Source organism: Cibotium barometz, chromosome 65 (genome assembly GCF_041138505.1).
Source record: "Cibotium barometz isolate CiBa-2024 chromosome 65, ASM4113850v1, whole genome shotgun sequence".
NCBI classification, from domain to species: Eukaryota; Viridiplantae; Streptophyta; class Polypodiopsida; order Cyatheales; family Cibotiaceae; genus Cibotium; species Cibotium barometz.
Genome location: NC_141110.1, coordinates 25,845,069 through 25,917,157, shown reverse-complemented (window position 1 = coordinate 25,917,157; position 72,089 = coordinate 25,845,069).

Below are 72,089 nucleotides of genomic sequence, written 5' to 3'. Positions count from 1 at the left end.
GGGAGCATTTTGACCGTCTTGTGATTAAAGTCGTGATGATGATAAAGTTGCAACTGCTGACGGGGAGTCAATGAAGGACGTCTCGCATAGCAAGGTCGGCCGAGGTCTTGACCAGCCTCGGTGCGATTAAAATGGTGAGCTTCCGGTACGGTGGATGAGGGGCCAAGGAAGCGGCCTATGCGTGAAGCGCTAGGTCACCTGCGAAGGATCCTAGAGGGTGCTGACCATACGGTGCTCGGGCTCTGGGTCGCCTAGGATACCCACGCGTGCGTCGAGGAAGATATTGAAACAGAGTTGGAGTTGTTTTCTGAAATCGAGCATGGATCTGGTTGATTGACCTTGCTGGTCTTCAATGGATGAGTCCATGGCTCCTTATATGGATCCGTTGGTTGATCTTGCTGATCTTCAACGAGAGTCCATCTTGATAAGTGATTATATTGCCGAGTATTAAGGGCTAGGAACTAAGAAACGGCCCCTGAGTGGACAGGTGGTGAGCGTCCTAGTTGCCAATGATGCCATAGATACTCTGATGAAGGAATGATGGAAAAATTAAGAATCAACTGGATAAATTGGAAGATGGTGATCAGTGATACTATGGTTTTATTAAAGGATTGTTTTAAACTGGTTGAATCTGTGAAAAGGCAATTTCATATTGGGTGTGTGAGTGGTGTGACTAGTTTTATTTTGCATGAACATCCGGCTAGGGGGCCATGGAACTCTTTTCCTTGGTACCCGGGACAAAATCTAACCAAATTTTTAATTGGATCCCATCACTACAGTGGTTAGGCGGTTGGCTAACCCATGGGATCGGATGGGGTTAGGCTGGACTGATGGATCCGTAAATCGAGACTCAAACTTTTGTTTTTACGATAGATAAAATAAATCCCGGACAGTAACTGTTGTATGGATAGGAATCAACGGCTGTGCCTCTTGAATGGGGAAAAAAGCGTTGATCCCAATGATCCTAGTGCAAGTTTCTTCCTTGACTTGACCAAGTATCTTATAGATGTAATTAGATCAGCTCGATCAGAAATGATCTTGACTACGTTAGAGTAAAAAGTTATTCTGGTGGAATCGCCCGTGCTTTCCGGTAAAGGAAGTTTTTCTGGGTTTGGTTTTGGAACAACCGACGGATTAGTCTCTTATCCGGATATCCGTGGGCGAGGCCCCGAATGTGGGACCCCTGTCCCGCGCGAGAAGTGCTACTTCCGCTGCTAGTATCCCGAATCTGTTACTCGGTGGGAACAGGGATCTTACAGTTGGTATCAGAGCATTTGGTTAATAAAGATCAACTAAGAAGACAAATATGTCAAAAATTTATCAAGAAACACAAAAAGGTTATAATTGTGTGATATAATTCATACAATTTGATATTCAAACTGAAACTCGTAATTTGGTAATTGGGTCTTCAAATGGAAGTACCGCAATTATATAAAATCCCTGACTTGCTTGAGGCCTAGACATGATTGTATTTACCTTATAATTCCAAGGGCCGTGACTACCCGTATATACCGAGAGTATACTGCAGCTCTTTACTGACAGTATATACGAGTAAATCTAAGACTTGAAATTATAAGCGTTAATGCTATCTAAATGATGATTTCGAATGTGATTGATATGATTTTAATTCTGTTTGAGAATGGATGAATTGATTTGGATTCTGATTGAAAAATTCTGATTGAAAATTCTAATTGAAAAATGATGATTTTTAAAAATTAGTTGAAATATAATGAAACCACAACGAGGGGGAATGGGACGAGTCCCTGTGATGATATTCATAACTAGAATGATGATAATGAATTCAGCAAATCACTATGAGATTAGTGGGTTGTACTGTCAGATTGCTACTGTTAATACTTGATCGGTAGATCAAGTTAAGGGATGTCAAATTGAGGACTAGCTTAACTGAAATTCTCATGAAGGAATGTTCAAAAGGAAATTTTTCGGTCTAATGGACCATTATCATGTTAAAGATATGAATGATAAGATCTGAATGAATTGTTATTTAATTATGAGTTTTATATAAGGGATATTTATCCCAGTATTCTGTTGGGTTGACCAGAATATAAGGAACCCCAGAATAAAATTGGATCTTAAGAAAAAGAGTTGTCCTCTACCTTGCAAGATGAGGACACCTCGCACTTTTTAAGTGGGGTAGGATGTAAGATTCCTCCCCAACCTTCGAGGTATACAGGAGTAAGAATCTCCCTTTCTGATCTTATAATTATTCCCTCTCTAAAATAAAAGAAAGTTTCTGTTTAAAAAAAGGAAGACCCTTTCCCTAGAATACTCTCAGGAGTCCCACCTGTTTTAAGGATTTAGAACAATGAGTTTAGAAGTGAGAATCAGTGTTTTGGATACCAAGGTTTTGGTTTTCATTCGAGTACGGCCCAAAAGAAGTTCTTTATCTCTTGGGGAGTATAAGAAGTTATCCCCCAGATATTGTGATCCTTATATCTGAATTCAATGAAAGTAGGTGACTTAGCCTACAAGTTTCTTTTATCTCCTCATCTCAAAATTCTTAATGCCTTCTATAGAAAAATGTGTCAAACTCAAATCTTGGAAAGACGGTAAAACTTCAGTGGCAAGTTACCGTTGGCTTCTAGGTTACGCTAGCTCCTTCCTTTATATAAGTCGTAACCTTTAACTGTCGCTCACAGTAATCTTACTTCCATCGATCTCCCTTCTTCTTAATCTCCTTCATGGCTTGGCAACAAGAACTAGTTTTATCCATGATGATTTCTCACCTTCAAGACGCAAGAGAGTCTGTGAAGAAAGACTTTATAGAACAGTATGAGCGCTCACTTTTTCCTCACCTAGGAACTTCTGTAGCGCAGACCAAATGGCGGACCTATCAAAACATAACTAGGGTAACACCCTGGGGTCAGCAGCACCTTTGTAACAATGTCCGCTTGGCCATGGTTATCGAAGCCTTGGGTTTGGGTCCCCGATACTACTGCGTCATGAGATCAAGGCATCTTGGGTTTTCTGAGCGGGTCTTCTTACTGGCGTGTTTTCTTCCTCATGAGAAGATATGCCTTTACCCCATTTTTGGCTTGCCTCTCAGAGGTCCTTTTGTTGGATCACCTCATACCACTGAGATAGGTGCGGCAATAACCAGCAGAATCATTCCCATAGATGAGTTACCCTATACTTGTGCAGCCTATGAGGACTGCTTTTGTGACCATATGATGGACGGGCTTATGGAAGTGTAAAGAGTTCTTCTATCTTTACTGTATAAGTTCCGAGAATGAATAAAGTTTAAATCTTGTTCTTATCTTGCCCTCTTTAAGACTTTTCTTGGTGGTTAATCTTGATTAACCACCAAGAAAATTTTTCTCTAAGTCTCATATTCGTGCATCTTGCGAAATTATCCCAAGTTGCGAGATGAGGACATCTCGCGTTTTTTAAGTGGGGTAGAATGTAAGATTCCTCCCCCACCCCCTTTTTGATGTCTAGTATCTTCCCCTGTAATCAATCCCTCTTCAGAAATATAAAGACCTTGTTTATAACTGTTTTAACCTAGAGAGAGAAAATATTCTAGAGAGAGAATATTCAGATTTTGAATATTTTTGGATAGAAAAATATCTCACCTTATTAAAATGAATCCCCCTAAAACAGAAATTCAGAAAGAATTTTCCAATGTGCAATTGGAATTAATTGGAAATAGGTATAAAGAACCTTAGTCTAAGGGTCTAGATTTTCATAAATCTTTGGATTATGGTCCAATTAAGGTTCCTATGGGCCAATAGCATCAATCCATGTGTAGGGAGGAGATAAATCCAAATTGTAAAAAGAAGATACCCAAAAATGAGTAAATGCTCACATAAGATGAAGAGTTGAAAATGTACAAGGTTTATTAGTAAAAAACTATGAGCAATATTAAAAATATGAGATATTTTGGGAATAATGATTTTATTATGACACATATGTAAGGAAGGGGAGTCCCTTAAATGCTCACATAAGATGAAGAGTTGAAAATGTACAAGGTTTATTAGTAAAAAACTATGAGCAATATTAAAAATATGAGATATTTTAGGAATAATGATTTTATTATGACACATATGTAAGGAAGGGGAGTCCCTTAAATGCTCACATAAGATGAAGAGTTGAAAATGTACAAGGTTTATTAGTAAAAAACTATGAGCAATATTAAAAATATGAGATATTTTGGGAATAATGATTTTATTATGACACATATGTAAGGAAGAGGAGTCCCTTAAATGCTCACATAAGATGAAGAGTTGAAAATGTACAAGGTTTATTAATAAAAAAACTATGAGCAATATTAAAATGATTCCATTATGACACATATGTAAGGAAGGGGAGTTCTTTAAAGGAGGTGCATATTTCACATGCTTGAATAAGTTTTAAACTCATAAAAATTGAGATATTTTATCTCTCCTTTCTCCTCATTCAAGTCTAGTTCCAAAAAGTTAGCTTAACTGACCTAAAAATGGTCAAAAAGTGCCAAACTGACTTGGAAAATTCTAGAATCGGTTTGTTTGGTTAGGAGCTCAAATTTTCCTATAAATAGAAGCCTCCCCTTGTTGAAAAATATATAGTGTCTTATGCTTTGTTACTCTACTCCACCTAAGCCAAAACATATAGTGTCTTATGCTTTGTTACTCTACTCCACCTAAGCCAAAACATATAGTGTCTTATGCCTTGTCACTCTACTCCACCTAAGCCAAAATATATAGTGTCTTATGCCTTGTCACTCTACTCCACCTAAGCCAAAATATATAGTGTCTTATGCTTTGTTACTCTACTCCACCTAAGCTAAAATATATAGTGTCTTATGCTTTGTTACTCTACTCCATCTTAGCCAAAATATATAGTGTCTTATGCTTTGTTACTCTACTCCATCTTAGCCAAAATATATAGTGTCTTATGCTTTGTTACTCCACCTAAGCCAAGAACGGTGAATTCTTTAATAATTCACTAGTTTTTGACACTTCTCTCTTTCTTCAATCCCCATTGGTGGCTCCATCAACATACTAAACCAATTGATTGGTTGGGGGCCTCTACCGTGAATAAAGAATCAAGCAAATTATAAGGTAAGTATATTGAATTTTGATCTTTCTATAATTTCTCAATGATTCTCTCTTCTCAACCCCTCTCAAGCTTGAGAAGTTTAATTGGTATGGTTTTTAAATGCTATTGAAGTTAATTGGTGAATAGTAGTGAAGAGTTACATAATTTAATAAATGCTATAGAAGTTAATTTCCATTTATGTTTAAATTCTAATGGTTTTTATGTAATTTCTCTCTCTCACTCAAGAAATGGTCATACTCATGAACCATTCTCAATCCAAATGAAGCTTTTCATAAAGCCTTTCCTTAATCCAAGATTAAGCTATGCTTGAGGCCAAATTAATGGCTTTTTGCTATGCTTTTAGTTTATGCACATTGATGATTCAATCCATTATGGATTGATGACCCAATTGATGACCATTCTAATTGATGACCCAATTAGAGACCATTCTAATTGTTTTCTTAATGATCCAATTAGAGACCATTATGGATTGATGATCCAATTAGAGACCATTCTAATTATTTCTTTAATAATGAGCTTTATCCCTTAGAAAAAAATTGAGATTTATCAGTCATAGTAGCGGAGCTATGGTAAAATTTTTATAGAAATTACGCATAAAATAAATTCATTCAAAGTATAAAAAGAGGAATTCCTACCATATTCTAGGAACTATCATCCTAGATTAATTAAAAGAATATTATTATGCATGGAGATATGGATGTTTACATGTAGATGTAGAGGTATGGATGTGAGTGTGAATGTGGAGGTGGATGTATGCATGTAGATGTAGATGTATAGATGTAGATGTGGATGTGAAGGTGGGTGGATGCATGTAGATGTAGATGTATAGATGTAGGTGAGAATGGAGATGTGGATGTATACATGTAGATGTAGATGTATAGATGTAGATGTGAATAGAGATGTGGATGTATACATGTAGATGTAGATGTATAGATGTAGATGTGGATGTGGAGGTGGGTGGATGCATGAAGATGTAGATGTATAGATGTAGATGAGAATGGAGATGTGGATGTATATATGTAGATGTAGATGTATAGATGTAGATGTGAATAGAGATGTGGATGTATGCACGTAGATGTAGATTATAGATGTGGATGTGAATGTGGAGGTGGATGTATGCATGTAGATGTAGATGTATGGAGGTGAATGTGAATGTGGATGTGGATGTATGCATAGGGATGTAGATGTATGCATGTAGATATGAATGTACGCATATAGTTGTGGATGTATGGATGTGATTATACGATTGTGATGTGAGGGAATCTGAAGTGATGAGATGGAAATGATGTGATGGGATGAGTATACATATAAATGGAATATGGAATAAGTAATGTAGATTGATGAGGGATAATGTAGATAAATGAAAGTTAAAATAGAAATTGTATTGTAAACTGTTTGTAAATGCTGTTTGTAAATGATTGTTTTATGTCAAGAATGCTGGGGGGAGCATTTTGACCGTCTTGTGATTAAAGTCGTGATGATGATAAAGTTGCAACTGCTGACGGGGAGTCAATGAAGGACGTCTCGCGTAGCAAGGTCGGCCGAGGTCTTGACCAGCCTCGGTGCGATTAAAATGGTGAGCTTCCGGTGGGGCCAAGGAAGCGGCCTATGCGTGAAGCGCTAGGTCACCTGCGAAGGATCCTAGAGGGTGCTGACCATACGGTGCTCGGGCTCTGGGTCGCCTAGGATACCCACGCGTGCGTCGAGGAAGATATTGAAACAGAGTTGGAGTTGTTTTCTGAAATCGAGCATGGATCTGGTTGATTGACCTTGCTGGTCTTCAATGGATGAGTCCATGGCTCCTTATATGGATCCGTTGGTTGATCTTGCTGATCTTCAACGAGAGTCCATCTTGATAAGTGATTATATTGCCGAGTATTAAGGGCTAGGAACTAAGAAACGGCCCCTGAGTGGATAGGTGGTGAGCGTCCTAGTTGCCAATGATGCCATAGATACTCTGATGAAGGAATGATGGAAAAATTAAGAATCAACTGGATAAATTGGAAGATGGTGATCAGTGATACTATGGTTTTATTAAAGGATTGTTTTAAACTGGTTGAATCTGTGAAAAGGCAATTTCATATTGGGTGTGTGAGTGGTGTGACTAGTTTTATTTTGCATGAACATCCGGCTAGGGGGCCTTGGAACTCTTTTCCTTGGTACCCGGGACAAAACCTAACCAAATTTTTAATTGGATCCCATCACTACAGTGGTTGGGCGGTTGGCTAACCCATGGGATCGGATGGGGTTAGGCTGGACTGATGGATCTGTAAATCGAGACTCAAACTTTTGTTTTTACGATAGATAAAATAAATCCCGGACAGTAACTGTTCTATGGATAGGAATCAACGGCTGTGCCTCTTGAATGGGGAAAAAAGCGTTGATCCCAATGATCCAAGTGCAAGTTTCTTCCTTGACTTGACCAAGTATCTTATAGATGTAATTAGATCAGCTCGATCAGAAATGATCTTGACTACGTTAGAGTAAAAAGTTATTCTGGTGGAATCGCCCGTGCTTTCCGGTAAAGGAAGTTTTTCTGGGTTTGGTTTTGGAACAACCGACGGATTAGTCTCTTATCCGGATATTCGTGGGCGAGGCCCCGAATGTGGGACCCTTGTCCCGCGCGAGAAGTGCTACTTCCGCTGCTAGTATCCCGAATCTGTTACTCGGTGGGAACAGGGATCTTACACCCTCATTCCTTTGTATTTTCATCTTTGTGCCAGTATAATCTTCAATTTAGTGTAATTTTATTATCCCTCTAATTCACCTCTCCTTTGGGAAGCTTTGGAGCTTCACTAATCTTCATCCTCTCTTGGAGATTACCCTCTTCATCTTGGTGGCCAAGCTTTCTCTTGGGAGCTTCACTTCTTCTTAAAGAATCAAGCCAAAAACCAAGAGTAAGCCTTAAATCAATGGTGTTTTTCTCTTTTTTGGAATGGTAATCTTCTTCCCAACCTCTCTAATGCTTGGGAAGCATTTTAACCAATGGTTTTTTCTTAAAACCAAGCTTTTAGTGATTCATATTGTTTAAATGGATTAATGCTAATTTTTTATGCTTTATTAGTAAATCTCTCTTTTTGTAAGAATGCTCACCTTTATAGATTAATCCTTCTTGGAAGGATGGATCTTAGTATTAATCTCATTTTCTTAACCAAAATTCTAGGCTTAACAAGCTAGAGATAGAGATTAAGCATTTTTATGATTTTTATTCTAATTCAAATGTGGATTAATTCATTCAAGCGTATTTTATGATTAAAAAATTCATAATTATTCATTTTAAGTTGAAAGAGAGTTTATGCTAACATTTTTGTAATTATTTTCATATGGGAATGATAATGGGATATTTTTAAAAATAAACAAGAGGTTTAAATGTAATTATGCTTAGGTATGCATAATAAATTTTTAGATTAAAAGAGGAAATCCCACCATATTTTAGATAATTAGGAGTATATATTAAAAGTAGAACTTTTGAGTATAGAAATGAATTTAATTCTATGCATAAAATTGATAATGCAAAAAGAGAAATTCTCATCATACTCTATGCATAAGCATTTTAATGCTAAAAGATGGATTTTTGTTACATTTTTTAAAAATACTTCTATAGTATTTATTCATAAATGTTTAAATGGAGAAAAAAGGAATTTTTGTTATATTTATTTTTATATGTGCATGCATAAAAATCTAGATGCAAAAGGAGGAATTTTCACGATATTCTATGAACAAACATTTTAAATATTAAAAGAGAAATTTTTATCATATTTCAAAATAGGTATATTCATGGTATATACATGGGTATTTTTATTTATCAAAAAGTATAATTTTCATCGTACCTTTAAATAGAGCCAAATCATTGGATGGGAAAATTCTTCATGAAAATATCATAGTGCCAAATGAAACACATGTATTTAGCTTGGAGACCAAAGGATCAATTGAGAATGGGGTAGCATAAGATAGGTTCTTAAAACAATTTGGTTTCTATCAAGGAAAGCCATTACATTCTTTGTTTTGACAACTGTGACCAGAAATTTGTAATAATAAAGTAGCATGGATAGTTAGACAAATACAAGTAAACTAAGCAATAAATATTGGTAGAAAACATTTACATAAAATGACTTTTTTACCTTCACTTCCATTCATTACTCATTGTTTTACCCTTGCTTGCTCTTGATCACTCTAGTTCTTGCAGCCCCACCATCTCCACTATTGCCTAAGAAAGTCTCTCAAAAAGGTCAAAATAAGCCTATAAACCTCCACATAGCAGAGAGTAAAAGAAGAAGAAGCTAGGCCATCTATGCCTTGGGAAAAGTAGAGATTCAATAAGAAGCCAATGATCACACTTAAAATGAAGCACTAGCTTCAATAACAAGCCAATGATTACACTTACAGTGAAGCAATCTGTTCCTCGAATGTTTAAGAAGAAGCAAAGGACCAAGCTTGGTTTCAAAGCACTTAGGGGGAAATAAGAATAATGTAGAAAATTTATCATCAGGTATGTTGGAGAGCACCCTAGGCGCACTAGAGGCTATTCAAGAAGCTGCAAAAAGCAGATGCTATACTGACCTTTTTAAAGATACCAACCTATGTGCCATCCATGCCCATAAAATAAACCATAAAAGATAAAGACATGTAGTTGTGGTGGAAGAGAATTCATGGAGAGTCATAGCTTAGGATAGAGGTCAAATAGATAAGTTTTTTTTTATCACTTCATTGTTTATTTACTTTGTAAACCTTTGAATTTTTTGGAAGTATTGCAATCGACTTGGTGTCTTCAGAAATCTATATTTGTATACATTTAACTTGATGATATGAAGTATAATTTAAGGTCGAAACCTTTGAGCGGAGCCAATAACAAAAGCTACCATGTGCCAATCCTACCCAGCATGACCAAGGCTCTGTCAATGGGAGTAATTTATTGTTTTCTACTAACTTTCTTGATATAATAACAACAAGGTCTATAGAGTCACCCAGGTCAAACCATACTAAAACAAATGTGCAAACACACCCCCAACCAACACAGTATGGCCAGATTCAATCTAGTACTCTACAAGCCTTGTACCTGCAAGTGGATGAAGCTTGGAAAGAAATATAGAAAGAAGGGGATCATGGGGGAAGTGGGGAGGAGGTAGAGATGGTCCCTGAAACTGTATTATCATGAGCCCGATATTCAAATTTAATGGATGTACGTGGAATGTTAAGGGTATCAAGGATATTCAAATTTAATGGATGTACGTGGAATGTTAAGGGTATCAAGGATAACAAGAAAAGTGTTGCTTTTTGGGGTTTAGTTAAGGAACAGGGTTTGTCTATATTGGCTATTCAGGAACATAATTTATGTAAGCCTAAAATTTTGAGGAAGAATAGGTTTAAGGATTGGGTTGTAATATATGGGGGTGTGAATGGAGGGTTTAGTGGAGTCATGACCATTGTTAAATCCTAGCATCATAGCTAATCATCCTAATGGGATAATTTCGGTTGTGAACTTCAATATGGTTGAGAAATAGAGGGATAGGTGTGGGGGGAGCACTTTTGATGGACACGAGAAGATGAAGTGGGAAGGGATGAGAGGGAGATTAGGCCTAAGGGATGGATGGGAGATGGGTGATTGGGGCTCAGATCCTAGGCACACTTATTTTAGCTTGAAGTATTTTAGGTCATCATCTAGATTAGATAGGGTTTTCTTTAGCCAACAAGCTGTGTGGGTTCCTCATACTCTAAGAATGTATGTGGATTCAGTACTGCATTGTCTAATCACATGCCCCTCAAATGGGGATGACATATAATGGGTTGGGAAGAAGCTGAGCTAAATAAGTTTCCTACTATACAAAACTAAGGGTAAACAACTTGCTACTGAAGGATGATCTATTTATCAGTTAGACAGAAGAGGCAATAGAGAGACTTAAAAGGAGAGGTAACATCCAAGGATCCTAGAGGACTTTTGCCAATGAAATCCAAGGTATAATCATGGGGGGTTAGGAAATTGAGAGTTGAGGAAAGAAGACATGAGAGAAAGAGATGGGGTGATCTCGTAGAATCTTTGCAAAAAAAAGAGGTAGGTTGGAAAACTAAGTGTTGAAGAGAAACCTTGGTACTTCAAGTGTCAAGCTGGGTTGAAAAGTGAAGATGAGAAATGCACCAAGAGGGAGGAAATTAGATATAAATGGAAAACTTTCAATAACAAAAGGAAGCCAGATGGGTATTTGTTTCAGCTGATTGAGAGGTTGAGGGGTAAGGAGATGATAAGTAGGGTCTTGGATGAAAATGGTCAGGAGATAAAAGGGATGAGTTTAATAGCCAAAAAATGGTTGGAGTTTCTAGGGTCAACCCTCGGTCAAGGAAGACTACTCAACTAGAAGGCTCCAAGCTGAGACCAAATTGCTAGAGCAAGTTAATAGGAGATTGGGACCCTGACAGGGCCAAATGGCTGGAGAGAGATATTGAGCTAGAGGAATGATGGGATGCCCTTCTAAAGTTGGGGAGAGAGAAATCACCTAGATGGGATGGACTGTATGTGGAGTTCTTCATTACTTTCTATGTTGAGATATCGAGCTCATCTAGTGAGGCGGTGGACACTGATGACTTGCTTGGGGGATAGGCCCCACACTTACACCACTGGCATGGTTGGTGAGATCATGGGTGATATGTGGCCAGTGGGATGACAGGCTGTGTGACAGCCATTCTAGAGACTAGCATAGTTATAGTGCCAGCTCATTTAGTTGGGTTCACACTATAGAGAACCCTAGTATGTATTTGGTTGAGTACCTTTTCATATTGTGTGTACTCTTATCTTTGTATATGGTGTGTTGAGTGTTGTGTGAAGAAGAAGAAGATTTTCAGCCTCTCACCTTGTGTGTTCTCTTTTAGGGTTTTGTGAGTGTGTGTGTGCTTGCAAGAGCTCAAGCTCTCATCTCCCCTGCATCTTTTCATTCTAGCCCTCATTAAAGGATTTTGTATGGAGAATGTGCAGAAATGCCTTTAAGACAGGTAATCTGGATAAGGACTTAAAAGAAGGGTTGGTGAAGTTTATTCCTAAATAGAATGCATGTGACAGATTTAACCAATGGAGGCCTATTACATTGTTGACTGTTACATACAAAATCTTGGCTAAAATCATTGCCATTAGAATTGCATGTTCCCTTCAAGAGATCATATCTGAGAAACAACATGGTTTTATAAAAGGAAGGTCTATATATGACAATATTTATGTTGCTATGTTGGGGAGAGATGTGGCCCTGAGGACTAAGCAAAAATGCATCCTCTTGTAGCTTGACTTGGAGAAGGCCTATGATAGGGTTCATTGGTCATTGTGGCTAGAGTGATGGAAAAAATGGGGTTTGGATTCAAAATGGCCTCTTGTATATACACCCTTACCTTGGGAGGAAACTCAAAATTATTATTGAATGGGAGGGTGGTTGGGGGTTTTAAGGTGAACATGTAAGTTAGACATGGCTGTCCTCTTGCTTCTTTATTGTTTGTTATTGCCTCTCACCCCTTGATTGTGGCTTTCGAACATGCCTTTGTTGAGGGGAGGGTAATTGGGCTAAAGTTGAGCAATGGAGAACAATTGGTCATTTAATGTTTTGCAGATGACTCTTTACTCTTTCTGGGGGCTAATAATGACAATGTCAAATTGGTCTTAAGCATTATACAAGATTTTGCTGATGCCTCTAGCTCCAAATGTAATATTCACAAGTCCAAGCTAATCAGCCTCTCTGAGGACAATGACTTTGACTTAGAAATATGGGGATGTGAGGTTGTGAAGATGGGACAAATTGTTAGATACTTAAGGGTTCCTTTTGGCATTGAGGCGACCAAAAAAGAGTTAATTGAATGCATATATAATGTTCTTATGCCCAGTGTTAGACTTTGGAAAAGGACATTGGCAAAAGATTGTTAAACTTGTAAGAGAGACTTTGTATGGAGGAATGTTGGATCCAATAAAAAGGCATTGGCCTAGTTTGCTTAGTACAGACTTAGCCTGCCTAAAAGTGAAGGAGGTTTGGGTATTCTTCGTTTTCCTTCTCATGCAATTGCCAAGTTGGCTTTGCTTCTACCCACGTGTCTATAGCAAAAGGAAAATTGGAAAACGATGGTAAAAGAACTAGTGGATTACTCAACTATCTATTTTGATGGAGTCTGGCAAGGTCTAGGTTGGAAAGACAAACTGTTTTCTCATGCCCTTCTCAAGAACATAGGGTCCCCCTTTTGCAAGATGCTTTGCACCAAATGGAAAGAGGTGTTGGAATTAATGGTTTGGGATGGATGTGATAGGGCTTCAAGGAATTCTTTGTTGTGTCTAGGGATTTGGTGGACTCACAAGTTTAATCCTCCCTTAGCTCTAAAATATCCTAGAATAGCCAAAACCCTAAACAACAAAGAACTGAGGAGAGTTTCATAGTGTTTGGATGGGGCATTAGTTGGGTGGAAGGAGCTTGAGCACTTGGAAATGGAACTTGCTTTGTCTCATAGGGAAGGGCAACTTGTTAGATATGTGTTGGATAAGGTGCAGAAAGGTTGAACATCCACATCAGTGGATGAATCTTGCTAGGTAAGGGACTAGTCGTGGTTTACTGGATCCAAGTTGGATAGAGGTACAACCAAGGTTCTGTACAATGCATGGAGAATGAGTGAGGATAATGTCATTTATTGTAATAAAACCTGGAGAGTGAGCTGGAGTTCTAGCTATTGGAGAAGAAAATGGAAGGCAATTTGGGAGATTGAAATGCCTACTAAATCTCAAGTCTTTTGTGGAGAATTTGCATGGGAGCTTTGCCTATTGGTTCTAAATTGGTTCAGAGGAATTTTACCAATGGATGTTGCCTTAGATGTAAGATTGCATTCGAAGATGGGAAGCATGCATTTTGGGACTGCCCTGCCATTAGAGGTGCCTGGTCCAAGATTGGGAAATGGATCCATAGTAACTTAGGAGTACAAAGACAATGGAGGGATTGGTTAATAGGGAGATGGGCAACCCAATGGTGGACATGTTGACTTGATTTTTAATATAGACAGAGTCTGTTGTTTGTGGGAGATCTAGAATTCCAAAAATTGTATTGTTTTTTAGAAAGCTTGTGACACAGGAATTGATGTGAATGGGTTGATGCATAAGTGTATATGTATGTGTTGGTCTATATGCTTGGTTAACAAGTTGAATGGGGTAGAGCTGGTTCAGATTATTTAGGCTCTGTAGTCAGCTAATCACTTGATCCCTTTCCTTTCAATCGACCTGTAGTCATACTGGGCTTTGCCTAACTGTGTGGTGTACTTGCTTTCAGGGCCTTACAAAGCTGAAGTTGGAAGCCGAACCAGCCAAATGTGTACCTAAAACAACTAAGAGATGATATAAGAAGGTAAAGCAAACAAGTTACACTTTTGTTGCCTTTATTGAGAACCCAGACCAAAAGTCAAAATCTGGTTTAAGAAGGGTGATGTGTTGGAGAAACGGGCTCCTAGGGGATGCACCTTTGAAACTATGGTGGAAGCATGCATTTTGCTTGGTTATTAGATTTCTTGGGAGAAACCATCCTTTGTGTTTGAGGATGATAGATGGGAGTTGATCTGTAACTTGCGTAATAGAGGGTGATGGATAAATTAGCTATTGTTGCTAGCCTGTTGTTGTAAGGCTGAAAGGATGTAATGCTTTTTGATATATATATATATATATATATATATATATATATATATACATTGGTCCCCAAAAAAAAGAGGTGGAGATCTTCTTCAAATATGTCTCTACTAATTTAGAAAAATTCCAAAGAAGGCTACCGCTATCAGTTTTGGACCTCGAATATTATAACAACGTAAAAACACTTCTATCTACAGTCCCATAGATGTAACAAATGGAAAAACTAATTATATATATCCAAAAATTTAAAAACCATTTGCCATTGTCACCTTTTCCCTTATTAACGAACCTCACGCCCTTCTAAATTCCAATCAGAGTTGCATTTTCATTATCAAGTCATAAATTTTATAAGCAATAAAATTGGCTTCAATCTATTAGAACAAAATGTGGAGAAATAAGTGTTAATCCCAATTTCAGGATTAACAAGAGCTACCGCCATTATCTTACATCAAGGAGTCATGGTAGATACATCAAGGAGTCATGGTAGATACACCAAAGGGTTATACATTCAAGATATAAAGCAATAGTGTCCAAAGCTACAGCTTGGATGGGCGCCCGTAATGGTGTGACCGAGTATTTATGGCGATTCCTGGTTCAAGAGCGCGTGGTAGCAAGTTAGGATGAAGTCCTAAGTGATGTACTTCATGGATATATTATGAGAGTAGTCATTGTAGTAGCATTAGGCCTCTTATGAGCCTAAAGTGCCCGACCAGCCATAGTTTAAGTGAATGTAAACACTTAAGCCATGTATATAAGTGAATTTCTCTCATAATACAAGAGACTCTCCCATTGTGCAATTGAGTCTTTCTCTTGCTAATCATCTTGCTAATCTCTCTCTGTAATGCATGCTAGTGAGTGTATGTGAGTGAAGTGAGGTGAGAGGAGGGACGAGGACCCGTAGTGCAATGCGGCGGTGTGCCAATGCTCATGGGAGACGTGGTGGAATCGCTTCTCAAGGAGTTGTAGAGCTTGGAACCTCAAGGGTTACAAGCTCGGCCATTGGAAAGATCCTCACGATAGTTGCGGTTCATCGGTAAGCTCTTTTTGGATGTGTTTCAAAGGAGGGTTAGGGTGAGCCATAACATTTTTGGCACCGCTATTGGGGAGCCATCCCTTGGCTTTTTCCATCGTTTTGCCTCTAATCTACGCATAACCCATTGTCCATTATTTTGATTAGTGGTTTCCCATGAAAAAGATGTGGATTTGATGGTGATTTGTGTGAGATTTTGTGTAGAATATCTCTCTTTTTTGTTTTTGAAAAGAATGCTTTTTGCTTGATTTTTAGATTAATTTGTTGTTTTTTGTTGTTGTTTTTGTGGTTTTTCATGTTCTTAGGGTTTGCACATAGTTTGTATTAGGCTTAGTTTGCATCCATTGCATCAAACAAAGCAAGAGAATGCATCAAAAAATGCAAGAGAATGCATTTCTTAGTGAATGTTAGCTCTCTTTAGTGAATGTTAGCTCTCTTTAGTTTAAACATAGATCTAAGATCATTAATTCTAGTTTAATTGTGTGTTTTTTGTTGCAATTGTTTGGATTAGAGTGTTAGCAAGTATTAGGAGTAGCTTAATCTTTCAAAAAAATTCTTAAAACCATAAAAAACCATTGAATTTGACTAATTTCTCTTAATGGACTGGTTTTTGTCATTAAGGGTGATTAATCTTATTCAAGAGGCCAAAAATTTAGAAAATGTGTTAATTGCGGTCTAAATTGATCATATGAGTAGTTGAAATTAAGGTTTTAGAGTGTTTTGAGAGCATCTAGATGCATCAAAACACCTAATCACATCACTTTTTTGATCAATTAGAGAAATTTGACTTTCTTTGCTTAATTTTGCCTTAAAGAGGAGACTATAATGAAGAGTATAATTGATCCCCTAATTTAGATTAATTTACACAATTGTTGATGCACACAGATTAGTTTTTTCTTGCTCTATCTAATGATATAATAATAATAAATAAATCAATCAAAATTTAATTTCCACGTGAAATCTACTGTGAAAACCGTTTCACGACGTGAAACACCAGTTCACATAGCCAAAAAAATTTTAAAAAAATTAAAATTTAATTTCCACATGAAGTCCAGTTCACGGCATGAAACACCAGTTCACACAGCACCCAAAAAAAATCGAAATTTAATTTCCACGTGAAGTCTGGTTCACGCCGTGAAACACCAGTTCACACGTGGCAAAAAAAATCAAAATTTAATTTCCACGTGAAGGCTGGTTCATGGCGTGAAAACCCCGACGTGAAACACCAGTTCACAACACTAGTTCACGTGGCAAAAAAATCAAAATTTAATTTCCATGTGAAGTCCGGTTCAACGTGAAAACCCTTTCACGACGTGAAACACCAGTTCACACGTGGCAAAAAAAAAAGAAATTTAATTTCCATGTGAAGTCCGGTTCACGGCATGAAAACTCTTTCACGGCGTCAAACACATTCACGTGGCCAAAAAAAAAGAGACTCTGGAAAACACCCCTGTTTAGAGGCCCGTATCTCCTAAAGCGTACATCTGAAGGCGCTCTAGGGCTCATCGAAAAGGTGACATTGAGTTCTTCGACTTTGGATGCGGTCGTCCGAAGTCAAAATCAACCATTTTGGCCTCTCCTCAAAATTTGACCCGAAAATCGAGGCAAAAAACTGCCCAAAACCACAAAAAATCGTAAAAAACAGTGCGAAAATGACGAGGAGCCATATTCGGGCTACTTTTTGACGGTATAGATGACAAAATCACGGACGACTCAGGGAAACAAAGTTGTAGTACTCCAAAAATACCACAATTCCTTCATACAAAAATTTTGAAAATTCCTTTTGGAACACCCTCAAAAACGTGCTGCGAAACAGGAAAAAAATTCTCGAATTTTTTTTCGTCTTGAGACAGTGATGGAAAATAGGTTTTAGGACCTCCTCTTCCATCTGGGAAGCTCCTAGCATACGCTTTTTCCACAAGAATATCAAGTCACGTGCGTATAGCACCTAAGCTAATTAGGGCAAATGAACACCCGTTTGATCCAACAAAGAGTGCCTCTTGAGGCTGTATAAATGGGCTGTGGGAAAGTATAAAAAGCAAAAAAAAAAACATGATTGCTCATTAAGGAGCACTTAGGCACTCTGACATGGCCACAATAGAGGGATTGCCAGGGATCACACAACGACTCAACTCAATGGCTGACATCTTTGAGCCATTGAGATCTATGCTGCAAATTCACCTCCCAATGCCGTTGGCCATGCCTATAACAAGCGTGTCATCGGGTTTTACACCCCCTATCACTTCGATTCCACCGGGCTTTGGCCCCTTGCCTAACATTTTCGCAAATCCTATAAGTACCAACCCCTGGATGCCCACACCTTGGACATACTGACTAGTCTAGGAAGGGGGGTGGCCCAAGGACTCACTGAGTCTCTTCCAACAAGAGCACTCACATACGGCCTCAATGATTCAGACAAAAATACGACCGTTCAAATTTCCAGAATTATGGGCAAATATGATGGAACAACAGATCTTGTTCAATTCATTCAAATGTTTGAATAGAGATGTGAAGCCTTTGGAAATCTCAACTGCCCTACTAAGATACATGCGTTGAACTTATGCTTAGAGAGAAAGCTAGTCGATGGTTCATCACATTGATGCCGGCAATCAAGACCAACTTCAAAACCTTGAAATCAGCCTTTGTATATGGCTTTTCCAAACAACGTGATTGATGGAGTGCAGTAACAGAACTCTATTCGATTGAGCGTCAACCCAATGAATCCATTAGAGATTTTATCCTTTGGATAAAACTATTGGACTCACGTTGTGAGTCATGGGAAAAATTAAATGATGTTCAATTGAGGAGATGTTTCATGATGGGCTTGAAGAATAACAACTTACACAACTTGATCATTGTAACCAATCCGAAAACATCAATGTTGTAAAGAAGCAATACGTTTAGATGACCAATTTGAAAACATTCAATCAATGTTGTAAAGAAGCAATACGTTTAGATGACAACATGCTAGGAGAGACGATCATGCTACAAGGTGTTCCTCATCTAAACCAAGTGAAGCAATGGCAAAAGAAAGATCGATCTCGGAATTGACATTCCTAGAATTTTATGCAGACTTGCTTAAAACCTTACAGCAAACATCCTTAAGACATGATGAAAACCTTCAAAACCAGACATCCTTAATGCCTCTAATAATGACGAGCGAAATGCCTTGTGTCGAATGCAATCACTACGACCATCCCAATCCTCATTGTGCATACAAGGCACCTGTCCTTCTATACTGCATATATTGTAAAACCTTTGACCATGATACTAAAAAGTGTCCCGCTTCATCCACAATGGACTTAAAACCTCCATCTCCCGTGCACTAAACAGAAACAGTCCAAAGGGTAGAAATTGCTCATCAGGAAGCAGTTAATCAAACACTTCAGTGTTTCTATTGTCGTGGACCTCACAAGGTGGCAGAGTGCATAGTTTGGAATACTTCCATGCCCATAGTCACTGACACCTGTGACCAATGTGTGAACGATGTGGTATCGATCACATGTTCCAAGATTTCCCAAGACGAGTTACTTCAATGCAACTTGTCTCACAAAATATAACTCTTAACATCTTAAGTGTACAAAATGGGCAACTGGCCACAATGCCTTTGGTTGTGTTTACACGTTTACAAGCCAAGGCACGACAAACAGTCAAAAAGAATATAAAAGACAACACCTCAACATGGGCAAAAGAACATGCTTTAAAACAGAACCCAAAAGAGAAAACAAAACCTTCTAAACCCATGAAAAACATGGGACAAAAAATTATCAAAACCAAGGTCGAGTTAAAAGATAGGGAGAAGGAGTATGTAGAGGACATAAACCCAAAAGAGGACATAATCCCCAAAGAGCCAAAAGCTATACATGATGCAGAAGCATCCACCTCAAAGACCACAACACAAACCATAACACCCATATGTGTGACACAGGATACAAAAACCCAAAAGAAATTTTAATCTCGTCGCATGGGTAAACATAATGAAAAACTGACAAACCAAAGAAAGTCAGAGAATGAAACAAGTTCTAGTATATCACTAAGTGAGGAGGAAACAAGTTCTTACTCTTTGCTCAGTGCACCACATAGACCAATCAAGAAACTAGAACCCACCCAACCACCCCAAATGGATAATAATGATCACAAGACATATGTAGAATGCAAAAAGCAAGCTCAAGAGAGCATGCTTAGCTTGGTTGAATGTCTTATAGAGTCAGCAGTTGTGATTGAGCCTCATAATGCCAATCCTAAAAGAGCAACCAAGATACAAAGCAAAGAGGAGTACCGCTTTCCCTTTCAAGAGGAAGACATACTCTCTACAAAAGAGACATTTGAAATAGACTATACGAATTATAGGCTTGAGAAAGCACGTAAGGAATTTGATAATTCCCTTACAAGATTGAAACAGTGTCTCAAAACCTCATTCGGAGAAATGCTCTTCTCTGATAATAAAGCCAGCATCACATCAACACTTGCACCTTTAATGGCTCAACCTGAGTTATACAAGGACATAATGAACTACATAAACCAGGACTATGAGGATTCGCAAGTTTCCAAACAGCCCTCGTTAAGAATTGTCAGAGGGCCAAGTGTGCCATTGTACGCATTGGTGGGTACTCTTGAAAAAGCTGAGACCCAAACAGAGGATGAAAGTGAAAGGGAATATGAAACAGACACAGGACTTGAAGCTAAAAGAATAACCAAAACACCCATGGTTCCTTTGGAAGATTCTATCATGGTATGGTTGGATTTCCCAATAAGCAATGATGTTCAGTGCAAATGCGCATTGATTAGCCCTCGAGCAAGTAATAACATCATGACAATAGACACTTGGGTGTCATTGGGACAACCTAAACTCACCCTGACAAGCAATAGTCTTGCAAAAGGAACCAATGAACAAAACATTGAAGTTCCAGGTTACTTTAGATACACTACTCAAACCATGGCGATATGGAATTTACATTTCATGTTACCCTAGATTCCCTTGAGTATGATGTCGTCTTTGGTGGACCTTAGATAAGTGAATCGTTGTATTTACTAGATGAATCCATGCAAACAGCCACCTTGAACACTCCTGCATGTAATGTACAATTGCTATTACGGGAGGAAGAAACCTTGCAAGAGCTAGAACTTCCAACATATCTTATTGAAAAGATCCCTAGGATTCTGGTTGGATTGGAAATTGTGAGTAAAATCACCATAGCTCAAGCACATCTTTACCCAACACGAGAACACAATCTCATGATCCTTGAGCTATGGGGTTTGTTAGGTCAACCAACACTCACGGCACATTCTGAAAGAATACACTTTACACAAGACTTGAACATGCCATGTTTGGGGTACTCTGAACATACAATTTATATTGAAACTAACCCCCTTACTTGCAAGTTTTTTGTGGTTGAGTATGTGTTGGAAGTAGATTTAATATTGGGCCATAAATGAACTGTTGCTGCCCAAGCACCATTGTGCTTTGCTAGCGAGAGTCATCATGATGGTCAATGACAAGAAGTTGACAATACCATACTGCGAGGAAGAGGATCCAACTTTAATGGATATCTATGATGCTGAACGTAGAAGGATACAAGCCTCTTCCAAAAGCCCCTCTACATAATGACCTACCATCTGCATGAACAACCAACTCCAACAAAGCCTCTACTCCTTCAAACCCATCCTCACCTATGAAGTTCGATGCCAAAACCTCACAATCAATAGCTATTCATGAAGAAATTTCCAGAGCCCAACCATCTAACTCGAACAGGGAACTCAAAGGAAGGGTCCCGGCTCCTATGCATCTTCATCGACAAACCTCATCAAAGGAGACAACCACATGCTCAAAGGCCTTGTCTCATCGACAACCACTCCACAAGATACTCTAACCTCATCATCATCAACAATGCCCATGAGTCTCAAACCTGCAGCCTTAGTGCACCAAAGTCAAGGAGGGTCCCAAACCTTCCACATCACCCCAAAAGAAAACTCCACCATGGCAACCACAATCAAGATATCTTAATAATATCAAAATGTGGGTGGAGAAGCAGCTAATTGTAGCTCAAGGCTACTATGAAGGTGCCAATCAAATTTGGGTGCCTCGATAGTCAAAAACTTGTCCTCAACAACAAAGCACTCGAAAGCCCAGGAAGAAGAATACTCCACAACACCGTCCACAAGAGCCAATGCGAGTTCCTCAAAGAACTCCACCAATGCAATAAGTGTGGGTACCAAAAACATTGCTGCAAAAGCACAAGGGTACTACCAAAGAAATACCAAAGCTTGGGTCCCCAAGTGTATTACAAAGTCTCCTAAGCTTGCACAAAGAAGAAAGCCTCAACACCAAGCACATCGGCAACCAAATTATAGTGTTCATCAAAGATGGGTGCCTGTTCATGTACTTCAACAACAAGGATACTATGATGGTAATTCCATTATATGGTTGCCAAAATCGAACAATGTGAAGAAAACCTCACCACCGACTTCAACCCCAACAACTTCACCTATAGTTTGACAAGAATGAATCCCAAGCAACAACAATCAAATCCCTCCACCACTCTCGTGCATTCAGCACCAACATCAGAGCTTGTCTGTTCAAGCAAACAATCAGTAGTCTTCCCTACTGCCTCGATATCATTTTAGCAACAAATTCAAGATCAAATATGGAGACTTTAGGAGCACATTAAGAACAAAATAACAATGCCCTTGTCACCCCTTTGGTAGTGAGAAATGAACGCACAAGAAGCTGTTGCTTGCATGTCATGACCTAGAAGACAAAAAAAAACACCTCCAAGTCCAAACCTGCAAATTCACAGAATTCCTTATCACGAAGTTCCATCTCACAGCTTAAGAACCTGCACTTTCACATTTAAGCCTCATCATGGATTAAGCCATATCACACAATAGCCACTATATAGTTGTTAAGCTTATTTCTTACTATTCTTTTGGCTAAATTAATGTAGCAGCTACTCCATGAGTACATATCCATACTCATGCACTGGAGAACATTTGCACCAAAGCCTCACCATTGACAACTTCCAGGTACATCTCTGGATGGGGGGGCCATGGTGGGCGAAAGCCTGGTCAATGGTACAACCCATCGCCTGGAATTTTCCTTCAAATTACAAACCTCTCCAAACGACGCCACAATCTTCACAACTCAGTGATTTTCAATCCCTAGTGAAGATCTCTATATTAGCCTCGCAAGTCGACGTAATTCTTTCAATCCTCACCAACAAGTGACTACTTCAATACATAGCAGTTCAATAAGAGTCTATATGGCTCAATTCTTGTACTTCATGAAAATCTGCTTCTAAGAGCACTTAATTATGCATAAAAACATAAAAAGCACATGGGTAGAAGAAGACAGGATCAGGTCCTAATCAACAACATTTAACAAGAATCTTGCCACACAAAGGGACATCATCACAAGCCAATTACTTCAAATGATGAATGTCGCTTCAATGAATCAAATGAGGAACTGAGAATCACCATCTCGTTCTGATGATTAAGTCTACGTTCCTCCGGATCCTTCTCTCTATTCTCTCCCATTATTAACATCTCTTAGTGTCCCCACTAACAAAAATCACATGTAACTTTGCCGATGATTGCCAAAAACAAAGTGGGCCAAAAAATAAAAGAACAAAAAAGGGCTCACACATATATAAAAATGCAATCATTCGCAAAAACCCCCCACCCCGTTAGGAATTCCCAATACACAACTAACCTCTTCATTCATTAACTAGCTTTTCTTATTTCCTCTGGAGGAACAAAGACCATTGAACGTCATTCAATATCAATGCCATCGACAAGCTTATTCATTCTCCCCACACAAAGGTCTTCAACGCGATCACGCGGATGCGATCGCCATCAGGAAGGGGGGAATGTTAATCCAATTCTAGGATTAACAAGAGCTACCGCCATTATCTTACATCAAGGAGTCATGGTAGATACACCAAAGGGTCATACATTCAAGATATAAAGCAATAGTGTCCAAAGCTACAACTTGGACGGGCACCCGTAATGGTGTGATAGAGTATTTATGGCGATTCCCACTTCAAGAGCGTGTGGCAGTAAGTTAGGATGAAGTCCTAAGTGATGTACTTCATGGATATATTATGAGAGTAGTCATTGTAATAGCATTAGGCCTCTTATGAGCCTAAAGTGCCCGACCGACCGCCATAGTTTAAGTGAGCCTAAAGTGCCCGGCCGACCATAGTTTAAGTGAGTGTGAACACTTATGGCCATGTATATAAGTGAATTTCTCTCATAATACAAGAGACTCCCATTGTGCAATTGAGGTTTGCTAATCTCTCTCCCTAATGCATGGTAGTGAGTGTGTGTGAGTGAAGTGAGGTGAGAGGAGGGACGAGGACCCATAGTGCAACGCAGCGGTGTGACAACGCTCATGGGAGATGCAGTGGAATTGCTTCTCAAGGAGTTGTAGAGCTTGGAGACCTCAAGGGTTACGAGCTCAGCCATTGGAAAGATCCTTTCACGATAGTTGCGGTTCACCAGGTAATCTCTTTTCAAGGAGGGTTAGGGTGAGCCATAATAGTCACTTAGCTAAGCACCCTATGAGATGGCACGTTGCATATAGTAAAAGGCTAGGATTTGCCTCATGTTTTTTGGTTGGAGGCAGTTATGTGTGCCACTTATGTGCTAAATAGATGCCCCACCAAGGCCTTACAAATAATTACCCAGGTGTTTTTATATTTTTATTTAATTTTAAATGCCTAAAGAAAATAAAAAACACTATTTTATGCTCCTGCCATATCTACCACTTATAAGGTTAATTTTGTATGGATCTAGTGACCAAAGCATGGAGAAAGATTAATATAATATGGCTCTAAGGTAAAATTACAAATCCAACAGTGGGTTGGATTTTTGTAGAACTCATTTGTAAAATTTGTTCTGATTGTTAGAAGCCTTGTAACACATTTGTAATTTAATTATAAAAAAATAAAATTAAACAACTACCTATAGATAAAAACTATATGGATTGAGGTACATGTTACCATGAATCCATGAAAAAAAATGAGTCAATTTGAGTAAGGGAACGTCCATTTTCAATCATCACAAGTAAAAATCTCAATTTTGTATCCACTCTCCTCTTTTAAGTCTAAAACCAAGTCTAGTTAGCTTTGGAAATATAGGGTTGGTTATCTACCAAGCGTAGAGATGACATGTGCGAGCCTTGGGGTGCCAACTTGTGTCCGCACATCAGTTTAGATAGGGTCCACATAGGCACTCACCTTGCCACCGTCCACATCAGCTTGGTCAACCTCTAGTTGACTTTCCACCTCATCATCAATGTCGCATCATATTGCCACCTTTGCATGCAACTTCACAGGTGTTGACATGGCATGCCACATCACCTAAGGCCATGTCATACACATGTCCACATCATCCATCTACATGTCAACCCATGCATCCCATGTGGAATTGCCATGTCAGCTCACATGGTACCACATGGCAACACTCGAGCTGCCATGCACCATGCATGATGCCACATCATCACCTCCTTTCCCATAGCTCCATGCATGCATGCATCCTTGTTTTTAAAATATTTATATAGTATTAAAATGATATTTTATTAATCTAACTACCTAGTGGGGTTGATTTAATTTCATGCATGAAAAAATTAATATAAAATTTTAAATTTTAAAATTAAAAGAAAAATATATTTTAATTAAAAATTCATATAAAATTTAAGATTTAAAAAATTTAAATTTTTTCTTTTGATAAAGAATAATTATACTTTTATTTTATTAAATTTTAAATTAAAAAATTTCTTATCACCTTCCAAATATGTATTTGCATTAGAGAGGTATATATATATATATATATATATTATTGAGTAAGATAAAAGAATATTTATTTAATATAAATATAAAGTTTTTAAATAATCAAATAATTGATAGGTCAATATAATAATAGATTATTCTATTTTATATGAAGCTTTATGTACCTTATTTTTTAAAATATATTATATACTTTTTTTAAAATTAGACTAATAATATACATATATTTATCTATTTATCTTAAGCAATCCTATTTAGATAAAATGCATATGTTTATCAATTTATCTTAAGCAATGCTATTTAAATTTTAAAGTAATAACATCCATATGTTTATCTATTTATCTTAAGCAATCCTATTTAGATAAAATATAATCTTGCACCTGAATAAAATCTTAAGTGGATAAGTTATTTTTCCTATATAACTACACATCTCTGTAGGACCATCTCATCAATTCACAACTAAGTTTGAGCCCTCATATATTTCTCTATATTAGCTTCCTTGAGAATGGGCTCTCAAAGTCGTAGGAGCCAAAACTGTAATGGGACTAGACTCCCTCCGTCCAATAGACTCTTGAGGAGGAGGGGAAAAGGATAACTCGTGAGCGAAAGAGGGAATGGAGAGCACGTTAACATGCAACAACTGCTACTAGAGCGAGCCCAACCCTCCCTCTCCTCTTCCACTATTTTAGATAGTTCACATGAACCCCCCTTCCAGCTCCAAATGTGCCCATCCCTTTCCCTCCACATAAATCCCCCCTTCCTCTTCCATATGAGCATGGCCCTTCTCCTCCACATGAACCACCCCCTTATCCTCCACAAGAACCCACCCTCCACAAAGTGTCCAAAGTGTGAATAGAAAAGAGCTATCAAAGTCCTACGTACATCTTCATGCCAATACGATCTTGGAAGACCTATCAAAGTTCTAAGTACATCGTCCTGCCAATGCAATCTTTGAGGCCTATTTTAAGGACCTCACACCTTCATCACGATTGTCTCTGCTCGATGCTTTGATGATCGAGTATCCCAACACGGTGGAGTGCAAGGCACTATCTTCTATTGGAGGTCAAAGAGAGAGAAGAGTTGGCATGGTAGTGCTTAAGTGTGCATCAATCCTATGTGGTTATCAAGAAGAAGAATAGTGTAGATGCTTGGGCTGCTCGAAGGGCTATTGTGGGGTGGCTATAAGTAGCTCCCAAATGGGGGCTAAGGTGAGTGCCAGCTCTCGCATCCTTTCCATATCACCACACACACTTAGAGTTGGCTCTAGTAGAAGGCAAAGTTTGGATGCCAAAGATGCTAGAGCATTGTGGGCAAGTAGTGGTCATGCACCTAAGCACGATCGCCTAGTTGACGAAGCCACTAGAGCAATAATAGAAAGGTTTTGAGAGGATAATTGCCATGCCTCACCAAATTCCAAGAGAGATTTGCGTGTAATGGATGTGTTCATTGAGCATGTTGCTTGCTTTCTTAAGATGACCCAAATTGTGTTCATTGAGCACGGTGCTTGCTTTCTTGAGTTGACCCAAATTGTGTTGTATTCCCAGTTTGTGGCATCATTTCCAAACCTTAAAATTGGACAAAGGTAATTTGAGCAGTGTAAAGGGACACATGTTTATCTTGCTACCATGCTAAGTTCCAGGTTTTTTATGATGTGCTACCATATGTCATACCCAAATATCATTCGATGGTGATGAAACTTTGTAGGCATGTGGAATGGGCCTAGCTCCACATGCCTACAAAGTTTCATCACTATAAATGGTCATTTGGTTAGTCAAGTGGGATGATGTCTGCCTGCATGGTTCATCATCTCTCTGACCCTGTAGTCATCCATAGTGTTGTAATCATAAAGTGTAGTCCTTGGTGCTGAGTACACTATCAATCATGATAGCTCAGTGGGGAGTTGAGGAACCACTAAGACCCGCACTGCCAACTCATTCGTACGTTGTCTGCCTACTCTCCTCAAGGATACTCTCTAGATCATGCTTGCTCCACTCCATATGTGTAGGCTCCTCAAATCTAGGAGGAATCTGGTTAGCACCAATGCCCAACTATGGCGCTATAGTCTATCCAGATCCTCGCGCGTGCAGTGTGGGAGATCAGCTTGCCTGCCCCATAGACTGATCTATCGTGTGCTGAGGGTAGACATCATCTAAACCCAAAACTCTGCATGTTGCCACAACCACTATTTATTTGAAAATGGTACAATTGGCTCCTTGCATCAACTGGAGGCTAATGCAAGATAGGTGAAATAAATGGCTGCATCCCAATCCATAGAACCTGGTGGCATCAAGGGTAACTATGCAAACTAGGCACGTGGGTCATGAAGAAACTCTGGAGCATGGGATGCAAAAGGACATGGACCTTTGATGTCAGTGGGGCTGGACAAGAATATATGGTGACATAGGGGGTCGACCGCACTCCCTTACCATGAACTACTAGTCACATCTAATGGAAATAGTGCTCAGAACGATGCTCTGCGATCTGGTGCCTCGTCATCTCATCAAAAAGATGCCCTCTCATATCCTTCAACTGCACTCTCACGTGCTCTCTAGACTAGTCCAACTCTGCTCTCGCCTGCTGGAGATCTGCTCTTCCTTGTTGGAGCTCAACTGTGAGACTCTTAGTCATATGAGATACAATTGGATTGGTGGTCCTAAATGTTGCTGCCTAGACAAAAGGTTAACATTTAATGAGATATCTACCAAATGCACAAAGAACATTTTGAATAAATTGTTGATAAAATAAAATAGAGAACTACCTCAATAAGTGGGCTCCTAATCGTGAAAAAAGTTGCACCACGTGTTGGATGCTCTTTGTAGTAGTAGAGCTAAACCCACATCCACATCAACATATGAACCTAGTGCTTCAACACTAGATAAAGGGCACAAAAAGGGATCCCCCTAAGCTATGAGAAGGGCTGGTGGAGGTCTCCTGGGATCGTGGTCCTACATACACCCTCTACCAACATCACCACCATGCCGATGGTTTATGTAGTTCACCTGATATCCCAAAACAAACTCTATGTAGTATAACTGTTTCGCAAAGTATAATGGGATATGTCAATGTTGGGCATCTTCCCATAGGCAGCAACATATCAGCTATAGATATGTGCTGCCATAACAAGGTGGGAGCACCTAGAAATAGAAAGGGGCTTCCCCACCCCACGTCGCACTCCCTACCTATTGACAATAGGTCTAAAACTCTATCTCTAACACTAGGTAGCCTATCTACCTCGCAATAAGATAAGCCCCATGACACACCAAATACACGCTACCTCACTATATCTGCAAATAAAATTCTAGTAAGGCTGCGGAGCGACACAAGAAGGGCCTCTAAGTCTGACACAATGTGTAGTGTAGATGGACTATCTATGGCAGTAGCATGAATAGCAGATAGCTCGCGCTCAATGGAAGTATCAAGTCTACTATGGAGTCACATGGCTCATCACCACGGGCTCATGCTAACCAAGAGACCTAGAAGGCCAAGTATGAAAGCGCAAGTATGAAAAGGACAAAAGGATAATTAGGCTTAAGGAATCCTAAAAAAGGCTAAAATAAGGTTATGCTAATGAAGGCACTAATCACTAGAGTTAGAGAGCTTGGTGTGTGAGAATGGTAGATTAAAAAAAAAACCTTTTTATGACACCTTGAATGAGGTCGGTTCTGTAAGCTTCCTCCCTCCAGCTTTTGAGGTGTACAAGTGTAAGAACCTCCCCTTCTGATCTTGAGAATGGTAGATTAAAAAAAAAAACCTTTTTACGACACCTTGAATGAGGTCGGTTCTGTAAGCTTCCTCCCTCTAGCTTTTGAGGTGTACAGGTGTAAGAACCTTTCCTTCTGATCTTATAATTATTCCCCTCTCTAAAATAAAAGAAAGATCGTGTTTTATCCCGTTTTGGCATGGAGAGAGAAAATGTCTAGAGGGAGGTAGTCCAGAATTGAGATATTTTTGGATATAAAAATCCTCCTAGTGTCTAAAGTGGTTTCCCCTGAAATAAAAATTCAAAAAGAACTTTCCAATGTGCAATTATAATTAATTGAGAATATGTATAAAGAACCTTGGCCTAAGGGTCTAGATTTTTAGAAATTTTTGGATTATGGTCCAATTAAGGTTCCTATGGGCCAATAGGAACCTTAATTGGACCATAAAGAACCTTCGCCTAAGGGTCTAGATTTTCAAAAATTTTTGGATTATGGTCCAATTAAGGTTCCTATGGGCCAATAGGATCAATCCAAGTGTGGGGAGGAGATAAATCCAATTTATAAAAGAAAAATACCCAAAAATGAGTAAATGCCCACATAAGATGAAGAGTTGATTGAGTACAAGGTTTATTAGTAAAAAACTATGAGGGTATAATGATACATTTTTGACACCTTGGTAAGGAAAAGAGGGCACTTCAAGGAGGCGCCTATTTCACACATGTGGTGGGTTTTTAACTCAAAAAAATTATGATATTTTTATCTCTCCTCTCTTCTGGATTAAACCAAATCTTGTCCAAATTTAGCCAAACTGAACTTGGAAAGTTCTAGAACCTAGTTGGACTTGGTTTCCCTCACCTATAAATAGATCCTTAGTCCTTTGTAAAAAAATCTATGAACTATACCATGCCAGTATTATACTAAAATAATGATATTTTCTATTATCCTCTAAAATCCTTTACAATTTGGAGAGACTGGAGCTTCTCTCTCTCTTCAATCTTCTTTGGAGCCTTCCTCAACATACTAACCAATTGATTGGTTGGTGGCCTCTTCAATGAAGAATCAAGCAAAACAAGAGGTAAAGTGTGATTTTATGGTCTTTTCCTTAATCTTCTAAATGTCTCTCTCCCCCAAAGAATGGTCATTCCTATGACCAATTCTCTATTCAATTAGTGCTTCTCATGGATAATTCTCAATTCACTAATCAAACTCTAGGCTTGTGAAGCTACAGGTTTAAGAAAATGGTTTTTATACTTATATGCTTGAAAATATAGTAATTTTATGAGATAAATCTATAAATTAGATTTAAGGCTAAAAGATAGTTATACTATCATAATTACTTTACTATGTCTTAATCTTTTCATACTATCAGCAGAGCTATGGAATTTTTTTTAAGAAAATTGATACATAATTCATTTTTATGCATAACATGAAAAGAGGACTTCCTACCATATTCTAGGATTGAATATCCTAGGCATGGAAAACTAATTTTTAAGTTTATTTGTAATTAAATAATTAAGAAATGAGAAAATTATGGTAATTATAGTTAAATGATAAAAGAGGAATTCCTATGACATTTGGAATTCAATCATTTAAATGGGAAAACAAAAATTCCTAGCATATTGGAATTAATGGATATTTTATTTAAATTCAAAGATAAATTTTAGATAAATTTATTTTTTCTATGAGAAATATTTAAATGATAAAAGAGAAATTCCTATGACATTTGGAATTCAATCATTTAAATGGGAAAAGAGAAATTCCTAGCATATTGGAATTAATGGATATTTTATTTAAATTCAAAGATAAAATTTAGATAATTTTTTTAATCTATGAGAAACATTTAAATGATAAAAGAGGAATTCCTATGACATTTGAAATTCAATTATTTAAATAGAAAAAGAAAAACTCCTAGCATATTGGAATTAATGGATATTTTATTTAAATTCAAAGATGAATTTTAAATAAATTTATTTTATGTATAAGAAATATTTAAATGATAAAAGAGGAATTCCTATGACATTTGGAATTCAATCATTCAAATGGGAAAAGAGAAATTCCTAGCATATTGAATTAATGGGTATTTTATTTTAGATGAATTTATTTTATGAGAAGTATTTGATGATAAAAGAGGAATTCCTATGACATTGGAATGCAAATAATTATATGCAAAAAGAGGAATTCCCATGGTATTTGAGATCCAAGAAATTAAACCAAACTCTAGCTTGTTAAGCTAGAGGATAAGAAAATATTATTTTTATGCTTTTATGATAACAAAATAATGGTAAATTCTTTAGATTATTATAAGTAGTTTAAAAAAACTACTTTAATTGATTCTAAATGTGAAAGAGATAATCCTATGAGTTTGGGAAAAGAGGAATAATAGAAATAGCTTAATCTAGTAGATTAATCATAATTAAGTTTATGATTATGGCTAAATTTATGATTTAATTTCATAATTTAGATTTAAGTTTAACAATAGATCTTCCATCATAATTGTATTGCAATGTCTTATTATTTTTTAGAAAAATTAAAAATTATCAGTAATAGCAGCGAAGCTATGGAAATTTTTTTAGAAAATAATACATATCTTATTTTTATGCATAATGCTAAAAGAGGACTTCCTACCATATTCTAGGATTAGACATCCTATGCTAAAAGAATGATTTTCATCATATTCATGGGAAACAAAATATTAGTGTTTATGCATAAATAATTTAATTAAAGAAAAGAGAAATTTTTGGTAATTTTATTTTTATGCAAAAAGAGGAATTCCCATGATAATGGAGATCCATGTAATTAAATGGTAAAAGAATTTTTTTGGTATATTAAAATAATGGATATTTTTATTTAATTTAAAGAAAAATTTTAGATAAATTTATTTTATGCATATTCAAAAAAATGGATATTTGTATTTAATTAAAAGAAGAATTTTTATGGTGTTTAAGTAGAGAAAGGTTTGAATGAAATTTTGGTGACAAAAGAGGAATTTTCACCATAATTCTACCTAGAGAATTAGGGTTAATAAATTAAATTGGTAGAAAGAATATCTTTAGATATTTTATGTGGATAAATCACCAAATTGATATTTACCCAAAATTAGATTAAATGGAAGAAGAGTATTTTTATAAAAATCCGATATTCTCATATAAAACCATTTCTTAATCTATTATGGTTAGGAGGGAATGAAATTCATAAAGTTGGAATTTTCCTTATGGTTAGAAGTTCAGCAGATGTTTATCTCTGAAGAAAATCCTTATAATCAAAGTTAGAAGTAAACCGAATAATTTTGGTTAGACCACGACTGTGAGAGGGACGGCTAGTAAACTACTTGCCCATCTCTCGATTTGAATCAAGCAAAAACCTCGTGACCAATTCCACTTCTTAATACAGAGAATAGACTACTGTTGAATTAGCATAGTTTTCCCTTGACTAAAATCACCAAGAATCTAGTTGAAAATTCAGTCAAATAATGGGTAGACTACCCTGATGAGAGATCAATGATTCTCATTATGAAAATATGGATTAAGGAAAAGGGTTTTGTGGAACCAATCTCGAAACGAGAATTTTACTTTCATAGAACCTTTGTTTTCTTTTAAAGGACTATTTTACACCAGAATGCTGGAGGAAGCATTTGGTATGTGTTTAACTAAGGAGAGACTCGTTGCAACAGTTGGCAGGGAGTAGTCGAGGGATGTCGCTCGCTCGGTAAAGCCTACCAAGGTCTTGACTAGCCTCGGTATGGTTAAAATGGTGCGCTTCCGGTACGATGGGCGAGGACCGATGAAGCGGTTCCTGAGTGAAGGGCTGGGACACCTAAGTAGGATCCTAGAGGGTTCTAACCAGGTGATACACGGGCTCACAGTTGGTAGGACACCCATGCATATGTCGAGGAAGATTCGGATAAACTGAAAAGAATGACTTTTGTGAACTGAATTTTGATATTGGATCTCATTGGTTGACCAGCTGGTCTTCAACGGAGAGTCCGAATGATATATTTTGTAAAACAACGGACTCAATATTTTGGAGGATTATGATCAGTAATACTATGATTTTTATTGAAAGATTGTTTTAAAGACAGCCAAATTTGTTATAATAGCGATTTCATATTGGGTGTGTACGTGGTATGCCTACCTTAAATTTTGCTTGAAGCGCTGGCTAGGGGCTTAGGAGCTCTTTTCCTCGGTACCTGGGCAAAACATAACCAAAATTTTTATAAAGGAATCCCACCAATACAGTGATTGGGGGCAGTTGGCTAACCCATTGGCCGGTTGATTCCTGCGATACAAATAAGTTACGATTAGTTACGTTAGTTAGATTAAGTCCTAGGAAGACCCTTGTTCTATGGGAGGGAATCAATAGCTGTGCCTCGTTAAAGGAGGAAAAAAGCGGTGATTCTATGGACCAAGTGCAAGTCTCTTCTTTGATCTGACCATATGTGACTTTCGGGTTTGGTCCGATCAGTTTGGATAGTGAAGACTTTGACTCGTTAGATCAATTCTCTCGTTAGATTGTTTTCTTGGTGGAAGCACCCATGCCTTCCGCGCGAAGGAAGTTTTTTCGAGTTCGGTTTCGGAGGAACCGTCGGGCTAGTCTCTTGTCTGGATATCCGTTGGGCGAGGCCCCGAGTGTTATGTGTGCATGTACTAGGCCTTGTGAGCATGGGAGCATGGGAACAAGCTCTAGTGGAGCATGGGTTAGGACTAACCTTAAGGGTTAAGGTTAGGGTCAGGCATCTAAGGGTCACACATGGGAAATGGAGAGTCAAGAGTCACTTGAGGGCCCTCTTATATAATAGGGGCATGGGGCATACTCAGGGGAGGCTTGGAGGCTTGGGCTTATGAGGCCAAGGCTACGTTATGCTCTCTTGTGTAGAGGTTCATATCTACTCATCTACCATTTCACACTACAGCTACATGCTATTGGATTGGAGTTATACCTCTTGATGGTATACTCTTGATGGTATGGGACATTAAGGTAGAGGTATGATGTATTTCATTATTATTCATGTGTGCATCCCTTGGGCTCGAGGGTGGTTGGGTGGTTGAGTTTATGCGTGATTTATGCATAACAATTATCTAGAGATATCTTAGGGTTTTAACAGTGGTATCAGAGCAATCTCTATTTAATTGTTGTTGATTTTTTAAAAGTAAATTTTAATATTTACTAATAAAAATGTTATTTTTTTATTTGTGTTTATGAATTGCACGTGGATTGTCGATATGGCGATTGGGATGCAACAGTAGGAATTACAAAACATGACACCTCTAATGAAGGGGGTAGGAGTGAGATTGGGGAGGTTCACTATGTAGAAAACCTATACATCACGTGTGAGGAGAAGAAGGAGAGGAAAGAGGGGAGAAGAAGGAGAGGAGGGAGTTTTTTTTCCATGCGCGCAGATGGGGGGCCTGTGCTGCAGCCAGCCGGCAAAAAATCGCCCCCCCTTAAAAAAATCAAAGCCAATATAAGCTTAACTGATAAAGTCACAACAGCTGACTGAGAGCCAACGGAGGATGTCTCGTGTAGCAAGGTCAGCCGAGGTCAAGACCCAGCCTCCTGGGTTCGATTTAAATGGTGAGCTTCCGCCGGTACGGTGGATGAGGGACCAAGGAAGCGACCTATGAGTGAAGCGCTAGGTGACCTGCGCGAAGGATCCTAGAGGGTGATGACCATACGGTCCTCAGGTGGCTTTGGGTTGCCGAAGATACCCACACGTGCGTCGAGGAAGATATTGGAACAAGGAGTAAGAGTTGTTTTCTGAATTCGGGCATGGATCTGGTTGATTGACATTGCTGGTTCTCAACGGATGAGTCCATGACTCTTTTATATGGATCTGTTGGTTGATCTTGCTAATCTTCAACGGAGATTCCATCTGGATTTTTATAAGTGAATATATTGCCAGTACTATGAGCTAGGAACTATCGAAAAGGCCCCTAAGTGGATAGGTGGTGAGCGTTCTTGTTTACCAATGATGCCATAGGTACACCGATGAAGGAATGATTGGAAATTAGAAATCAACAGGATATTTTGGAGGATTATGATCAGTGATACTATGGTTTCAATAAAATATTGTTTTAAAGTCAGGTGAATCTATGAAACAAGCAACTTCATATTGGGTGTGTAAGTCAGGTGAATCTGTGAAACAAGCAACTTCATATTGGGTGTGTAAGTGGTGTGACGATCTTGAAGTTTGCATGAAGCGTCGGGTAGGGGGCCTGGGAACTCTTTTCCCTGGTACTACCCGCGACAAAACCTAACTAAATTCCTAATTGGGTCCCATCACTATAGTGGTTGGGTGGCTGGCTAACCCATGGGACTGGATGGGGTTATACTAGACTGATGGATCCCTAAAATGAGACTCAATTCTGTTATGGTACAACAGATGAAGTAAATCCCGGATAAAAATTGTTCTATGGAAAAGAATCAATGGCTGTGACTCTCAGTGAGAAAAACGCGTTGGTCTCTATGATCCAAGTGCAAGTCTTTTCCTTGATCTAACCTCGGGACTTACAGGTTCGGTCGGATCATTCAGTTATTTTAGGCTCTTGACTACAATAGAGTAAAAATATCCTGGAGGAATTGCCCGTGCTTTCCGAGCAGGGGAAGTTTTTCCAACTTTGGTTTTGGAAGAACCGAGGGATTAGTCTCTTGTCCAGATATCCGTGGGAGAGGCCCCAAGTGAGGGACCCTGCCCTGCAAAAGAAGTGCTACTTTAACTGTGCTAGCACCCCCGAACTCGTTGCGCGGAGGGGGCAGGGATCTTTCAGCTGGTATCAAAGCGAATTGGCTAAAGTGGATCAACCGACGAGAAGCCAAAAATGTCAAAAATTTATGAAGTAGTAGTAAAAGATTGTAATTGTGATGAAATTCATACAAATTGATATTTAGGATGAAATTCATAAATTGGTAATTGGGTCTTCAAATGGAAGTACCGCAATTGTATGAAATCCCTGACTTGCTTGAGACCTAGACATGATGGTATTTACCTTATAATTCCAAGGACCGTGACTACCCGTATATACCGAGGGTATAACTGCAGCTCTTTACTGGCAGTATATACGAGTAAATTTAAGACCTTGAAATTATTAGCAAAAATGCTATCTAGATGATGAATTCGAATGTTGGTTGATATGATTTTAAAATTCTAGTTGAGAATTGATGAGTTGATTTTGATTCTAATCGAGAACGATGATGATTCCTGAATTCTAGTTGAAAGAAGATAAGTTGAACAAAACCACAATGAGGATGAATGGGACGAATCCTAGTAATGATGTTAATAATTGGAATAATGATAAGGACTTTAGCAAATCACTATGAGATTAGTGGATTGTGCTGACAGATTGCTAATGTTAACACTTGACCCAGTGGATGAAGTTAAGGGATGACAAATTAAAAACCTGCATAATTGAAATTCCCATGGAGGAATGTTCAAATGGACTTTTTGGTATAATGGACCATTAATGTGTTAAGGATATGAATGATATGTTCTGAATGAATTGTTATCTGATAATGAGTTCTATATGAAGGGATCTTATCCAAGGATTCTGTTGGGTTGACCAAACTATAAGGAACCCTAGAATCAGTTGGATCTTATGGCAAAGAGTTTGACCTCCAGCTGCGAGATGAGGATATCTCGTGTTTTTTAAGTGGGGTAGGATGTAAGATTCCTCCCTCTGGCTTTTGAGGTGTAAAGGAGAAAGAACCTCCCCTTCTCATCTTATAATTATTCCCCTCTCTGAAATAAAAGAAAGATCTTGTTTTACCCTGTTTTAGCATGGAGAGAGAAAATGTCTAGAGGGGGGTAATCCAAAATTGAGATATTTTTGGATATAAAAATCCTCCTAGTGTCTAAAATGGTTTCCCCTTAAACATAAATTCAAAAAGAACTTTTCAATGTGCAATTGGAATTAATTAAAAATAGGTGTAAAGGACCTTAGTCTAAGGGTCTAGATTTTTAGAAATTTTTGGATTCTGGTCCAATTAAGGTTCCTATGGGGCCGATAGGATCAATCCAAGGAGGGGAGGAGATAAATCCAATTTATAAAAGAAAAATACCCAAAAATGAGTAAATGCCCACATAAGATAAAGAGTTGACTGAGTACAAGGTTTATTAGTAAAAAACTATAAGATATTATTAAAAAAATGAGATATTTTGGGTATAATGATACATTTTTGACACCTTGGTAAGGAGAAGGGGGCACTTCAAGGAGGCGCCTATTTCACACATGTGGTGGAGTTCTTAACTCAAAAACAATTGTGATATTTTTATCTCTCCTCTCTCTTGGATCAAACCAAATCAAAAGGGAGCCAAACTAGGTCCAAATCTTGTCCAAATTCAGCCAAACTGAACTTGTTATTCTAGAACCTAGTTGGACTTGGTTAGAGGCCTCCCTCACCTATAAATAGATCCTTAGTCTTTTGTAAAAAAATGTGTGAACTATACCATGCCAGCATTATACTAAAATAATGATATTTTCTATTATTCTTTAAAAATGCTCTACAATTTGGAGAGATTGGAGCTTCTCTCTCTCTTCAACCTTCTTTGGAGCCTTCCTCAATATACTAACCAATTGATTGGTTGGGGGACTCTCCAATGACTAAAGAATCAAGCAAAACAAGAGGTACAGTGTGACTTTATGGTCTTTTTCCTAATCTTTTAAATGTTTTTCTTTTCTCAACCCCTCTCAAGCTTGAGAAGTATTCAATTGAATGGTTCTTCAATGCAAATGTAGCTCTCTAATAAATTTTAGTGATTAATCACATAAAGTTTAAATTTATGCTAGAATGTTTTTAAGTTTATCTCTCTCTCCCAAAGAATGGTCATTCCTATGACCAATTCTCTATTCAATTAGTGCTTCTCATGGAGAAATTCTCAATTCATAAATCAAACTCTAGGCTTATGAAGCTAGAGGTTTAAGAAAATGGTTTTTATACTTATATGCTTGTAAAATATGATACTATTATGAGGTAAATCCATAAATTGGATTTAAGGGTAAAAGATAGTTATACTATCATAATTACATTACTATGTCTTATTCTTTTCATAAAAATTAAAAATTGCCAATAATAGCAACGGAGCTATGGCAACATTTTTAAGAAATTGATACATAATTCATTCTTATGCATAACGTGAAAAGAGGACTTCCTACCATATTCTAGGATTGGATATCCTAGGCTAAAAGAATGGTTTTTGTCACATTGAATGGAAAATTAATTTTTAATTTTATGTGTAATTAAATAATTAAGGAAAGAGAAAATTATGATAATTATATTTAAATGATAAAAGAGGAATTCCTATGACATTTGGAATTCCATTTAAATAGAAAAAAAGAAATTCCTAGTATATTAAAATTAATGGATATTTTATTTCAATTCAAAGATGAATTTTAGATAAATTTATTTTATGTATGAGAAATATTTAAATGATAAAAGAGAAATTTTTGTGTTATTTGAAATTCAATCATTTAAATAGGGAAAGAGAAATTCCTAGCATATTTGGAAATAATGGATATTTTATTTAAATTCTAAGATAAATTTTAGATAAATTTATTTTATGTATGAGAATTATTTAAATAATAAAAGAGGAATTCCTATGACATTTGGAATTCAATCATTTAAATAGTAAAAATAAAATTCCTAGCATATTAGAATTAATGGATATTTTATTTAAATTCAAAGATAAATTTTAGATTTTTTTTATGTATGAGAAATATTTAAATGATAAAAGAGGAATTCCCATGACATTTGAAATTCAATCATTTAAATAGGAAAAGAGAAATTCCTAGCATATTGGAATTAATGGATATTTTATTTAAATTCAAATTTTTTTTAAGATAAATTTATTTTATGTATGAGAAATATTTAAATGATAAAAGAGAAAGTCCTATGACATTTGGAATTCAATCATTTAAATAGGAAAAGAGAAATTCCGGATATTTTATTTAAATTCAAAGATAAATTTTAGATAAATTTATTTTATGTATGAGAAATATTTAAATGATAAAAGAGGAATTCCTATGACATTTGGAATTCAATCATTTAAATAGGAAAAGAGAAATTTCTAGCATATTGATTTAATGGATATTTTAATTTAGATGAATTTATTTTATGAGAAATATTTGACAATAAAAGAGGAATTCCCATGACATTGGAATACAAATAATCAAATGCAAAAATTTTTAGTATAATTCGATTTATGATTATTTATCAAAAGTGAAAATATGGGTAGAATTGATTTTTGTAAATCCTATGAATTCTTTTATTCAAAATAGGAATATCGAATATAATTCATTTGAGGATATGATAAAGAATATGGAAATAGTGATCGAGAAAAAGAACCTTTATATAGGCCTGCTGCCCCGTGCAAGAAGTGCTACTTCTGTTGTGCTAGAACCCCCCGAATTCGTTGCGCAAAGGGGGCAGGGATCTTTTAGCTGGTATCAGAGCGAATTGGCTAAAGTGGATCAATCAAGAAGCCAAAAATGTCAAAAACTTATGAAGTAGTAGTAAAAGGTTGTAATTTTGTGATGAAATTCATACAAATTGATATTCAGAATGAAATTCATAAAATGGTAATTGGGTCTTCATATGGAAGTACTGCAATTGTATGGAATCCCTGACTTGCTTGAGACCTAGACATGATGATATTTACCTTATAATTCAAAGGACCGTGACTACCCGTATATATCGAGGGTATAACTGTAGCTCTTTACTAGTAGTATATACAAGTAAATCTAAGACCTTGAAATTATAAGCCAAAATGCTATCTTGATGATGAATTCGAATGTTGGTTGATATGATTTTAAAATTCTGGTTGAGAATTGATGAGTTGATTTCGATTCTAATCGAAGGATGATGATTCCTGAATTCTAGTTGAAAGAAGATAAGTTGAACAAAACCACAATGAGGATGAATGGGAGGAATCCTAGTAATGATGTTAATAATTGGAATAATGATAAGGACTTCAGAAAATCACTAGATTAGTGGATTGTGCTGACAGATTGCAGCTGTTAACACTTGACCCAGTGAATCAAGCTAAGGGATGACAAATTAAAAACTTGCATAACTGAAATTCCCATGAAAGAATGTTCAAATGGAATTTTTGGTATAATGGACCATTAATGTGTTAAGGATATGAATGATATGTTTTGAATGAATTGTTATCTGATAATGAGTTCTATATGAAGGGATCTTATCCCAAGATTCTGTTGGGTTGACCAGACTATAAGGAACCCCAGAATCAGTTTGATCTTAAGGCAAAGAGTTTGACCTCCAGCTGCTGCAAGACATCTCGCGTTTTTTAAGTGGGGTAGAATGTAAGATTCCTCTCTCTAGATTTTGAGGTGTAAAGGAGTAAGAACCTCCCTTTCTCACCTTATAATTATTCCCCTCTCTGAAATAAAAGAAAAATCATGTTTTACCTTGTTTTAGCTTGGAGAGAGAGGGAGGTAATCCAAAATTGAGATAATTTTGGATATAAAAATCCTCCTAGTGTCTAAAAAGGTTTCCCCTTAAACAAAAGTTCAAAAAGAACTTTCCAATGTTCAATTGGAATTAATTAAAAATAGGTATGAAGGACCTTAGCCTAAGGGTCTAGATTTTTAGAAATTTTTGGATTATGGTCTAATTAAGGTTCCTATGGACCAACAGGATCAATCCAAGTGTGGGGAGGAGATAAATCCAATTTATAAAAGAAAAATACCCAAAAATGAGTAAATGCCCATATAAGATGAAGAGTTGACTGAGTACAAGGTTTACTCTAGTAAAAGAAACTATGAGATATTACTAAAAAAATGAGATATTTTGTGTATAATGATACATTTTTGACACCTTGGTAAGCATAAGGGGGCACTTCAAGGAGGCGCCTATTTCACACATGTGGTGGAGTTCTTAACTCAAAAAAATTATGATATTTTTATCTCTCCTCTCTCCTGGATCAAACCAAATCAAAAGGGAGCCAAACTAGGTCCACATCTTGTCCAAATTCAGCCACACTGAACCTGGAAAATTCTAGAATCTAGTTGGACTTGATTAGAGGTCTCCCTCACCTATAAATAGATCCTTAGTATTTTGTAAAAAAATCTATGAACTATACCATGCTAGTATTATACTAAAATAATGATATTTTCTATTATCCTCTAAAAATCCTCTACAATTTGGAGAGACTAGAGCTTCTCTCTCTCTTCAACCTTCTTTGAAGCCTTCCTCAACATACTAACCAATGACTAAAGAATCAAGCAAAACAAGAGGTAAAGTGTGACTTCATGGTCTTTTTCTTAATCTTCTAAATGTTCTTCACTTCTCAACCCCTCTCAAGCTTGAGAAGTATTCAATTGAACGGTTCTTTAATGCAAATGAAGCTCTCTAATGAATTTTAGTGATTAATCACATAAAGTTTACATTTATGCTTAAATTAGAATGTTTTTATGTTTATCTCTCTCTCCCCCAAAGAATGGTCGTTCCAATGACCAAATCTCTAATCAATTAGTGCTTCTCATGGAGAAATTCTCAATTCATAAATCAAACTCTAGGCTTGTGAAGCTGGAGGTTTAAGAAAATGGTTTTTATACTTTTATGCTTGTAAAATATGATAATATTATGAGATAAATCCATAAATTGGATTGAAGGGTAAAAGATAGTTATACTATCATAATTACATTACTATGTCTTATTCTTTTCATAAAAATTAAAAATTGCCAGTAATAGCAGCGAAGCTATGGTAAAATTTGTAAGAAATTGATACATAATTCATTCTTATGCATAACATGAAAAGAGGACTTCCTACCATTTCTAGGATTGGATATCTTAGGCTAAAAGAATGGTTTTTGTCACATTCAATGAAAAATAAATTTTTAATTTTATGTGTAATTAAATAATTAATAAAAGAGAAAATTATGGTTATTATATTTAAATGATAAAAGAGGAATTCCTATGACATTTGGAATTCAATCATTTAAATAGGAAAAGAGAAATTCCTAGCATATTGGAGTTAATAGATATTTTATTTAAATTCAAAGATAAATTTTAGATAAATTTATTTTATGTATGAGAAATATTTAAATGATTAAAGAGAAATTCCTATGACATTTGGAATTCAATCATTTAAATAGGAAAAGAGAAATTCCTGGCATATTGGAATTAATGGATATTTTATTTAAATTCAAAGATAAATTTTAGATAAATTTATTTTATGTATGAGAAATATTTAAATGATAAAAGAGGAATTCCTATGACATTTGGAATTCAATCATTTAAATAGGAAAAGAGAAATTCCTAGTATATTGAAATTAATTGATATTTTATTTCAATTCAAAGATGAATTTTAGATAAATTTATTTTATGTATGAGAAATATTTCAATGATAAAAGAGGAATTCCTATGACATTTGGAATTCAATCATTTAAAAGGAAAAGAGAAATTCCTATCATATTTGAATTAATGGATATTTTATTTAAATTCAAAGATAAATTTTAGATAAATTTGATTTATGTATGAGAAATATTTAGATGATAAAAGAGGAATTCCTATGACATTTGGAATTCAATCATTTAAATAGGAAAAGAGAAATTCCTAGCATATTGGAATTAATGGATATTTTATTTAAATTCAAAGATGAATTTTAGATAAATTTATTTTATGTATGAGAAATATTTAAATGATAAAAGAGGAATTCCAATGACATTTGGAATTCAATCATTTAAATAGGAAAAGAGAAATTTCTAGCATATTGGAATTAATGGATATTTTATTTAAATTCAAAGATGAATTTTAGATAAATTTATTTTATGTATGAGAAATATTTAAATGATAAAAGAGGAATTCCTATGACATTTGGAATTCAATCATTTAAATAGGAAAAGAGAAATTTCTAGCATATTGAATTAATGGATATTTTAATTTAGATGAATTTTTTTATGATAAATATTTGATGATAAAAGACGAATTCCCATGACATTGGAATACAAATAATCAAATGCAAAAAGAGGAATTCCCATGATAATTGAAGTCCAAGAAATTAAATGGGAAAAAGAGAAGTTTTTAGTATAATTCGATTTATGATTATTTATCAAAAGTGAAAATATGGGTGGAATTGATTTTTGTGAATCCCATGAATTCTTTTATTCAAAAGAGGAAAATCGAATATAATTCATTTGAGGAATTGACAAAGAATATGGAAATAGTCATCGAGAAAAAGAACCTTTATCTAGGCCTGCCCCGCACAAGAAGTGCTACTTCCGCTATGCTAGTACCCCTCGAATTTGTTGCATGGAGGGGCAGGGATCTTTCAGCAACTGGTATTAGAGCAAATTGGCTAAAGTGGATCAATTGAGAAGCCAAAAATGTTAAAATTTTTTGAAGTAGTAGTAAAAGGTTGTAATTGTGTGATGAAATTCATACAAATTAATATTCAAAATGAAATTCTTAAATTGGTAATTGGGTCTTCAGATGGAAGTACCACAATTGTATGGAATCCCTGACTTGCTTGAGGCCTAGACATGATGATATTTACCTTATAATTCCAAGGACTGTGACTACCCATATATACCGACCGAGGGTATAATTGTAGCTCTTTACTGGTAGTATATACAAGTAAATCTAAGACCTTGAGATTATAAGCAAAAATGCTATCTTGATGATGAATTCAAATGTTGGTTGTGATTCCTGAATTCTAGTTGAAAGAAGATAAGTTGAACAAAACCACAATGAGGATGAATGTGACGAATCCTAGTAATGATGTCAATAATTGGAATAATGATAAGGACTTCAGCAAATCACTATGAGATTAGTGGATTGTGCTGACAGATTGCTGCTGTTAACACTTGACCCAGCAGATGAAGTTAAGGGATGGCAAATTAAAAACCTGCATAATTGAAACTCCCATGGAGGAATAATCAAATGGAATTTTTGGTATAATGGACCATTAATGTGTTAAGGATGTGAATGATATGTTCTGAATGAATTGTTATATGATATTGAGTTCTATATGAATTGTTATATCTGATAATGAGTTCTATATGAAGGGATCTTATCCCAGGATTCTGTTGGGTTGACCAGACTATAAGGAACCCCAGAATCAGTTGGATCTTAAGGCAAAGGGTTTGACCTCCAGCTGCGAGATGAGGACATCTCGCGTTTTTTAAGTGGGGTATTATGTAAGATTCCTCCCTCCAGCTTTTGAGGTGCAAAGGAGTAAGAACCTCCCCTTCTCATCTTATAATTATTCCCCTCTCTGAAATAAAAGAAAGATCGTGTTTTACCCTGTTTTGTCATGGAGAGAGAAAATGTCTAGAGGGAGGTAATTCAAAATTGAGATATTTTTGGATATAAGAATCCTCCTAGTGTCTAAATTGGTTTCCCCTTAAATAGAAATTCAAAAAGAACTTTCCATTGTGCAATTGGAATTAATTGAAAATAGGTATAAAGGACCTTAGCCTAAGGGTCTAGGTTTTCAGAAATTTTTAGATTATGGTCCAATTAAGGTTCCTATGGGCCAATAGGATCAATCCAAGTGTGGGGAGGAGATAAATCCAATTTATAAAGAAAAAATACCCAAAAACGAGTAAATGCCCACATAAGATGAAGAGTTGACTGAGTACAAGGTTTACTCTAGTAAAAAAAACTATGAGATATTACTAAAAAAATGAGATATTTTGGGTATAATGATACATTTTTGACACCTTGGTAAGCATAAGGGGGCACTTCAAGGAGGCGCCTATTTCACACATGTGGTGGAGTTCTTAACTCAAAAAAATTGTGATATTTTTATCTCTCCTCTCTCCTGGATCAAACCAAATCAAAAGGGAGCCAAACTAGGTCCACATCTTGTCCAAATTCAGCCACAGTGAACCTGGAAAATTCTAGAACCTAGTTGGACTTGATTAGAGGCCTCCCTCACCTATAAATAGATCCTTAGTCTTTTGTAAAAAAATCTGTGAACTATACCATGCTAGTATTATTCTAAAATAATGATATTAGAGGACTTGATTAGAGGCCTCCTCACCTATAATGATATTAGAGGACTTGATTAGAGGCCTCCCTCACCTATAAATAGATCCTTAGTCTTTTGTAAAAAAATCTGTGAACTATACAATGCCAGTATTATACTAAAATAATGATATTTTCTATTATCTTCTAAAAATCCTCTACAATTTGGAGAGATTGAAGCTTCTCTCTCTCTCTCTTCAACCTTCTTTGGAGCATTCCTCAACATACTAACCAATTGATTGGTTGGGGGCCTCTCCAATGACTAAAGAATCAAGAAAAACAAGAGGTAAAGTGCGACTTTATATATTTTTTTAAATCTTCTAAATGTTCTTCACTTGTGAAAGAATGGATGTGGATGTGGATGTGTATGTGAAAGAATGGATTTGGATGTGTATATGAGAGAATGAATGTGGATGTGTGTGTGAAAGAATGTGATATAATGTAAAGGGATGTGGATGTGAATGTGATCAAGATGTGGATGAGATGTGGTGTAATGTAAAGAGATGTGGATATGGATGAGATGTGACATGAATATATGTGGATGTGAAGTGATAGATGTGGATAGTCGTACATGTGAATGATTAGATGGATGTGGATGAATGAGATGAGATGTGTATGAATGAGATCTGATGTGGATGTGGATAGGATGAGTGAGATATGATGTGGATAGATGTGATGTGATGTGAAGTAATGTGGATAGAATGTATGTGATGGGATGGTGATGAGAATGAATGTGATGGATATGAATGGACGTGATGTGATGGATGTGATGTAAATGAATGTGATGGATGTGAAGTGATGTGATGGATGTGAATGGATGGATGTGATGGATGTGATGTGATGGATGTGATGCAAATGAATAAGATGGATGTAAATGGATGAGATATGTGAATGGATGTGATGTGATGTGATGTGAATCGGATAGATGTGAATGAATGAGACGTGATGTGAAATAGATGTGATGTGAAATGGATGTGATGTGAATCAGATAAATGTGAATAAATGAGATGTGATGTGAAATGGATGTGATGTGATATGATGTAAATTGGGATAGATGTGAATGGATGAGATGTGATGTGATGTGATGTGATGTGATGTGATGTGAATGATTAGATGGATGTGGATGAATGAGATGAGATGTTTATGAATGAGATATGATGTGGATGTGATGTAATGTGGATGGGATGAGTGAGATATGATGTGGATAGATGTGATGTGATGTGATGTAACGTGGATAGAATGTATGTGATGGGATGGTGATGAGAATGAATGTGATGGATATGAATGGACGTGATGTGATGGATGTAAATGGATGTGATGTAAATGAATGTGATGGATGTGAATGAATGGATGTGATGTGATGGATGTGATGTGATGGATGTGATGCGAATGAATAAGATGGATGTGAATGGATGTGATGTGATGTGATGTGAATCGGAGAGATGTGAATGAATGAGATGTGATGTGAAATAGATGTGATGTGAAATGGATGTGATGTCAATCGGTGATGTCAATCGGATAGATGTGAATGAATGAGATGTGATGTGAAATGGATGTGATGTGATATGATGTAAATTAGGATAGATGTGAATGGATGAGATGTGATGTGAATGGATGTGATGTGATGTGATGTGATGTGATGTGAATCCATATAGATGTGAATGGATGAGATTTGATGTGAATGGATTAGATGTGATGTGAAATAGATGTGATGTGATGTGATGTGGATGAGGGTAGATATGAATGGATGAGATGTGAATGAATGTGATGTGATGAGATGTGGATATGGGTGAGATGTGAGGAGGATAAATGAGGAAAGACGTGATGATGTGAGATGGAAAATGATGTAATTGGATAAGAATGGGAATACATATGAATTGGACGTGGATTAAATAATGTGGGGACTGATGTGGAACAATGTGGAAAGACGAGATTTCATTATAGAAATTGTATTTATGACCTGTTTTTAAATGACTGTTTCATGTCAATAATGGTGGGGAAGCATTTTGACTGTCTTATGAATGAGGTCGTGGAGACCTAACTGATAAAGTTGCACAACAGCTGACAGAGAGTCAACGGAGGATGTCTCGCGTAGCAAGGTCCGCCGAGGTCTTGACCAGCCTCGGTTCGATTTAAATGGTGAGCTTCCGTACGGTGCTTCCGTACGGTAGATGAGGGACCAAGAAAGTGGCCTATGAGAGAAGCGCTAGGTGACCTGCGAAGGATCCTAGAGGGTGCTAACCATACGGTGCTCGGGCTCTCTGTGCCGAAGATACCCACATGTGCATCGAGGAAGATATTGGAACAAGGAGTAAGAGTTGTTTTCAGAATTCGGGCATGGATCTGGTTGATTGACCTTGCTGGTCCTCAACGGATGAGTCCATGACTCTTTTAAATGGATCTGTTGGTTGATCTTGCTAATCTTAAATGAAGATTCCATCTGGATTTTTATAAGTGAATATATTGTCGGTACTATGAGCTAGGAACTATCGAAAAGGTCCTTGAGTAGACATGTGGTGAGCGTTCTGGTTTACCAATGTTGCCATAGGTACACCGATGAAGGAATGATTGGAAATCAGAAATCAACCGAATATTTTGGAGGATTATGATTAGTGATACTATGGTTTCAATAAAAGATTGTTTTAAAAGCTGAATCTGTGAAACAAGCATATTGGGTGTGTAAGTGGTGTGACTATCTTGAAGTTTGCATGACGCGTAGGCTAGGGGACCTGGGAATTCTTTTCCCTCGTACCCGGGACAAAACCTAACCAAATTCCTAATTGGATCCCATCACTATAGTGGTTGGGCGGCTGGCTAACCCATGGGATTGGATGGGGTTTGGCTGGACTGATGGATCCATAAAATGAGACTCAATTCTGTTATGGTACAATAGATGAAGTAAATCCCGGATAGAAATTGTTCTATGGAAAAGAATCAACGGTTGTGCCTCTCAGTGAGGAAAAAAGCATTGGTCTCCTTGATCTGACCTCGGGACTTATGGGTTCGGTCAGATTAGTTCAGTTAGTTAAGGCTATTGACTACGTTAGAGTAAAAATATCCTGAAGGGATCGCCCGTACTTTTCGAGCGGGGAAAGTTTTTTCGAGGTCGGTTTTGGAAGAACCGAGGGATTAGTCTCTTGTGCGGATATCCATGGGGAGCGAGGCCCCGAGTGAGGAACCTTGCCCCATGCAAGAAGTGCTACTTCCGCTGCTAGCACCCCTGAATTTGTTGCACAAGGGGGCAAGGATCTTTCAGCTGGTATCAAAGTGAATTGGCTAAAGTGGATCAACCGAGAAGCCAAAAATGTCAAAAATTTATGTAGTAGTAAAAGGTTGTAATTGTGTGATGCAATTCATACAAATTGATATTCAGAATGAATTTCATAAATTGGTAATTGGGTCTTCAGATGGAAGTACCGCAATTGTATGGAATCTCTAACGTGCTTGAAACCTAGACATGATGGTATTTACCTTATAATTCCAAGGACCACCATGACTACACATATATACCAGGGGTATAACTGCAGCTCTTTATTGGTAGTATATATGAGTAAATCTAAGACCTTAAAATTATAAGCAAAAATGCTATCCAGATGATGAATTCGAATGTTGGTTGATATGATTTTAAAATTCTGGTTGAGAATTGATGAGTTGATTTCGATTCTGATTGAAAGATGATGATTCCTGAATTCTAGTTGAAAGAAAATAAGTTGAACAAAACCACAATGAGGATGAATGGGACAAATCCTAGTAATGATGTTAATAACTAGAATGGTGATAAGGACTTCAACAAATCACTATGAGATTAGTGGATTGTGCTGATAGATTGCTGCTGTTAACACTTGACCCAGTGAATCAAGTTAAGGGATGACAAATTAAAAACCTGCATAACTGAAATTCTCATGGAGGAACGTTCAAATGGAATTTTTGGTATAATAGACCATTAATGTGTTAAGGATATGAATGATATGTTTTGAATGAATTTTTATCTGATAATGAGTTCTATATGAAGGGATCTTATCCCAGGATTCTGTTGGGTTGACCAGACTATATGGAACCTTAGAATCAGTTGGGGATCTTAAGGCAAAGAGTTTGACCTCTAGCTGCGAGTCTTGAATAAAAATTTTGTAACTCTCCCTTCTTGGCTCATAGCATTGTGGTAGATTATCATCTTTGCCTTTAGACAATTTGGGTAGGTAGTGAGAGAGAGCTGCGTCTCAGCCATAGTACTCCCTTTTATGCCACTGCAAGAATTCATCATTGACTTCAAACGTACTTTGCAAAAGAAAATAAAAAAGGAAACATAAATCTACATATCACTTCTTCACACACACACACACACACACACACACACATAGGAAAAAAGAAGAAAGATATATTAACATCTCCTAAATGTTGAAATGGCCCATGAGAGAGAGAGAGAGAGAGAGAGAGAGAGAGAGAGAGAGAGAGAGAGAGAGAGAGAGAGAGAGAGAGAACCTCAGTCTCATCTGTCACAAACAATTGATCTTGCCAAAGGTTAATAGAACTTTTGCTATCTTCTACTACTCTGTTCATCCACTCCTTTGTGGAGTCATTCAACCTATCATATCCATATTTGGCCTAAAGCTCCATCAAGGTCCTATCATTTGGCACAAAGCCATCATCTTTGAACTTCTGTGCTTTGCCCAAACATATGCTGAGACACTCTTTACTATTGTAATTTTCCTCCAACGCTAAGTCATCACTACTGTCATCCTTCTGAGACAAAACCACTGCTCTCTTCCTGAAATTTGGCAATAGCACATAGAGAAAAATCTTCCCTAAGACTGAAAATATTTTGAATGTCACATAAGAGTACATAACGTTTGTTATCCACAATGAATTCTGGCAGTACATTGGCAATATTAGACCACATTAGTCCACTTTTTAGAGATCTACATCCAAAGGTCTCTGTATTGTACACGTCTTAAGAGCAACAATATCCATAGACTTGGCCTCCTCTTCCTCTTGTACTAATTGTATCTCCCCCTCGACTTTTGCCTCTTGAGAAGGTAACTCATCTTCTTGGGGGATCTCATCTTCAATAGTACCTTCATAGAGCAATTCTTCACCCCTTTCAGGATTCTCTTTATAGAGGCAGTGCAAGTAGCAGAGGAATCCCAATGGCTCATAGCAACCTGCAGCAACTCATGTGCATGGTGTTGGGCATTTTTTGCCAAAGGAAACCCTCCTAGCATGGGATGGATGGAGATTCTTTGGCACATGAAGTGCGAGCTTTTAGCCCCCCGACGTGTACAGTGTAAATAGTTGGTGATTTCTCTGTTCCTTTTAGCCGGCAAAGGTTGCTTTGAAAGGATGCCCAGAGGCTCTATTTGTGGACATTGCCCTCCTGTATGGCAAGGGCTTATTTATGGTCTGGATTCTCCCGGGATGCATGTGGTATAAGTGAAATCTTGGCAGGACATTTGGAAAATGAGGAGGATGGCCTGAAGTGGATGGATAGCAGGAATACTCCATCTTGGGTTATTGAAGAGCTCAGAAGTCAAGTATTTATAGGAGACCCATAACATGGTGCTACCTTATCAAAGTCTCAAATAGATGCCTTTGTGGCCTCACTTATGGTGGTCTGTACCCGGAACAAAGGTCTTGCAAGAGGCACTAGCAATGATATTGTGCCAAGGGGATGCTTGGAAAGTGCTCATATGCTCTAGTGATCATGTACGCGGAATGCGGTGCTCTTAGTGGACATGTATACCAAGTGTGAGGTAATAAATATGGTTGCAAGTCATAGCAAAAGATTCTTGGGCTAAAATTAGAAAGCACATGGATGCCTCATGGCGGCTGGAAAGGATGAACGTGGAAGTGCAAAGAGAAGGTGTTTTGAGAAGATTTAGTGTGAGGGTATCCCACCACCTGCAGTGACCATGCTGGTTTTTTTGATGGTGTAGCTGATAGAGAACCTGCAGCGAAAAGAGTACCTGTGGCGGCTCTGCAGGAAAGGATGAACGTGATAGCACAGCTCATGTACATGATCGCTGCAATAGTTGAGGGCCAGGGTGATCCTGGTTGGGTTTTGGTGGACTGCTGCAGCAGCAGCTGGTGGCTGGCGACGCGACAGACAGAGCCTTTTACGTGTGTGTACCGTGTTGGGGTTGCTGCTTTTGCTAACGGGGAGTTCAGAGGTATTGCTTGGTTTTGCTTTATCGCTGGCGGGGCTGGTGGCAAAGGTGAGAGAGAGTATTGCCGTCGTAACTAGGGTTTGTGTGTTTGGTACTGTTTGCTGATAGCGCACCCAGAGACCTCAGCTGGTTTGGCTCGTGGGAGTTTTCAAGGTTTTCTTATAAGGGCCTTGTCGCTGGAGCTGCTAAAGGTTGACGGAGTGACGCTAGAGGGAGTTTGAGAGGTGTGTACCTGGTTGAGGTTGCTGCTAGTAGCGCAGCAGTGGTGTGTTGCTTTGTCAAGCCGCCAGTTGAAAGATGGTGTGTTTTCTTAGCTTTTTTCTATGCCATGAGCGAATGAGCGGCTCTACAGGAGGGTGGTCGTGGCTATTGTAAATACATGATTGCTACAGTTGTGTGGACTTTTCTCAGAGTGTTTTTTTTGCTAGTATTGCTGCTCTGCTGGTAGCGGGCGAGCAAAGATGTGAAGTTTTGCAGGGCGCTGCTTTCTCTCTCTCTTATGATCAGACTGTTGTGGTTTTGAAGAGGGTCATTGTGCTATTTTTTCTGGTGTGGGTGGTGTGGTGAATTGTGTGAGAAGTGTTCCAGCCAGTGTGCTGGTGGTGCCCCAGGCTCATGGTATTTCCAAGGCTGTTGGATGGAACAGCTATAGAGGCAGGTGATTCCGTGTCCAGAATTTCCGACAGCTTTTTGGTGCCCCCACTGAGGACTTTCCTCAGGTTCCTTCAGTTATGGCGTTTTCTTATGCCGAATTTCACGATGATAAGAATGAGGATGTAGAGGATTTCCTGGAAAACATGGGGTTGGCATGTATTACCAACCATGTGGATAATCCAGATCAAATTTTAAGGCTCTTCCAGATCTTTTTGAAGGGCACAGCGGGTACATGGCTTCGAGGGTTTGAAGCAAAAGAAGCGATTAGTAGCCCATCTCGAATGACGATGGTGGAAAACTTGAGAGAAGCCCTTTCAAAGAAGTTTCAGAGAAGAGAAGATCCCAATGACGTTTGGCAGGAGCTCAAGCAGTTGAAATGGATGCCTCATGGCGGCTTGAAAGGATGAACGTGGAAGCGCAGAGAGAAGGTGCTTTAGTGTGAGGGTATCCCACCGCCTGTAGTAGTGACCATGCTGGTTTTTTGATGGTGTAGCTGACAGAGAACCTGCAGCTAAAAGAGTACTTGTGGCGGCTCTGCAAGAAAGGATGAACGTGATAGCGTAGCTCATGTACATGATCGCTGCAGTAGTTGAGGGCCAGGGTGATCCTGGTTGGGTTTTGGTGGACTGCTCTTCTGCAGAGCTAGTGGCGATGATAGACAGAGCCTTTTATGTGTGTGTACCATGTTGGGGTTGCTGCTTCTGCTAACGGGGAGTTCAGAGGTATTGCTTGGTTTTGCTTTATCGCTGGGCGGCGCGGCTGGTGGCGAAGGTGAGAGAGAGTATTGCTGCCGCAACCAGGGTTTGTGTGTTTGGTGCTGTTGCTGATAGCGCACCAGAGACCTCATCCAGTTTGGTTCGTGGGTTTTCAAGGTTTTCTTGTAAGGGCCTTGTTGCGCTGGAGCTGCTGAAGGTTGACGGAGTGACGCCAGAGGGAGTTTGTGTTGAAAGAACGGTAGAGGGGGAGGAGAGACACACACAGGAGCAAACCCTAATGTATATTACAAACCCTAACCATAGAGGGAAGCCATGTCCACTCTCACACAAAGCATAATGCACTAATCCATAATCCACACAACACACAATGAGTTGTGTCCACACTCTACTAACCCTAGTTAATGTCCACACACTATGACCAGCTGGACACGCGGTCATTTATGTCTCACACATGTTCCTACCTAATCTGCCAGCACATAGCATAGCTGGCTCACACTGACATCGAGCTTGAATCTCAACAGCCCCTCTCAAGCTCATGATGTACTGCCGATGAAGATGTAGATGAGCTTGGGATATCAAGACTCTCAACACTCCCCCTCAAGCTCATCCCATGTACTCCCAACATAGTCCAGAAGTACTCAAACTTCTCCTTGCTAAGTGGCTTCGTAAAGATGTCTGTCATCAGTCTTCACATAGTGAAGATCAACTGTACCATCCAGCACCTTTTCTATGACAAAGTGATAATGGACCTCTATGTGTTTGGTCCTCGCATGAAACACTGGATTCTTTGCCAACTGTATACTGCTCATGTTGTCACAATGAATGACAACTTTGCCATCAATAGGCTCACATAAATCTGTCAAGAGACTCTTTAACCATATAGCCTCACAAGTAGCAATGGCTGCACCTCTGTACTCAGCCTCTGTACTGGATAAAGCAACTGTAGGTTGCTTTTTTGCTACTCCAACTCACCACAGCACTTCCAAGTGTAAAAGCATATCCACTAGTAGACCTCCTGTCATATGCGCTACCTGCCCAATCAGCATCTGTGTAGCCATGTATGTCCAAGCTTTTACCACTCTCATAAAATAGACCATAATGTGATGTGGTCTTCACATATCTCATGTTGCGTCTCACTGCATCCAAATGTGGTTTCCTGGGGCTCTGCATAAACTGGCTGACTAGCCCCACAGCATAACTCAAATCCGGGCGTGTGATAGTCATATATATGAGACTACCAACCATCTTCCTGTACATAGAAGGATCATCCAATTCCTCGCTATAATCAGCCCGCAACTTCACATTTTGCTCCAATGGTGTACTCATAGGCTTACACCCTGTCATGCCATACTTTGCCAACATATCCAATGCATATTGGCGCTGTACTAACCAAGTACCTGCATGATCTTTCACCACTTCAATGCCAAGGAAATATCTCAACTCACCAAGATCTTTCATGTCAAATTTCCCACTCAAAGCTTTCTTGACATGCATCACATCTGCACCATGATCACCTGTGATAATCAAATCATCCACATAGATGACTAGTAAAACAATCCCATGCTGTGTCTTCTTCACATAGAGTGAAGAATCTGCTGTAGAAATCTGAAAACCAAGTGAGATAAGATATCTGCTCATCTTATCACTCCAAGCACAAGGTGCTTGCTTTAGACCATACAATGCCTTTTTCAACCTGCATACGTGAGTGGGATATCTAGGGTGTACATACCCTTCTGGCTGTGCCATGTATACTTCCTCTTGTAGATCTCCATTCAGAAATGCATTCTTGACATCCATCGGATGCATTTCCCAGCCATTAGTTGCAGCCATAGCAATGACTGCTCTCACTGTGCCCATCTTAGCCACTGGACTAAACGTCTCATCATAATCCAATCCTTGGGTCTGTGCATAACCCTTTGCTACCAATCTTGCTTTATGTCTTTCAATAGAACCATCAGATTTGCACTTCACTTTGTAAACCCATTTACATCCAATAACATTCTTGTCCTTTGGTAGTGCAACCAAGTCCCATGTATCATTATGGACCAATGCGTCCATCTCAACATCCATTGCTTTTTCCCATACATGCTCTCCAACAGCCTCTGCATAGCATGTAGGTTCCACATGCTTCACCATAGATGTCATATATGCATAGTGCAAAGCAAAATCTCTATATGTCAATCTGTCAACATGATATCTGACTCTCTGGGATCTCCGCAATGCCTGCGGGTCACTCTGTACACATGTAACTCTAGCATGTGGTGGCACATATCTGTCCTGGCTAGCACCAGAGGTGTGCGTAAAACAGGTATGCCAAGCTCCTCATCCAAACTCTCAGAACTAGATGACTCATAACCTGTGATTCCAATTCCTTCGACTTTCTTTTTATCTTTATCCATAGCACTACTCCTAGTGCTCACACTCTCATGCCTCAAATGTCCTGACCATGGACGTACACTGCTACTCTCAGCTTCTGCTCTGCTGGCCCAGACATAGAAGTAGAACTAGAACTTGCTTGTGATGGCAAGTTCACAGGCACATCTGCCTCAAGTGACTCAATGACTCCCTCATCTTTTGCTTTGTACCAACTAGCGAGCTCATCAAACACCACATCTCGTGAGATGACTACTTGTCTAGTTTGAGGGTCATAACATTTGTATGCCTTTCGATCCTGTGCATATCCAACAAATACACATTTCTCTGCTTTAGGATCCAACTTCCTTCTTCTTTCATCAGGCACATGTACATAAGCTATGCATCCAAAAACTTTAAGATGTCCAATGTCTGGCCTGTAACCTGTGAGCCGCATCTCTGGCGTGCTTCCATGAATGACTGCTGTAGGTGTTTTGTTCAATATGTATACTGCAGTAGCACATGCTTCTGCCCAATAGTAATCTGGCATGCTCTTTTCATTGAGCATCGCCCTTGCCACTTCACATATGACTCTATTCTTTCTCTCAGCCACACCATTCTACTGAGGTGTATACCTGCAAGTCAATTGTCTTCTTATTCCATGCTTCCTCAAGAAATGCTCAAAAGCTTTTGAGGTGTACACCACCTCCATCTGTCCTCAGACATTTAATCCAACAGCCATATTGCTTTTCTGCAAAAGCTTTGAAATCCATGAACTTTTCCAACACTTCACTCTTCTCTTTGAGAAAGTATATCCATGTCATCCTGCTAAAATCATCTATGAATGTAACATAGTATAAACTGCCTTTGATAGATGGGTTTTGTGCAGGACCCCGTACATCACTGTGTACTATCTCAAGTGGCTTGTTACTCATATTTCCTTCTCTAGGAAACCTCAACCTTGCCTGCTTCCCAAACTGACAGGCTTCACAAACATGCATATGTCCATCATATTTGAACCTAGGCAATCCATTGACTATGCCTCTTGTTTGCATGTTCTTTAATCTCTGTATATTGACATGGCCAATCCTCTTGTGCCACATATCAATGTCCTGTACCACATTTCTGCTCTTTGAGAACATGGCTGATTTTAGCTCAGGAATTCCAGCATCCAGCTTAAACAATCTTCCTTCTTTCTTGCCTTTAGCAATCACTCTACATCCATGTTTGAAATCTTCAACGAAGCATCCATGCCCGTTGAAACGAACCTGTAATCCCTGTTCCACCATTTGACCAACTGCTGAGGCCAAGCTTTTAGTGATCAAAGGCACATACAGCACATCTGACATAGACTTTGTCTGACCATTGTGCATGACCAATGGTACACTTCCAACATGTGTAATGACATGCTGGGTATCATCACCTGTTTCCACATAGCCTTTTACTTCCATAGGCTTCATATGCTCAAACCATTCACCATGACATGTCATATGGTTTGATGCTCCTGAGTCCATATACCATGTATCATCATTCTTAGCATTTGTTGTCATAGAACCCACAACATGCTTCATGGCAAACAAATGATTTGCAATTCCATCATTGCTACTTGATACATAGTTACCACCATGTTGTGCATAGTTTCCACCATAATGACCACCATGTTGTGCTCTTCCCCCTCTCAAATCATTCTGTTTGCGGAAACAATCTCTCGCCATATGACCATATTTGCCACAATAATGGCATTCCACATCTTGCATTGAATTTTGTTGGCCTTGCCAACGTCCTCGACCACGGGGGTTACCTCTGCCTCTCTGAGGTGCATATCCACGACCACCTCGAGCACCATATGTGGGCTGAAAATTCTGTTGTGGAGGCCTATCCTGCCATCCACGACCATTACCACCACGTCCACGTGATGCGAATCTCCCCCTGCCTCTAAAACCTCTCTGCGAGTAGAAAGCCTGATTTCTGCCATCATCATGGCTAGTAGATGCATCCAAAAATGAATCACTGAGCTTGATTTCCTCAACCAACAAGAGTGAAACCAACTCATCGAAGTCGGGTAGACCTGTACTCCTCACTGAGATAGATGTATCAAAGGATTTGTATTCCTTGCCAAGACCACGCAAGGTAATATCCACCAAATCATCATCAGGCATGGGGGCATTTATTGTGGCCAATGCATCTGCAAACTTCTTGATTTCTTGCACATAATCATGTATGCTCCTTTTATTCCTTTTCACATTGTGTATTTGCTGTCGCAATTGAGACTTGCGAGCACTCGTATCTGTATTTCAAACATCTTGACCAAAGTATCCCATGCATCTTTGGGATTCTCAGCATCCTGAATGTGTATGAGCATAGCATCAGAAATGCATATAGACAGATAATGTAGTACTTTGAATGCTCTCTCTGACCATTGCTTATGAGCAATAAGCTGCTGCTGTGTAGGTTGTCGAGGTAGCTCAGGCTCAGGCTCAGCACCTGTAATGAGATTCCAAAATCCTTTCCCTTTCAAGAAACTCTTTATCCTGTACTTCCATGCCTGGAAGTTCTTCCTATCCAGCCAACAATCTGAACTAGATTATCCGACATGTTTGCTCAATGCATACACCTTCCGCACACTTCAAACCTGTAAATGAGCCTTCCTCAGCTCAACCACACTCCAATGAATGTTCCAGATACTCCAAGGTAGCCAACAAACTCCAAATTTGATGTAGAAAATCAACTTGTAATCATCCAAGATGAACTGTCTCACGCAGTCCGGGATACCCTGAATTGACACGCCTTCCAAGGCTCCAAATCACAATGTAATGGTGCAATCAAGTATGGGCAACTTGCATTGACACCTAATCAACCTCAATGTTGAGTATCCACACCATCTGACATGTGTACATATCAATTTTTGAAAACCCCTTTCTCTGTTTTTGGAAAAACCAGAAAAACTAGTAGAAAATTTGCTCTAATTCCTTCAATATTTGTCCAAATTGGGCAAGGCATTCATTAGCTTAGCATTAGTGTCCATCAACTCCATGTAAGAGGAATTTGTCCAATTGTAAAACACCAAGGATTAATTGCTCAATTAAAAATGCTCTGTTTCTCTGCAACCAGTGGACAGCCTATTTTAATCAGCTCATTCCCAGCTCAATTAGGCATCATTGACCAAAAAAATCACATAGCCCTCTTCTCCAAAGTGTAAAGCATCCAATTGCTAAAGAAATTGTGGAAGATATCAAGCAACCAATGAGAAATCGATCTCCTCGTAGTCAAAAAACCAGAAAACTACTCTGTTTCCTCTGTTTGAGCTACGCCGCCTGCAAATGAGGGGTTTGGGAGTTGTTGTGATGCTAATTGAAGATGGTTATAAGTCCCCAAGACACCTAGGCATGTGTGTGACCCATCAATGCTTTGATTTTTACCAAAAAATGTGTTCCAAATGCTTCAATTTTTGACTCCTCTTTCTCTGTTTTGTGAGAGCTCAAAAACCAAAGATTTTCACACTTTGAAATGCATTCAAATTGCTCCAAAATCACAATAGGGCTTGCATAAGAGTTGCCATTACATCTCTCATTGTCAGATACATGTTTGCTTTGCCAGATTTACATGTATTTCCACCATACATCAATATTCCCAAGCTTTAATGGAAAGCTTCAAAAACCAAAATTTTGCTTTGCTTTGATTTGCTCTATTTTGCTTTGCTTTTGCCTGTTTCACCTGCAATCCGCTCAAGGATGTTTAGAAGACCTTACCCGATAGGCCAAGCTTTCAGATCTGATAGTATTTGGTGTGCTCCAAGCTTCACAGCTCCAATGGCAAGCTTCACAGCTTCTCTTCACAGCTTCTTCTTCTCCCTCTTCACTCACTCACTCATAAACCCTAATAAACAGCACAAGGCTCTGATACCATGTTGAAAGAACGGTAGAGGGGGAGGAGAGACACACACAGGAGCAAACCCTAATGTATATTGCAAACCCTAACCATAGAGGGAAGCCATGTCCACTCTCACACAAAGCATAATGCACTAATCCATAATCCACACAACACACAATGAGTTGTGTCCACACTCTACTAACCCTAGCTAATGTCCACACACTATGACCAGCTGGACACGCGGTCATTTATGTCTCACACATGTTCCTACCTAATCTGCCAGCACATAGAATAGCTAGCTCACACTGACATCGAGCTTGAATCTCAACAGTTTGAGAGGTGTGTACCTGGTTGAGGTTACTGCTAGTAGCGCAGCAATGGTGTGTTAACAGCTTTGTCAAGCTGCCAGCTGAAAGATGGTGTGTTTTCTTAGCTTTTTTCTATGCCATGACCAAATGAGCGGCTCTGCAAGAGGGTGGTCGTGGCTATTGTAAATACAGGATTGCTGCAGTTGTGTGGACTTTTCTCAGAGTGTTTTTTTTGCTAGTATTACTGCTGCTAGTAGTGAGCAGAGCTGTGAAGTTTTGCGGGGCGCTACTTTCTCTCTCTCTCTCTCTCTCGTGATGATCAGACTGTTGTGGTTTGAAGAGGGTCATTGTGCTGTTTTTTTTTGGTGTGGGTGGTGTGGTGAATTGTGTGAGAAGTGTTCCAGCCAGTGTGCTGGTGGTGCCCCAGGCTCGTGGTATTTCCAAGGCTACTAGATGGACAGCTATAGAGGCAGGTGATTCCGTGTCCAGAATTTTTGACACGTGGTACACCAAGTAGACTTGTAGGAAGATGGGAGTTGTTCGTGCTTCTTGTATAAAAAATTATTTTCTTTCTTGCTTATTGCACAATCCAGCAAGTGCAAATAAGCTTGATCCCTTAGCACAGCAACCTTTCTTTAGATAGTGCTTTTTTGAAACCGTCCCTTTGTTTTGATAGGTAATTTGCATGCTGGGCCAAAATTGACTCTACTCACAAAGGCTTGTTAAACATCTTAGCAATTATGTGAAATTCATCAATAGCTCCAGCGTTATAAACAAAATCAAAAAGTCTCTCATTATCAATTAAGGCAAGATCATTGCTCTCATCAATTTCCTCCTTCTTGTCCTTCATGCCAGTGCTAAAACTTGCTACTGCTTCTTCTTCTTCTTCTTCGGCATCTCTGTGTCAACACTTGGCCCTTTCTCCTCCTGAGCCTACGTTGAGAAATTAAAATCCCTCTTAATAGAGAACCTCTAGCGAGCATGTCATTTGGAGAAGGGACATCAGACTGAAAATGTAAGATTCCTCCCTCCAACATTTGAGATGTAAAGGTGTAAGTACCTCCCCTTCTCTTCTTGTAATTATTCCCCTATCTAAAATAAAAGAAAGATCTTGTTTTACCTTGTTTAGGCCTAGAGAGAGATAATCCAAAATTGAGATATCTTTGGATATAAAAATCCTCCTAGTGTCTAAAATGATTCCCCCTAAAACAGAAGTTCAAAATGAACTTTCTAATGTGCATTAGGAATTAACAAAAAATAGTATAAGGGACCTTTTGGATTATGGACTAATTAAGGTTCCAACGGCCAATTGGATTTATCCACCAAGTGTTGGGATGAGATAAATCTAGAGAATAAAAGAAAATACCCAAAAATGAGTAAATGCTCACATAAGATGAAGAGTTGACTGAGTACAAGGTGTATTAGTTAAAAATTATGAGATATTACTAAAAAAATGAGATATTTTAGGAATAATGATGCATTTCTGACACCTTGGTGTAAGGAAAGGGGCACTCTTGAGGTAGGCGCCTCTTTCACATGTGTGGAAGAGTTTTTGATGTTGATGTGGATGTGATGAGATGTGAATGATATAATGTGAAAGGATGTGATGTGATATAAATGGATGAGAATGAGATGTGATGATATGTGAAAGGATGTGATGTGATATAAATGGATGAGAATGAGATGTGATGATATGTGAAAGGATGTGATGTGATGTAAATGGATGAGATAGAGATGTGATGTGATAGATATGCATGTGAATGAATGTGGGATGTGAATGGGTGTGATGGATGTGAATGGATGTGAGTGGATGAGGTGAGATGTGGTGAGATGTGAATGTGATGTAATGAGATGTGAATGGATGTGATGTAATGAGATGTGAATGGATGTGATGTGATGTGGATCTAATATGATGTGATTAGATGAGAATGGATGGACAATGGGAATACATATGACTGGATGTGGAATAAGCAATGTGAATTGATGTAGAAGAATGTGGAATAACAAGAAATGACTTGGAACAATGTGGAAAGATGAGAGTTTGTTAGAAACTGTATTTATGAAACCTATTTTTAAATGACTATTTTTTGTCAAGAATGCTGGAGCACTTTGATCATCTTGTGAATGAGGTCATGGAGACCTAAGTGATAAAGTTGCAACAGCTGACGGAGAGTCAATGGACGATGTCTCGTGTAGCAAGGTTCACTGAGGTCTTGACCAGCCTCGGTTCGATTTAAATGGTGAGCTTCCAGTACGGTGGATGAGGGACCAAGGAAGCGGCCTATGAGTGAAGTGCTAGGTGACCTGCAAAGGAGCCTAGAGGGTGCTGACCATACGGTGCTCGCGCTTTGGGTCACCGAAGATACCCACGCATGCGTCGGGGAAGAAAAATGGAACAAGGTATTAGAGTTGTTTTCTGAACTCGGGCATGGATCTTCCAACTAAGTTCTAGAATTTTCCAGCTTCAGTTTGGCTAAATTTGGACAAGATTTGGACCAGTTTAGCTCCCTTTTTTATTTGGTTTGATCCAAGAGGGAGGAGAGATAAAAATATCACAATTGTTTTGAATTAATAACTCATCCTCATGTGTGAAATACGCACCTACCTTAAAGGTCTCCCCTTCCTTACCAAGGCGTCAAAAATTCATCATTCCTCCAAAATATCTCATTTTTTTAGTAATATCTCATAGTTTTTAACTAATAAATCTTGTACTCAGTCAAATCTTCATCTTATGTGAGCATTTACTCATTTTTGGGTATTTTCTTTTATTCTTTGGATTTATCTCATACAAAGACTTGGATTAATCTTATTGGCTCATAGGAACCTTAATTAGACCATAATCCAAAATTTTTAGAAAATCTTGACCCTTAGGCTAAGGTCCTTTATACACATTTTCAATTAATTCCAAATGCACATTGGAAAGTTCTTTTTGAACTTCTATTTCAGGGGAAATCATTTTAGACACTAGGAGGATTTTTATATCCAAAATATCTCAATTTTGGATTACCTCTCTCTAGACATTTTCTCTTCCTAAGCCAAAATAGGGTAAAACAAGATCTTTCTTTTATTTCAGAGAAGGGAATAATTACAAGAACAAAAGGGGAGGTTCTTACACCTTTACACCTCAAAAGATGGAGGAAGGAATCTTACAGCTGCCTAGGATACCCATGCACGCATCTAGGAAGAAAATGAGTTGGAGTTGTTTTCTGAACACGGGCATGGATCTGGTTGATTGGCCGTGCTGGTCTTCAACAAATGAGCTCATAGCTCTTTTACATGGATATTTCTGGTGGATCTTGCTGATCTCTGACTGAGAGTCCATATGGTTTTTATGCGATTATATTCCTAGGTGCTATCCCCCAGGGACTAAAGGCCCCTGAGTGAGCAGGTGGTGAGTGCTCTGGTTGTCGATGATGCCATAGGTTCGCTGGAGGAAGGAATGACTGAAATTGGATTTTATGGTTGGAAAGTGAAAAGTTAGAAATTGGATCTGGATATTTTAGAGGATTATGATTCGAAATACTATGGTTTCATTTCAAGTCTACTTTAAAGATAGCTGAATTTGTAAATAAAAGGCAATTTCACATTGGGTGCATAAGTGGTGTGTCTAAATTGTATTTTGCATGAGTTTTGGCTAGGGGGCTTGGGAACTCTTTTCCCTAGTACCTGGGAAAAAACATAACCAAATTTTCATAATGGATCCTATCAATATATAGTGGTAGGGTGGTTGGCTAACCCATGGGACTGCATGGGGTTAGGTTCGACTAATGGATCCCTATAATTAAAATTCAATTTTGTTCAAGTTTTGATAGTTAAAGTAAATCACGGATAATCCTTGTTCTATGGAAAAGAATCAATGGCTGTGCCTCTTTTTTGATGAGGAAAAAAGCGTCGGTCTCTATAATCCAAGTGCAAGTTCCTCCCTTGATCCAGCCATGTGATCCGCGGGTTTGGTTGGAATGAAAAAGGAAAGTTAAGGCCTTTGACTACATTAGAATAATTGTCCTAGAGGAATCGCCTATGCTTTCTGGGCGAGGGAAGTTTTTTCTGGGTTCGGTTTTTTGAAGAACTGAGGGATTAGTCTCTTGTCCGGACATTTGTGGTGGGCGAGGTCCCGATGGGAGGCTCTGCCCTCCTGCGCAAGAAGTTGTTACTTCTATTGTTAGCACCCTAGAATTTGATGCGCAAAGGGGGCAAGGATATTTTAGCTGGTATCAGAGCAAATTGGTTGAAATCGATCAACCAAGAAACAAGAAATTTCAAAAATTTATGAGTTACTAGTAAAAGATTGTAATTGTGTGATGAAATTCATACAAATTGATATTCAGAATGAAGATTCATAAATTGGGAATTGGGTTTTTAGATAGAAGTACCGCAATTGTATGGAATTTCTAATCTGCTTAAGGCCTAGATATGATGCTATTTACCTTATAACTCCAAGGACTGTGACTACCCGTATATACCGTGGGTATAACTGTAGCTCTTTACTGACAATATATATGAGTTAATCTAAGACCTTGAAGTTATAAGCAAAAAATTCTATCCCAGATGATGAATTCAAATGCTAGTTGATATGATTTTAGAATTCTGGTTGAGAATTAATTAATTTATTTGGATTCTGATTGAAAGATGATGATTTTTGAATTCTGGTTGAAAGAAGATAAGTTGAATAAAGCCACAATGAGGATGAATGGAGAGAATCCCAGTGATGATGTTAGTAACTTGGAGGACGATTATGGCTTTCAGCATGAAGAATGACAAATTGAGAACCTAAATAACTAAAATTTCCGTGGGAAGTGTTCAGATGAAATTATTGGTTTGATGGACCATTATTGTGTTAAGGATATGAATGAACTATTTTCTGATATTAAGTTCTGTATGTTCTTCTTATAGAAGGGATCTTTATCCCAGGATTCTATGAGGGTTGACCAAACCCCAGAATTATTTGCAAAGCTCTTCATAGATCTCAGTCTTGACCTTTAAGTTAACCTTTGAAAGGTGAAGGGGAACACTTGGGAGAAATAGTAGAGAAGTGGATCGAAGCCATGGAAGAATACTTTGATGTCACTGGATACAATGATAAAAGTAAGGTGGCTCTTGCTCGGCTGAAAATCGTAGAAACAGCCAGGGTAGAGTGGAGGAACCACTGTGAGACAAACCACTTGGATCAAAACACCCAAACATGGAATGATCTCAAAGCTTACCTAAGGAAGAGATTCTGTCCTCTCGGCTTCATGGAAACTAAGATAAATGAATTCTTGGAGCTAACCCAGGGAAGCCGAACCATGGAGGAATACCACCAGGCGTTCGCTCTCCTCCTCAATACTCGCCACCACTGCTGGATGAAGAACAGCTGATGGTGGCTAGGTTCATTCGGGGAATGAACAAACCTTTGAATACCCTGGTAAAGAATCCCAAGCCAGTTTCTATGGTTGAAGTCGTACAGATGGCGAAGGATTTTGCCAAGGCCTTTGTTGTCAAGGTCCCACCGAAGCCAGCACCATCATCTTTTCAAAAGATTCCTAGCTCTGGAAGGTGATTCTAACTTTCCGCCTCCTAAAAGACAACAAGGTCAAACTCAGGATGATACGAGAAATTCCAGAATGGAAGAAAGGTCTTTTTTCTGGAACAATCCCCTGGAATTCAACTTCAAAAGTTCCACCCCCTTGAACAAAGAAGTTAGATGCTTTAACTGCCAAGGATACGGTCATCGTAGTATGGATTGCCCAACTCCTTTTGGATCAAGGTTTTTAGGACAAGGAAGTCAAGGACCAAGATTCTAGATGCCAGCTCGTTCCTTCCAGAGTAATCAAGGTCCTTCTCGACAAAATCAAGGAAGCCCCAGAGGTAGACCCCCTAACCAACCCTTAGCTTCAATGCAAAGTAATGCAAGCCCTCTGCCTCAGAATAGGGGAAGTCAAAGAGAGATATTCCCAATTCGGCCATCTACTTCCAGGGCAGTAACGCTGGAAGTAAAGAAGAAGAAAGAGAACTAAGAGATTAGATGAGGACATCTCGCGTTTTTTAAATGGGGTAGGATGTAAGATTCCTCCCCCCTATCTTTTGAGATGTATAGGTGTAAGAACTGTCCCTTCAGTCTCTTGTAATCATCCCCCCTATCTTTTGAGATGTACAGGTGTAAGAACTCTCCCTTCAGTCTCTTGTAATCATCCCCCCCTCAGAAATGGAAAAAGATCTTGTTTTACCCTGTTTTAGCCTTGAGAGAGAAAATCTCTAGAGAGAGATAATTCAAAATTGAGATATCTTTAGATACAAAAATTCCCCTAATATCTAAGAAGAATTTTCCTGAAACAGAAGTTCAAAATGAATTTTCCAATGTGCATTAGGAATTAATTGAATATATGTATTACACACCTTAGCCTAAGGGTCCAAATTTTCAAATTTTTTTGATTAAGGTCCAAATAAGGTTCCAAAGGTCCAAAAGGATTAATCCAAGTGTTGGGATGAGAAAAATGCAAAGAATAAAAGAAAATCCCCCAAAAATGAGTAAATACTCACATAAGATGAGGAGTGGACCAAGGACTAGGTTTATTAGTTAAAAATTAGGATATTTTAAGTAAAATGATGAATTTTTGACACCTCAGTAATAATAAGGAGAGAGAGTCCCATCAATTAGGAACCTTTTTTATCATCATTTCTTGAAATTTTTAATTCAGATATTTCATCTCTCCTCTCTCTTAGTGCAAACTGGATCAAAAAGGGAGCCAAACTGATAAAAAATAAAATTACAAAAAATTTATTTTTTCTTTAATTAAATTATTTATGCATAAACACTAAAATTTTGTTTCCCATGAATATGATGAAAATCATTCTTTTAGCATAGGATGTCCAATCCTAGAATATGGTAGGAAGTCCTCTTTTAGCATTATGCATAAAAATAAGATATGTATTATTTTCTAAAAATTTTGCCATAGCTTCGTTTTGCTATTACTGATAATTTTCAATTCATTGCAATACAATTATGATAGAAGATCTATTGTTAAATTTAAATCTAAATTATGAAATTAAATCATAAATTTAACCATAATCATAAACTTAATTATGATTAATCTACTAGATTAAGCTATTTCTATTATTCCTCTTTTTCCAAAATGATAGGATTATCTCACTACTAGAGCTTTAGGGCATACCGACGTTAAAATACCGACGCAAATGTCGAACGTCGGTATGCCCGTCGTAATCTTGGAGGAGACAAGTCGGGCGGGCTAATTTCAAAATTTTGTATACCGACGCGTATACCGACGGGTATACCGACGCTATTACCGTTGCTTATACCGACGCATATACCGAGGTATATACCGGTGCTTTTACCGATGCACATACCGATGCTCGTAAGTTTTTTACAGTCGAGAGCTTATTGTTCTCTGTTTTCCCTGGCATTCTAGAGAAGGTATGTGTTTCAGCATCTCCTTCCTTCTTTCCTCTTTTCTCCTCTTCTCCTTCTCCACTTTAACTTATATGCTCTTGCTTTTACTAATATGCTCTTGCTTTTGCTTTTTAATTTAGGATATAGGACGTTTAGGGTTTTGTGTTTTTTTGGCTCTCTATGCATGTTGAGAGCTCTCTATGTATGCATAGATCTCCTAATGCATGCATAGAGATTTTAGGGTTTTGTATTACTTTGTATTAGTTCTTATTCTTATGTTTAATTTACTAATTACTTTGTTTAAATTTTGTTTTGCAGCTCTTTCACCAATCTTTCACCAATCCTCTCCTTCAGCTTCGCAAAAAAGAGGTAGACCCTCTTTCGATTTTCCTTGTTTATGCTTTTTTCTACGTATTATTGCACCCCTGTTTTATGGTTTAGGGTTAGTTTAGGGTTCTTGCAAGCTTATACATAGGATTATTCCAAGATCTATGCATAAAACCTATCATAAGCTTGCAATCTCTATGCATAGCCTTCTTGCAAGCTTTATGCATAAGCTCTATTCATAGAGCTTGCGAGCTTGTAAAATCTCTATGCATAAGCTCTATGCATAGGCTTTATGCATAGAGTTTGCAAGCTTATAAAATCTCTATGCATAGGTTTCTTGAAAGCTTGCATGGACATTGTACATAGAGCTTGCATAGCCTTCTTGTTGAAAGCTCTATGCATAGCCTTCTTGTAAGCTTAATGCATAAGCTCTATGTATAGGCTTTATACATAGAGGTTGTAAGATATTGAAAGCTCTATACATAGGGCTTGTAAGCTTATGCAAGATCTATACATAGAGTTTATGCATAGAGCTATATGAATCTAGCTGAATGCATGAATTAAAATCTATGCATAAAGCTTAATACATAATGTTTTATGTATAAATCTTATGGATGAGCTTTATGCATAAGGCTTCACATGCGTTATGTTTTTATGCATAAAGCTTTTTTTGATGTAGAGTGCCTTGCATGGATGGAGAGCATAAGCTTTTTGAATGTTTATACTCTCTTATACATATAACATATATTTCTTATGCTCTGTTTTTCTATGCATAAGGTATTCTCTTTATTCATAGAGTTTATATATGTTATCAAGGTAAGATCTCTTATCCATGTAAGATAAGATCATGTTTATTACACCATTGGGTGATGGGATTAAGGGTTAGCATAATGCATAAGGCTTATAGCATAGAGCTTATGCATAAGACTTATGCATATGGCTTATAGCATAGAGCTTATGCATAAGTCTTGCAGCCTTATTATGCAAGCTTATACTTAAGGCTTGCAAGCCTTACTATGCATACGATTGCATAAACCTTATTCATAAAGCTTGCATAAGACTTACGTATAGAGCATTACACATAAGCTTATGTATAGATCATTATGCATAGGCTTTATGCATTACACATAAGCTTATGTATATATCATTATGCATAGGCTTTATGCATAAGGCTCTATGCGTTCAGCTTTAGGTGTAGGCTTTTATGCATAGAGCTCAATGTGTAGGCTCTATTTGCAGAAGCTATGCATATAGATTTTTACATAAGGCCTTTATAAATAGCTATTTATGAATAGAGATATCCTCTCTCTCCATCCTTGTTCTAATTACCTTCTTAATTTTGTATGGAGAGAAGATAAGCTAATGTATAAGTTATTTTTAAATATCTCCCTCAACGGCTGGGGAAAAGAAGCCCGTTTGACGCTTTTTTTAATATTTTTAAAGTCTCCCTCAACGGCTGGGAAAAAGAAGCCCGTTTGATGCTTTAAATGTTATTTTTAAAATCTCCCTCACGGTGTTGGGAAAAAGAAGCCCTGTTTTATGGTTTACATAATGCTTTGTGTAATGCATAATGATTTGTATTTAATGAGCTACATATACATGTTATCGTGCTAGATGGAGCCTCTCAATCTTGAAGAGAGAATAGCGTGTCCATGCATGCGGCGATGTAAGTACCAAATCTTTCGAAAACGAAGGATTTGCAACCAGCATGTTCATGACGCTGGCATATTTCCAATGGAGCGCTTGCAAAATTTACGGTTTCAATCGTACAACAGAGCAAGTGTGCAGCCACATCTTGATAACATTGCGCCTATGAATTCTCGTCCCCAACAAAGGATGAGGATATCGAAGGAGGGAGTGACAGATGGAGCTCAATTAACAGCACCCGAGGGAATGGAAGAAGGTCAGGAAATGGAAGAAGGTCCAATGGAGGAAATGTTGGATGCCTTCATCGAGCAACAAGAAGCTCTCTTCGAGGAGCATGAACATGAAGATCATCAACCACGACATTCTCAACGGTCAAATTATGAACCAGAGGAAGAGGCCATGCGTAAACTTGCACGCCTTCCATTATACAATGGTGCCAACATATCTGTATTGCGTGCATCTCTTACGATGCTAAATTTGCAGTCAATTTTTGGATGGTCTAATACAAGTGTCACTGAACTCTTCAAGTAAGGATTTTTTTGGAGATTACACCTAATGTTGAAATGATAAATTTTCAACTTGTATTTGACTAAATCTTAATAGTAACGATCAGATATTGCCATACTTGCAGGCTTTTGAAAGACCAGATATTGCCCCCCGGCAACGAGATGCCTCCATCTCGTGCAGATGCCAAGAAGTTATTGAAATCCATAGGCATGGATTACAATAATATTCATGCTTGTCGCAATGATCGTTGCCTCTTCCGCCATGAATATGAGCATTTGCAAGAATGTCCCCATTGTGGCTCTAACAGATATAGAGAAGATGTTCAGGGGGAAGCTGTCCTGGTAAAGGTTCTTAGGCACTTTCCAATCATCCCAAGAATAAAAAGCATGTTCAGGTGCAAATCTATAGCAAGCTTGAGACATGGCATGCCACAACTCGATCCACAGATGAAGTGATGCGTGTGCCTGCTGATTCACCCGCATGGAGATACATTGAAGAGAAATGGCCAGCTTTTAGGGAAGATCCGCGTAACCTCCGTCTTGGCCTAGCAATGGATGGTGTAAACCCTTTTGGTTTAAGGAGCTCTTCATGGAGCACATGGCCTGTTTGCCTTGTGAATTATAATCTTCCACCATGGTTAGCAATAAAGAAAGGTCATTTGTTGCTCTCATTAATAGTTCCAGGAAAGTACAAGGTGAAGAACATGGATGTATATTTGGCACCACTTATTGATGAGTTACGCACCTTGTGGAACGGAATTGAAGTGAAGGACATGTCAAAGTAGCAGAGTGGCCAAAGACTTGCAACTGTGCAAGGTATTCTCATGTGGATAATGCATGATTGGCCTGGCTATGGAGAATGCTCAGGTTTGTCTATATCGGGTTACAATGCATGTCCTGTATATGTGGTCCTCGACTTGATTCAAGATACTCAAAAGCATTACGAAAGAATGTCTACCAAGGACATGTTAGGTATCTTCCAGAAAATCATGAATTGCGGGATGGTAATCTAGGAAGACCTCCTCCAAGTGCACTGAGAAGGCAAGCGATTAGAAGATCAAATGGGAGGAATGTGGCAACTTGGCATGTCCTGGGATGAAGAGGCTCTCTATCTTTCACCAACTCCCCTATTGGGGTGATCTCCTTATAAACCATTTGCTTGACTCGATGCATATTTTCAAGAATGTAGCTGACATTCTGTGGAAGACCATGACAGGAAAAAAGGAGACTAAAGGCCAAAGGGACGACTTGGAAGAGATTGGTTGCATGCAAGAGTTGTGGGCTCGCACTAGACCCAATGGAAAGGTGCTACTTCCAAGAGCCCCATGGGTTTTTAGTAAGATAGAGGAACAACAAGTCAAGAGGACAATTTCAGAGTTTCGGACTCCTACAGGTTGTATGCATTGCTTGAAAAGTGCATTTACAAAGGATGATGATCTTAGTGGCCTCAAGAGTCATGATTGGCACAAGTTTCTACAATTTGTGCTACCCATAGCAATAAAAGATTGCCTCACTGAAGACATTAGAGCTACTATCTATAAGATTGGCACATTGGTGTGCTGGATTTCTTCAAAAGAGATAAAGAGAGACACTTTGGAGACAGCGCGTTTAAACTCCATAGAGGCAGTCTGCAATCCAGATGCATCTGCTAGTTCATGTTGTAGATGAGGTTGTAGTTGCTGGAACAGTCCATTCAAGATGGATGTTCTTTTTGGAGAGGTTTATGAAGACATTAAAGGGATTTGTTCGTCAAATGGCTCGCCCAGAGGGTAGTAGTCAGAAGGGTGGCTGATACAAGAGTCCCTTGTTTACATCACTGAATATTTAAGTTCTTCAGATCCAGAGATACCTCGACTATGGTCTCAAGAGTCTAATAGGCGAGTCATTGGTGAGGAACCTCAAGGCCAAGGCATTAAGAGAAAGATGGATAGCAATTTGAGGGAAAAAATCAACAAATTTTGCATCTTGAACTCTCATGTAATGGAGAAGTGGATTGAGACATATGAAGCGACAGCGAGTACAAGATCGTTTAAGTTTCAGAAGGAATCGCACTACAAGAAATCTCCCATATCTAGAAGGTATGCAAGCTCTTTCGGACTTTCCCACAGGTAGATGGCTAGAAGCTACAATTTTAGAAGCCAAACGTGCTGGTTTAAGTATAACAGAGGAGGAGGAGGAGCTTACAAAAGGATGCGATTGGCATGTAAGTGTTTAAGTTCTACATGTCTCTCTTTTTTTTCTCTACATGTCTCAGTGTTTGTTTGTCCATCAACAATCTTTATGTGCTATTTGTAGTATCACAAATATGGGGCGTTTTGGTCACATGGACGTCATTTTCGAGTAGAAAGAATAGACCAAAGAAGAGCAACCTTTGATTGTGGTGTCACAGCACAGTTTGTTCAAGAAAGTCATGCAAGTGCAAGTGATGATAACACAATTACTGGAATGCTTGATTACTTTGGAACCATTCAAGATATATTAAAGGTTGGCTTCAAAAGTTTTGAGTTGTTTATCTTTGATGTGAAGTGGTTCAAGGTAATCACGAATGGGCCACATGCAAATGTACGTAGAGACAAGAGTGGCCTCATCCAAGTGGACTCCACAAAGGTATGGACCGATCAGCAAGATACTTTTGTGCGCCCAGAGCATTGTGAGCAGGTTGTCTTTAAAGCGGATCCAAAAGATCCACGCTGGCTATTTGTGGTTCAAGTCGCCCCCCGTAGTAAGCAAATTTTTGAAGAATTTGAGCTACAAACAGGGTGATGTGGATTCACAGGGTGGTGGAGAGCAACAAGAACAAGCCGATATCAACAATGAAGAGGAGCAAGCAAATGAAGAGGAGCAACTAGAGCAAGATCCAAATGAAGAGGTGCAAACCAATGAAGCTGAAAAACATGTTGAGGAAGAAGACATAGATGATGAGGACATCCTTCATCAAGGGACTTTTAATGATGAGGATGCTGAAATATACATAGACATAGATC